Source organism: Lissotriton vulgaris, unplaced genomic scaffold (genome assembly GCF_964263255.1).
Source record: "Lissotriton vulgaris unplaced genomic scaffold, aLisVul1.2 SCAFFOLD_3036, whole genome shotgun sequence".
Taxonomy (NCBI): Eukaryota; Metazoa; Chordata; class Amphibia; order Caudata; family Salamandridae; genus Lissotriton; species Lissotriton vulgaris.
The window spans coordinates 157,806-229,894 of NW_028244103.1; the positions used below are offsets into that span (position 1 = coordinate 157,806).

At 47.3% G+C, this 72,089-nt stretch overlaps 1 protein-coding gene across 1 annotated transcript; it reads right to left on the reverse strand.

Annotated features, from left to right (window-relative positions):
- Positions 1 to 10,381: 10,381 nt before the first annotated feature.
- Positions 10,382 to 51,499, reverse strand: LOC147668150 (uncharacterized). Its single transcript, XM_086948746.1, has 2 exons — positions 51,299 to 51,499; positions 10,382 to 14,061 (listed from the first exon to the last, which is right to left on the reverse strand). Exon 2 carries the CDS (start codon positions 13,177 to 13,179, stop codon positions 11,905 to 11,907), a length of 1,275 nt encoding a protein of 424 aa, XP_086804872.1. The 5' UTR covers positions 13,180 to 14,061; positions 51,299 to 51,499; the 3' UTR covers positions 10,382 to 11,904.
- Between the last annotated feature and the right edge of the window lie 20,590 nt (positions 51,500 to 72,089).

Genomic DNA, 72,089 nt, shown 5'->3' on the forward strand with positions numbered 1-72,089 from the left:
CAAGCCGGGAACACGTCTTAGGACGGGAGCTAGGAAAACCAAGCACCGCCATCTTGAAAGAGGAGGTGTATATAGTCCCTCGAGGTCCGTGATTGGTCTATACTCCCGAGTGCCTTTCCCATGGCATTCTGGGAGATGTAGTACAAGCAGCGCGCAACAGCATATTCCTGCCTGTACATGTCTCCTAAGGAAATGGAAAGGGATCTATGATCTACGTGTCCTAACACACTGCTAGAACGGCTGGCCCCTTATACGTTACAGGCCAACAGGTTTCTATTGGTAGGGGACTTTAATCATCCTCTGGAGGTTCTCTCCAATGCAGAATCTGTCTGTCTGGTGGCAGTGATGGAAACTCTTGAACTGACCCCTAGAGTCACTAGCCCTACACATGTGGCTGGACATGAGTTGGACATGATTTTCACCAGCATCCCTGAGTTAGTTGCCGAACCCCGTCTAAAGTTAGGCTGGACTGATCACCTGGCACTAAATTTTTCTTGGGCGTTGAACGAACTGCCCGGACCCCCACTCACTCACAAGGAGTTGTGTAGATCCTGGAAAAAGGTAACTTCCGCTGCGTTTAGTCGGGTCTATATCCCTCCCATACTTGAGAACTGTGACAATTGTGAGCCTGCCTTAGAAAGGTTTGAGGCCTCTATAACAGATGGCCTCGACTCTATTGCACCTTTAAAGAGGGTAAATATTCAGGCAAAGGCAGCTCCTGCCCCCTGGTATTGAGATAGTCTTAAGACAGTAAAGGCTTCATGCAGGGTGTTAGAAAGAAAATGGAGGAAATCCAACTCGGAGCATAAGGAATCGTGCTACCGAGTGACTCATAGAGCCTATCTCAACAGCTGTAACATAGCTAGGCAATCCTACCTAGGCTCCAGCATTATGAAAGCTAGGAATTCCTCTCAGGAGCTCTTTTCTATTCTAAAGAAATTCACAAACCAGAGATCTAACAACCCACTCCCGCCATCCAACCAAGAATTATGTGAGGATCTAGCGAGCTACAAAAAAAATGAACGTGATCTATCGCGCCTTTGGGCCTGAAGAGGTTGCTCTTGAAAAGGTCCCTGTGCCTGAAAACCACTGTCTTTCGAGCCTAGAATCTTTTCCCAACATCTCGGGGTAACAAGTAAGCCTGTTATTAACGCAGGTGAAATCCGGTTCTCCGCTAGACCCGGTACCGCCTGCTGTTATGTCTGAACTAACCCCAGTCTTATCTTATGTGCTTGCTCAAGTTTGTAACATCTCAATAGGCACAGCAACGGTGCCACAAAAATGGAAATGTGCTCGTATTAAACATTTGCTTAAAAAGGCATTAGCGGACCCTACGGATTTACAGAATTTTAGAACGATTTCCCTGCTTCCCGGTTGTTAAAAAATTATAGAAACACTAGTCAAGTCAACCGGCACCTTTCCTGCTACTTGGAACAGAATAACTTACTGGACATATCCCAGTCGGGCTTCCGTGCTTCTTATAGCACGGAGGCCGCTTGGTTGGAGGTTACTGACACTTTAAGAATGTCTCTGGACAAGGATATCCCTGTGATGTTAGTGCTGCTTGATCTGTCGGTGGCCTTTGACATCATCTCTCAACGCATCCTGTTGGCCAGGCTCCGAGAGATTGGTGTCAGAGGCATGGCCCTTAAATGGATTCAGAACTATCTGTTTGATAGAACACAGACTGTCCAGTTGGACTATTTGTGTCAAAAACCCCTTTGGTAGATAAAGGAGTCCCACAGGGCTTAATATTGAGCCCTACCTTGTTCAATATATATGTGACCCCCTTAGCTGCCATCATTAGGAATTGTTGTTTTGAAACTATATCCTATGCAGACGACACACAGGTGATAGTCCCCTTTGAGGCTAACTCTTCAGTAACCAAACTTAAATTTATAAACTGCAGGAACAGCATAGCAAGCTGGATGAAGAAGAATTTTCTCCAACTCAACTCCTCAAAAACAGAGATCTTACTGTTTTACAAGGCGGAGGAGATATGGACCCCAGATTGGTGACCAGCAGAAGGAATTAGTTACTTACCTGTACACTATAGTTCTCCAGTATTATCTTTCATAGATTCACATGCTTGTATCTTCCCCGTCATCATGGTGGGAGTCTCACGGTAACAGAATGACCAAGCAGTATCATAGAGAAGAAAAAACTGCATAGAAAATCCCCATAGGGGCTGTACTATTTGGTAACCAGACCATTTCTTTGTTTTGGTCCAAAAGCCAGCCAATCAGAATTGCTGCCCTGCCCTCACACTCCCCAGCAGCAGCTTCCTGCCTCAGATTTCCGTCCCCGAGTGAGAGACATGGATAAATACCGAGAACAAGATCTGCCTGAGAAACGGGGAGGCGGGCGGGCGCATGTGAATCTATGAAAGATAATACTGGAGAACTATAGTGTACAGGTAAGTAACTAATTCCTTCTCCAGTATTACATCTTTCATAGATTCACATGCTTGTATCAGAGTAGTAAGCAGTGCTCACCATACTTGTAGCGTTTCCAGGACAGAACCTAGAAGGAAGCTCTGCCGCAAAGCAATGACATAATAGTAGCTAGGAAAGCATCAGCAATACGATAAATGCATGTAAGTACAAGCCAAAGTACTGTTTAGCAAAAAACAATATGCCATTAGGCCATACCTTACTGGAATAGACGCTTCAGAACAGCCTGTCCCACTGCCGTGTCCTCCTTCCACGCAGTGTCTAGACAGTAGTGTCTTGTAAATGAATGCACACTCTTCCACGTTGCTGCTCTGCAGATGTCTGGCAGTGCCACTCCTGCGAACAAGGCCATCGAGGTCGCCATCTTCCTCGTTGAATGTGCATGCACTTTAGAACATAGCGGCTTCCCCGCTTTGTCGTGACATTTCAGGATAGCTGAGGATATCCATCTAGCAATACTCAGTCTCGACAATGGAAGACCTTTTCTCTGCCCTTCAAATGCAATGAATAATTGCTTGGACTTGCGGAACGTTTTTGTCCTTTCAATGTAGAACTTCAGGCATCTAGAAATGTCTAGAGAGTGTAAGGCTCTTTCTGCTTCCGAGGAAGGCTTGCTGAAGAAAGTAGGTAAAATAATGGGTTCGTTGAGGTGAAAAGACGTCGCCACCTTGGGAATAAAGGTAGGATTTGTTCTCAATATAACCCTGTCCTGACGAAATTGTAAGAAGGGTTCCTCCACTGAAAAGGCCTGGATTTCGCTAACCCTCCTTGCAGATGTTAAGGAGAGAAGGAGGGCTGTTTTCCATGACAGGAACTGCAAGTCTGTCTTATGTATGGGCTCAAAGGGTGGCCTCATAAGCTGCGATAGAACTGTATTGAGGTGCCACGGCACAGGTGGGCGTTGGATGGGTGGGAAGACTCTAAAGAGTCCCTTGATAAATTCCTTTATCACTCTGGATGACCAGAGAGATGGTTCATTTGGCTTTCGCCTGAATCGTGATATTGCTGCTAAGTGCACTTTGACTGAAGCATGCGATAGGCCTGACTTTGATAGTAAAAGCAGGTAAGGCAGGATACCTTCAGGCTGAACCTCAAACGGATGCAAGTTTTGTCTGTTGCACCAGTGGCAGAAACGGGTCCATTTTGCTGTATATGTTTTGTTCGTTGATACAGCTCTCGCTTGTGAGAGAATATGCCTGCACTCTTGCGAAATATCTAGATTCTGAAATTCACGCTCGTGAGGTTCCATGCGGACAACTTTAGAGAGTGTAGGTCCGGATGCAGAATCTGCCCTTTCTTCATGGAGATGAGGTCTTGAAATGTCGGGAGCTGAATCTTGTCGCCCCTCGACAATTGAAGGAGGTCTGAAAACCACGCCTGTCTTGGCCAGGCTGGTGCAATCATTATGATCCGGCACGGTTCCAATCTCCAATCTCATCTTGCGCAGGATGCGCGGTATCAACGGGAACGGAGGGAACGCGTATGCAAACCTTCCTGTCCAGTCCATGAGGAATGCATTTCCTATGGATCCCTGTTGACGGTACCTTGACGCAAAGTGAGCGCACTTTGAATTGCTTTGAGTCGCGAACAAATCTAATGTGGGAGTGCCCCACCTTTGAAACAGAATGCGAATCTGAGTGTCGTGTAGTTCCCACTCGTGTGTCGCATTGGGAGTGCGGCTCAGGGCGTCCGCCCGAGTGTTGAGGACTCCCTGTATATGCTGAACTTGGATCGAAATTTCGTTGGTTATGAGCCATTTCCAGATCCTTTGCGCCAGTGTCGACAGCTGTTTGGATCTCGTCCCGCCCTGTTTCAGCAGGTAAAACATGGTCGTGGTGCTGTCCGTTTGGATAAGTACTGACGATTGTCGTATTCTGGGAAGGAATGCTTGAAGCCCTAGGAACACCGCCTTGAGCTCCAACATGTTTATGTGAAGCTGAGCTTCCCAATCTGACCAAAGGCCCTGAATTTCCAGCTCTTGAAGATGCGCGCCCCATCCTTTCAGCGAAGCGTCCGACGTCATCACGAAATCGTGATCTCGATGAATGAAGCTCAGTCCCTGGTTCAGGTTCTTTAGGATCTTCCACCATGACATGGCCACCTTCATACGGGTTGTGATGGTAATGCGATCCTCGAAGGTTCCACTGGCCCGTACCCACTGTTCGTCGAGCTGTTCCTGCAAAGGTCTCATTCGCAGACGACAGTTTGGTACCAATGGGATGCAGGATGACTTCATCCCCAACATGGACTTGTAAATCCTCACGGAAGTGGACTTTTTTGCTTGAAGAGAAGCCGTTAGCCCCCTGATCTTTCTCATCCGATCTTCGGAAGGGTAGGCTTTCCCTGCTCTGGTGCATATCCATGCCCCTAGGAACTGAATGCCTTAGGCCGGAGTCAGCGAGGACTTCTCTAAGTTGGTTCTCAGACCTAATCGCTGAAACAATCGGATGCAGCTCTGTAGAGCTTCTGCTGCGTCCCTGAAAGATGGACCTGTCACCAACCAGTCGTCCAGGTATGGGTAAATGTAATGCCCTTGCAGTCTTAAGTGGGCCGCCACCGGGGCCATGCATTTGGTGAATACCCTCGGGGCTGATTTGAGTCCGAATGGCAGGACTTTGAACTGGAAGTGGCGACTCTCCACAACAAACCTTAAATACTTCCTGTGCTTCCGATGGATGGGAATATGGAAGTACGCATCCATGAGATCCAAGGACGCCAAGTAGTCTTTGTCCTTTAACATGAGTAAGATCTCTTGCAACGACAACATTCTGAAGGGTATCTTTTTTATGTAATGATTGAGATCCCTCAGGTCCAATACCTGTCTCCATTTCTGGGTCTGTTTCTTTTTGATGAGGAAGAAATGTGAATAGAAGCCTCTCCCTCTGAGATGCTGTGGTACTTCCTCTATGGCTCCCTTTTGTAGAAGCGAGAGAACTTCCTTCTGCATTTCTTTGCGATGATGGTTGAGCCTGAGTACTGGAGGGTGGTCCGGTGGTATCTCCACAAATTCCAGTGTGTGGCCCCTGCTTATGACATCCAGGACCCATTTGTCCGATATTATGGACATCCAGTTGGTGTAGTATTGAGACAGATAGTGGTCGTTGTCCGGGATCTTTTTTGTTTGGGGAGCGCCTGCCTGAAATCATTGACGTCTATTAGACTGCTGATTTTTCCCCCTGGCGTTGGATTTACCTCTGGACTGTTGTTGGTAAGAGGAGTTAGAGGATCTGAACTGGTTGTTGGTGTTAAACTGACGATATCCCTGCTGATTGTACGGTTGATATCGGTTGGATTGAAAAGAGGATCTTTGATTAAATTGGCCTCTTGCACCCCTCTTTCGAAAGGACTGAAACTTTCCCTGCTGAAGAGATCCCAGCGCTCTAGCCGTATCCGTGTCCGACTTTATGCCTTGCAATGCCTCATCAATATGTTTCCCAAATAGGTTTTCACCATCAAAGGGCATATCGACAATCTTCGCCTGCACTTCTGGTCGAAAAGAAGTCGCCTTGAGCCAGCCCTGTCTGCGAAGCGAGACCGCCCCGGCCATTTGTCTGAAGGCCAAAGACGAAACATCCATGGCGATGTCGATAGACTCAGCAGCCGATTTTGCTCCTTCTTTGAGAAGGGCTGCCGCTTCTTCCTTTCGATCCTCTGGAAGCGCTGACAGGATGGGAGCCAGATCTGACCATATCTGCCTGTTGTAACGGCCAAGCAGAGCCATCGCATTTGCCGCTTTAATGGTAGAGGCTGCCATGACCGCAAACCTCTTACCTGCTCCATCCATTCTCCTCCCTTCCTTGTCTGGTGGCACTAGTGAAGTAGCCACCGGGTTTTTAGAATTTCTTTGCGCCGCCTGTGTCACAACCGATTCCGGCCTGGGATGTCCAATGAGGCAGGCTGCCGTAGATTCTGGAGCTCTGTATTTCTTTTCAATTCGTGGAACTGAAACCGCTATAGTAGCTGGTGTTTTTAGAATCTTGAGGCCCTCCTCCCATATATGCGGGATAATAGGGATTGAGCGAAGTGACCTTTTGTTTTCATCCTTGAAATCGTACAAGAAACAATCCGTCTCTTGCACGTCCACATCCAGACTGAATCTCTTGGCCGCCCTTTCCATGATATCATGGAAGCCTCCGATGTCTTGAGGAGGGGAGGTAGATTTGAGTGGTTCAGGTGATGCAGCCAATGGCAAGACGTATTCGTCCCATTCCTTCCCCGAGGCATCATGAACTAGCTCTCCTTCTTCGGGCTCTTCATCGTCATCGGAGTCCGTTAGGTCGTCCCTAATAGTAACCACCTGCGGAGATTTAACCCCTTGATCTTGAGGGGCAGGCGCTTTTTTAGGTGTCTGCGTGGGAGGCGTGTGCGTAACTGGTTGCGAGGAATTCGCCTCTGGGAAGCGACGATAGTAGTCGTTTAGCATCAATCTAAGATCAGACACAAGGGTGAGGGGTATAGAAACTGTCTCTTGACGTTCTTCCTCCCGTGAGTCCTCGTGCTGCTCTTCTTCATCTTCATAATCACCAGATTCCTGGAATGATTCATATCTGGAAGATTGTGGCCTGTCCCTGAAGGAAAAACTCTCCTCCTCATCCGTATCTTGGCTTTTTATCTGAAGCTGAGAAGGACTCTAGGCGGCACTTGAGGACTCCTCTCCCTCCGAATCCTGCTCCAGCAGCGATGACGGCGGCAAGGGAGAAATCTTTGTCCAGGAGGTGAACTCTGCGGACTTACTGATGGTAGCCGAACCTCTTGTCGACTGAAAAGAGCGGATGGAGATCATGGTCTTCGACTGAGGAGAACTGTCGCTTTAGCCGATGAAAGCAAGATTTTTGTCGACTTTTGTCGACGGAACCACCGTCGACGGGACCATCGTCGACGGGACCATCGTCGATGGGACCATCGTCGACGAGACCTTCGTCGACGGGACCTTCGTCGACGAGACCTTCGTCGACGGAACCTTCGTCGACGGAACCTTCGTCAACGGAACTGTCGTCGACGGGACCTTCGTCGACGGGACCTTCGTCGACGGAACCTTCGTCGACGGAACCTTCGTCGACGGAACCTGCGTCGACGGGGCCCCCATCGACATTCGTGACATCGAACCTGTCGTCAACGGAGTCGTCGTCGTCGTCGACGGTCCTGACAGAGACATCTTACTCATCGATGTCGTTGCCGTAGACGTCGTGGTCGTCAACGCAGCCTTAGATCCTGTCTTCGACGAAGCTGTAGTCGACGGAACTGAAGTTTTCACCACAGACTTAGTAGCAGAAGCCATCGAATTGGTAGAAGGTGCAGATCCAGGTCCTTTAAGACTTGACTGCTTCTCCAGAGGAGTAATAGGAAGATATGATGTCGATTTTTCCTTAGATTTACTCCTTTTAGACTCCACTTTCTCCACAGAAACAGAGGCTTTTCTTTTCTTGGGAGTGGAGTGAGAAGATTCTTCCTCAGAATCTGAGCCTGATGTGGCTATATGAGTACACACAATACCTCAAAGTAGAAGGCAGGAAACAAGATTCCCAAGGGTCAAAAGTTCACACAGGAACAGAAGAAAACTGAGCAGAGCTCAGGGAGACTCCTTTCTCACACGAAGGCGGTTGGAAATCTGAGGCAGGAAGCTGCTGCTGGGGAGTGTGAGGGCAGGGCAGCAATTCTGATTGGCTGGCTTTTGGACCAAAACAAAGAAATGGTCTGGTTACCAAATAGTACAGCCCCTATGGGGATTTTCTATGCAGTTTTTTCTTCTCTATGATACTGCTTGGTCATTCTGTTACCGTGAGACTCCCACCATGACGACGGGGAAGATACAAGCATGTGAATCTATGAAAGATGTAATACTGGAGAATTAGGAGAATCCCCTTCCCCTAGAGGATGGGCTAAGAAACTGGGTATCAAAATTGACAATAAATTATCCATGGAAGAGCAGGTGAAGACCGTGTCAGGCACATGTTTTGGTACCATGAGGATGCTCAGAAAAATCTTTCAGTGGATCCCGCTAAATGCCAGAAAGACTCTTATCCAGTCACTCCTAGTTAGTCGACTGGACTATGGCAACTCTTTGTTGGTGAGAGTAAGAGAGGACTTGGAAGCCAAACTTCAAGTGGTTCAAAATACGGCAGCCCGTCTTGCCCTCAATAAGCCAGCAACCTGCCAGCAACCGCAACCTGCTCTGTACTCGGAAAATAAGGAAGACCAACATGAGTGGGCTAGCCTTTTCTTATCTGGCACCCAGTTATTGGAACTCTCTCCATGAAGAGCTCCGTGCCTGTTCCAGTTTCTTTCAATTTAAGAAACTACTTAAAACCTGGCTTTTCTAATCTGGTTCCCACTGTCAATAGGTTGTTCTCTTCTCAGGCGTCGAGAGATCCCCTGGGGATGATTCGCTGCCCCCAATAAATGACCAAAACATAATAAATAAACAAAATAAATGATAAACACCTCTGTTGTATACAATCTATCTAACCATGAATCAGTTACAGTCAGCGATGCGTAAAGATCAAGTTTGATGATAAACACCTCTCGTAAAGGGCCACTATGATGGGTGCATTTACAGACGCAACGATGGACAATGGAGTCACTTCTTCCACATCAGGGCTTGGGTGGTAAATGCAGTGCACTGCAAGCATTAACCCTGAGAGTCACAGCTCACATTCTTCTCCTTTCATTCTTCTATGTCAGGGCCAGGGTGGTAAATGCAGTGCACTGCAAGCATTAACCCTGAGAGTCGCAGCTCTCATTATGATACTTTCATTCTTCCATGTCAGGGCCTGGGTGGTAAATGCAGTGCACTGCAAGCATTAACCCTGAGAGTCACACCTTACATTCTTCTCCTTTCATTCATCCATGTCAGGGCTTGGGGGGTGAATGCCGTGCACTGAAAGCATTAACCCTGAGAGTCACAGCTCACATTCTTCTCCCTTCATTCTTTCATGTCAGGGCCTGGGTGGTGAATGCAGTGCACTGCAAGCATTAACCCTGAGAGTCACAGCTCAAATTCTTCTCCTTTCATTCTTTCATGTCAGGGCCTGGGTGGTAAATGCAGTGCACTGCAAGCATTAACACAAATAGTCACAGCTCTCCTTCTGATCCATTCACTTGTTCCGTGTCAGGGCTTGGGTGATAAATGCCATGCACTGCAAGCATTAACACAGAGAGTCGCAGCTCTCATTCTTCTCCTTTCATTCTTCCATGTCAGGCCCTGGGTGGTAAATGCAGTGCACTGCAAGCATTAACACAGAGAGTCGCAGCTCTCATTCTTCTCCTTTCATTCTTCCATGTCAGGCCCTGGGTGGTAAATGCAGTGCACTGCAAGTATTAACACAGAGAGTCACAGCTCTCCTTCTGATCCTTTCACTTGTTCCGCGTCAGGGCCTGGGTGGTAAATGTTGTGTACTGCAAGCAATATACCCAAGAGTGACAGTTCACATTCCTCTCCTTTCACTTTGCTTTTGGACACTGTTCTCTGGCCGCTGTCACTGAATCATTACTGTTGTAGAAAACAACCAAACACCACAATCAGCTGTGACTATTCACGAGTGTGTGCTTGTTAAATTAGTTCTTCTTGCAGGGACTCAGTCCAAGTGTGTTGAGTTTATAGGTTTTATCACTAATCCCTAAAGTTAGCTGAAAATACCCTTCTTAGTCCAAGCATTGTTTCTAGAGCTGCTTTTTTTGCGGGGATTCTGCTCATGCACAGAACTATGCGCAGGTAACCAGGACCTAAGTGTATTGTGGTGTACCAAAAACCCACCTCAGTGCCCGGAACCCCTATCCGACTAGCAACAGTGTCTCATTCATTCCCCGTACTACAGCGAAGCTACCAATGAACAAGCGACTTTGGGACCTCTCAGGAGTAGTGGGAATCAAGAACACTCTTTTGTTTTTATTCTCATAAATGTCCACAACGTGAGCAATCAGAGACATGGTATAGTTTAAAATGTTTATTTCAACTACGTGCTCTAAGATGCAGTATCTTTGCTAACATAAGTAAAAAGATGCATACAATCAATACAATCAACATTGTTACAATTCCATAAAATACAAAGGGAGAAATCATATTATAATGATAGTGGAACCAGGTCTATAGCACCTTGTGTACCACCCTCCCCTTGTTAGGAGCTAGGTATTATAATAATACAAGATCTTTAGGTTAAAACCGGGAACCCCATACCTCCAAAGTCAGGTGAAGTGAATCACATCCCAGATCAGCACAGCTCTTTCTCGATTGAAAGGTTTTTTCCAAGTGCTCGTCTCATGCATGCAGTGCAATATTAAAAGCACATGAGTTTCAGAAATGAGCAGCTGTGTTTTGTGTTGTGTCTAGAGCGTGGGCCGATCAACCTGCATCAACAGCATACATTGTTATTTTAACCTTGAACACTTTGTGCAGACTTGAGGTCGCAGTCTGAGTCTAGAGATATGAAAAACAGACTGCTCTCATGTGAGGGAAAAGCAAGCAGTTTGTCTTTATAAAAACAGAGACATGTAGTGTCATGTGCAAAAGCAGCAAAATGGCGTTTTCGCAACTAACTCACTTATGCTAATATAGCAATGTGTGCGGGCAGAATCATATTCATCCCTACACTTTTACAGGTAGCATGAACAAGAACACTTGGATAATTTTCTTTGTAACTCTTCATCGCCAAATAAAAACTACCAGTGTTTCTTTTCTTTCATTCCTCATTGTGCTAGTCTCCCAGTGGATTTCCTGTTATATCACGTTGTTTTTTCTATGTGTACCGAAGTGAATAATCACTGGGAACAGACACTTTTATTATTCTACAAATCTTTGGTTTTCTTCATTTCTTCTAGTCGAGTCTTCATTCATCTGGTATTTGAATATCCCACATAATTATATATTTGTTCCTGTAATTTGTTTATCTCACAATAACTGCACTGTTCTGCTCCTGTCTATGTCCTCAGATTAGTCAATATTATTATTAATGTTCTTCATTTCTTTCTGAATTCACTTCATCTCTAGGATTATTTCTAAGTGAGTTAAATGAAGGTGTGTGTTCGCTGAGGCTATGTAGGATCAGAAATTGATAAAAGCTCGTCACACTTTTAGTACACTTGTAAGTTTTACCCAATGTTTGTTCGCAATTGACAAAATCACTTCTGACATTCATTGCAATGCTCATTTTTACTCTGTGTATGTTAGTTGATGCATTCGTAGGTTTAATAACTGACAGAAAATATACACACACCACTGCACCTGAAAGGATTTTTCTCTGTGAGCATTAACTGATGAATCCTTAATGCGAAAAATGACCTAAAGGTACTTCTACACTCACTACTGTTGTATGGTATTTACAGAGTGTGTGTATGCTGATGTCTATATAGACTTGATAATTGACTACATTTCTTCACACATTCACTGCACTTGAAGGCTTTTCTTCTGCGTGTGTTCGCTGATGCCTGTTTAGGATTGATAATGGACTACAGCTTTTCAGGCATTCATGGCATTTAAAAGATTTTTTTCACCTTTGTGAGCTCGCTGATGATTTCTTAATGCTGAAGAGTAAGTAAAACTACTGCCACATTCGTTGCAATGGTAGGGTTTTTCCCCAGTGTGTATTCGCTGATGTGTCCTGAGGTGTGATAAGCGACTGAAGCTCTTTACACATTCACTGCAATGGTATGGTTTTTCCGCTGTGTGTATTCTCTGATGTCTGTGGAGGTTTGAAATGTGACTAAAGCTCTTTACACATTCACTGCAATTGTATGGTTTTTCCGCTGTGTGTATTCTCTGATGTCTGTGGAGGTTTGAAATGTGACTAAAGCTCTTTACACATTCACTGCAATTGTATGGTTTTTCCCCTGTGTGTATTTTCTGATGTCTGTTTAGCTGTGAAATCTGATTGAAGCTCTTCACACATTCACTGCAATGGTATGGTTTTTCCCCTGTGTGTATTCTCTGATGTGTGTGGAGGTTTGAAATGTTACTAAAGCTCATTACACATTCATTGCAATGGTATGGTTTTTCCCCTGTGTGTTTTCTCTGATGTGTGTGGAGGTTTGAAATGTGACTAAAGCTCTTTACACATTCACTACAATGGTATGGTTTTTCCCCTGTGTGTATTTTCTGATGTCTGTTTAGCTGTGAAATCTGATTGAAGCTCTTCACACATTCACTGCAATGGTATGGTTTTTCCCCTGTGTGTATTTTCTGATGTCTGTTTAGCTGTGAAATCTGATTGAAGCTCTTCACACATTCACTGCAATGGTATGGTTTTTCCCCTGTGTGTATTTTCTGATGGCTGTGTAGGTGTGAAATATGATTGAAACTCTTCACACATTCACTGCAATGGTATGGTTTTTCCCCTGAGTGTATTCGCTGATGTGTTTGGAGGTGTGATAACCGACTGAAGCTCTGCACACATTCCTTGCAAGGGTATGGCTTTTCCCCTGTGTGTATTCTCTGATGTGTGTGGAGGTTTGAAATTTGACTGAAGCTCTTTACACATTCATTGCAATGGTATGGTTTTTCCCCTGTGTGTATTCGCTGATGTCTTTGGAGGTCTGTTAACCGACTGAAGCTCTTTATACATTCAGTGCAATGGTATGTTTTTTCCCCTGTTTGTATTCGCTGATGCTCTTTTATGGTTTCTGATTGGCTAAAGTTCTTGACATATTCAGTGCAATTGCCCGATTTTTCTCCTGACTGTGTTTCCTGAAGGGTCAGCATAGTTAATAAACCACTTGCGTTAATTTCACATTCCATGTATGTGTGTGATATTTTGGACGCTTGATTTCCGATTTAACAATAAAATACAAGGCTCACTAAATACCTGCCACATTCATAATATAAGTAAGGCTTCCTTGTGGGTGATTGCATCTTTAGAGTGGATAATGGCTTTACATGCTTGCGGGTAAAGCTTAATCTTCGTTCCGGTAGGTGCAAATTGGGACAATACTCTGTACTTCAGAGAGCAGATCTCCGCTTTCCTTTAGCCTTCAGTTGCTAGGCTCCACTTCATTGTGCTTTTCCCTGGTGCCTGCGGTTTGGCTTGAAAGAGTTTGTAATACACCTAGAGCACTGAATGGTGGTCTGTTGCCAGTTTAGATAGCGAAGCACTGCTCTAGCCTTATCATGATGATGAAGCGACTTGTAATGCGTACAGCTACTCCAAAGAGTGTCCTGGGGCCAAGCACAGGTCAGAAAAGAAAGTATATCTGTTTGTTTCAAACATGGTCAAAAAGCCAAGTTTTCAACCCTTTTTAAACATTATCATGTTGCTAACAGCTCAAAGCTGAAGAGGGAGTTTGTTCCAAGCTATGGATCCCAAATAGACACGAGACCTTCCTCCAACTCTCATACCGACCTCATGATCAAAGCTGGTGTTGGACGCTTGTTTACACAGGAGGTGGTTTGTCAGTTTTGTTGCCTTAATTTTGTTGAGGTCACTTCTTTGTCTTGGGCTGTCGAGGTGCAGATCTCAGACTCGGACACTCACTGAATTGCCTTTGACTGCTTCTTCCTGGATCTGTCCTCTGCCTCTGATTGCTCTGATGTTTTTGGAGCTCCTTATTTTTGATAATTTTTGCAGGTTTGATATGTTATCTTCATTATTCATAATCAATCCGTGCATTTAAGGCTTATTCTCTGTTGGATGTAAAAAAATGCAATATTACTAAATGCAAATGTAATGGAATGTGAATACACAATATTTAACCAGCTGTAGAAGACATCTCTTCTCTACCATATTTGAAATTTAGTAAGGAACATTTTACCATACATAGATATTTCATTAAAACTGCGGTTGAACATGTCACATCTTATTTACTTCTGAAAAGGCAGTGATTTACCAATGTTCCAGAGTAAATTACTAACGAAAGGGCAGCTACAGAGCACTCGTGCTACAGGTAAAGTTTTGGGTAGATACACATGGACAAGATTTCAATTAACCAGAACAGATTGTGGAAAAAGAGATGAATCAGGAAGCGTGGCCGTTAATTCAGTTTCAGGAAGTATCTACCAAAGGTAGCTCTTCAGAAAGTGTATAACAAAGGTAACTCTTCAGGAAGTATTTAACCAAGGTAACTCTTTTGGAAGTGTATAACAAGGGTAGCTCTTTAGAAAGTGTATAACAAAGGTATCTCTTTAGGAAGTATATATGACAAAGGTAACTCCAGACACCTTTTTCCACGATGCTTTCCGGTTCAAACTGGATCAGCTCAAATGCCAACTCCAGCCTTTACCTTGCAGCTCATTAAGGGCCTTACTACGAGTGCGACGGCCCTCATGATCGCCGTACGCACAGTGGCGGGACAACTGCCACCATCCTGGCGGTCTGACAGCCGTATTATGAGTGTTGTGGTAGGAGGCGGTCTCCAAACACCCTGAATATGTTGGCAGTGCCGATGCCGACATCGCCAAGCATATTACGTCTGCATATCCACCGCCCTTTTCATGGCGGGATCCCACCATGAAAAGGATAAAGGACATGCAGGTAAGGGGGCCCTAACAGGGCCCCAGCCGATTCTGCTCCTGGGGTTGCATGCGGGGGGCACATGTTGTGCCACCCCATGGAATCTCACTGTTGTTCCTGCACAGTGTGGCATGCATGACATGGTGCAGGAACAGGCTCTCTAATAAGCCTAATACAGCCGCCACAAGACCACTGCTGCACCGCCCACCCATATCAGTTATTTATTCTTTATAGAGAATCCATCACAACCAATAATTTAACTGAAATATCCCTAACTCCAACAGATGTGTGCATATAAATAATTGTTTTTGTTTTTCAACATTTACAACATATTTGACTTATTGTGGTCTGTCTGAAGGCCAGGATGCTACTTTGTGACTCAACAGGGCTTTGGTAGAGCGAGAGGGGATGTCTGTTGTCCACAGGTGAAGTCTTATTTCTCCCATCCCATATTTCTTTTATCCAGGTTTACCTCATTCCATGTCCTTCAGCTCCCCTACTCCCCTAGGTCTGTGTACTCACTCTACAGGGTTCATTGTTAGCTGTGGCAGGGGACACACTTGAAGCGTGCACACAGCAGATGCAGATAATGGCCTGATAGAGAAGAGGCCATGGTTGGCAGTACGGAGCTCACAAGCTTCATTTCAGAAGCTCACCTGGGAGGTACTAACTGAGGAGGTGCACAGGAAGGGGCCAATTAGCTATAAACAGAGAGAGTGCACAGGTGGGTTCTTGTGAGGTATAAACAGATGAGGTGCACATATAGGTACCTATGAGGTACAAACAGAGCAGGCACACAGGTAGGTGCTAATGAGGTATAAACAGAGGAAGTGAACAGGTAGGTGCTTCAGTGACACGGGGACTATATCTGCTTCTAGACCCTCTTCCTATAACGCTGGCTCCTGCTCCTTTTACAACACTTGATGCAGACAAGGGGCCTGATTTAGAGTTTATCTGACAGGTTATTGCCTCAGACATGACAGATCATGATCGCTTTATTACAATTGCCAAAGAATATAATGCACTTTTAATAGGGTGGACGGGACACCTGCCACATTTATGACAGAATAAGCCATCCGCCTAAATATAAATCGGGCCCTTGGCGGACATTGTGTCTAGTGTCTTCCCAGTGTTGGAAAGCATCCATTTTATTAATGGCACAGTATTATCTCACCCCTGCTGTGGCTTGCAGTCATAAGGCCATTATGAACGGACTAAGTTTTGTGCCAGAAAGCCTGTGAAAAGTTTAGCAAGAATGTTTAGGAGGGAGATGGGTCTGTATGATGAGCAGGACTAGGGGGTTTTCCAGGGCCTGTGAATAACCATCATTAGTGTTTCTCTCTTGGTGTCAGTGAGCTTGACTGTGTCCTCAGATGAGTTGTTTGCAGCTTTTCTTATTTATGCTCAAAGAGTTGGAGTTTTTAGGACTAAGCAGCTCTTTCAACAATGTTTGAAAACAAAACTAGTCAGGTGATAGCTGCCAGGTGTACATGTTTTGCATGTGTAGAATCACACACTAGTAAATGTATCGCACGCTTGCTTCGCCGTGCCAGTTTGTGAATGACCGCTAACTTGTGAATAAGTGAAAATTCACAGACCCCAATCTGACTCTTTCTGACACTTAGAGTTTCACTTTAACAAAATGCGGGAGTAACTCTCCTTCCAGGCTAGGAAGAGAAATGGATCACCCTCTAAACGTGGTGGCGAGTAGTGCTATACGGTTCATAGCACCATTTATCCGGGCAAAACTGGGGAAATGGTACAATGCACTGGGAAAATGGCATGTGATGACAATGTGGCATGACCTTCCCACTACACGTACGTTTACACTTTTTTTGGGCTGTCTGTGTTCAGTTTATCAAGGCCCAGGGTCTAGTTTCAAGTCAAGAGATAGTGCAGGATTAGACTAATTATAATGTCATACATTCCAACAAATGCCTTTAACACGTACGCCTTTTCCATGCAAGTCTTTACCATGCATAATGATTTACAATGGCCTTGCCATAAACCACCTCAAAATGACTTTATCCAAAGGACGATCAGCCGCACTCTCACTCCGTGTGCCACGAAGACGACAAACCATTGTCCAAGCGCTCACTACTGTTTTATTAATTCTATAATGCAGCAAAACCCAACACATGATGCCAATGCGTTTCGTCTCACGCCTTCAACCGAGCAACCCAGTGTACCACAACCACATCACCATATCTAATTAAGTTGGCCAACCTTTATGACAAGGCCTTGAACACAAGCAAAGGTAATGCGCTGGGCAGCTTCCCCTACTTAGCTGTGTTCACATTCAGTCCTGTTAGGCAGTGCCATGCTCCCTGATGGAACTTCCCGCCACTGACGGGCTGATAATCATTTCCAACTCTAAAGCAGATGTATTTCACGAATAGAACAATATCCAACGAGTCTTCACTCTTTCATACAGCATCCCTCTCGCAAATAACATTTATTCTCCAGCAAGGCTAGGTGACAGCAGTAGCCAGTGTGTCAGGGGCTCTAGTCCAAGAAAGAAATTCCCTCTTTGACCCATGTTAAACTCTGAAATACAGCAATAATTAAGAGTTCAGTGGGCCCTGGTGCCACTGCACCTGCTGCGCAAATGGAAGCTACGCCTCTAGGTTGAAATTAGGAATGGAGGAAAAACAATCCGTGTTTGGGATAAATGTGATTACATAGAAAATTGCGGGTGTGCTAATGTAATTTAATTTGTTTTTTAAATTGTAAGGCAGGCTTGGGGAATACCTCATTAAAAGAGGCTTTCTATCTTCTACAGCAGAAAAGTGTGTACCTACAAAGAAATACACATACAAAGGTTTGCACAGGTCCACAAATACACAAACAAAATATGAACACACAGATAAGAGTGGGCGTAGTTGGAGGAGTACCACTATACCGAATTTTGTGGAATTGATCAAAAACTCTGTGAATTCTGCTCCGCAACTCCATTCCGTCTCACCACAATTAAGAAAACAGAATCCTCACATACCCTTGGGAAAACGACAATTAACATTATCACATGCTAAAATGCATATAATCATCTCATAAAAGTGAAAATAAAAAACAGCAAGCAGTGAGAGAAGGGATGATTCTGGGGTCCTTCCTAACCTAGTGACAACACCAAGCAGAATCCTTGAACACAAACAGCACACGATGCTGAAATGATTTGGTGGTGGTCCCATCCTTCTAGGACCACCCCAAGCACAGGTATGGGCAAAATACAATCCCAACCAAAGGCCCTGCAAAGCATTATGGGACGAAATTCTAGAGTGCAGTAAATATTATAGTATCCAATATCAAAACCCTCCTCAGGGGTAGGCTCTCAGGCTCAGCTGAGAGCTAATACAATAATATTCACTAAACTCTAGTATCTTGCCCCATAATGCCCCGCTTTCAGCAAGCAAGAGCATTTTTTTCTATTATCGCTTGCTAGAAGTGGAACACAGTTTGCTGTGGCTTGGCCGGAGCGGTATAGCTCCCGCCAAGCCACAACAAACAGCTGTGTCCCAGGGGTGGGCACCCCGGGACATAGCAGGAGTCTGGCTGAATTGGCTGCAGGTTCTTCATATTTTCCCCAGGGCTGCGGAGGGGCCATGTGACCCCCGCAATACATTTAACAAAAAAGAGGTGGCAGTCCCTAGGGTTGCAGGGGGGTCTGTGTGGCCCCCACACGTCAATTAAAATTAGAGCCCTGATCTACCTGATTGTTTTAATTGTGCCGAGGGAGACGCCCCAAAGATATGTAACCGGTCAATTGTATGCCTACTTTATGCAGATGATATTGTATTAATGGACCTAACCCCTATTGGGTTGAACAGAAAGTTGATTTCCTTGCAGAACTATACAGTCGATCACTTTTTGAAAATAAATATTTCAAAAAGTAAAATTTTAGTAATGAAAAGTAAGAAAAATAGAAAATTATGTAATTTCAATTGGCATATAGGTTATCAAAAATTGGAGGTTGTAGATTCATATCCTTATTTAGGGAAATTAATAGCAGGTAGCACAAAGAACAAACTCCATATTGAACACAGCGCAGCTAAAGCAGTATCACACGCCAATGGTTTGCGTATTTTTTATAATGCTATGGGTAGAAGGCATTTCTTACATGTATTAATGGTTTTTAAAGTAAACATTCCACTAACGCTGCTTTATGCCATTAAATCCATCCCCATCAAAGATTGGAATTTTTTGGACAGAATTGAAGGTCAGATATTATGCAAATTATGTAATTTTAATACTTTAGTTCCATCGGCTGCTATTAGGCTGGAATTTGGCTTAATAAGCTCCTACATTCAAGGTTTAGCTAGGGTTTTACGTTGGGGATACCAGTTGAAAAATTCAGAGCGAGACTCTAAGAGGGATCATGTGTCAAGAAGTTTTTGGTGTTCGGGCAACTAATTATTCCTTTTATCATGATTTTTTATTTGCACCAAAAACCTTCTCTATACAAGAAGATTTAGTGAGTACTCTTCTTCCTTTAGAATTCAAATCTTTCTTAAAAACCTTTAGTGGTAAGATTAGTTTTAATAGAGACATTGGATTCTGTAATTCCAAAAAGAGACTTGAGTTAATTATAAGGACAACCACACCAAAAACTCCCCAAAAATATGTATATTCGAATTTACAGCATGGACCCCGAAGACTTCTCACACTATGTCGCATGAATCTTCTATCTCTAAACGATCTAACTGCACACTGGTCCCCAAATCTGAGTAATGGAAAAATATGTAACCTTTGCAATCTGAGTGTTCAGATCTTGGATCATGTCTTGTTTGCATGTCCCGCATTGACCTCGAGTCGTCACCGTTGGCTACGACCAATGTTCTTACAAAATGGCGTCAAAAATGTAACTTCAGCACGCAATTTTCTATTTTGTCCAAAAAATGAAGCAGTGTGTTTAAAACGTTTTAAGTATTTTAAGGAGTTTATGTGTATATTTTAATCCTGTTTTCTGCGGTTGTTCGCACAAGAGGGAGATGCTGTGTTCTTTTTCCACCTTCCGTTCCGCTGCTAGCTTAAAATCTGTGATAAAGTGAGATACTGGACTGCGTTCACACAAGTATTGCTGCTACTGTATTGCTTTCTGGTTAGGATAGGATATGTTTTATACATTTTGTTTGCTGCTAAAATCAAAAAGGCTGCTGAGGATGAATTCTACATTTTTATCTTGTATTTTAAATTGTTGATATTTATTGCCCCCCGTTCACTTTAGTTCTTTCAGGATACATCTTGCCGTTTTATTCCGTTTACTGTTTGTGGAATGAGTGCTGCTATATTTACATTTTCTTGTATTAACTTGTATGCATTTTATGTGGACCTCATTTGAGTTACAAATCTTAATAAATATTTGAATTGAATTGAATAGAGCCCTGGAGAGGTGGTCCCTGGGTCTCCGGGAAGACCGCGCAGGCCCCCCCCCCCCAAATTGACAAAAGGCCCAGGGAGATGGCCTTCCCCGGGGCCACAGGGGTTCTGTGTGGCCTACCGCATTATTTAAAATTAAAGACCTGAGAAGGTGGCAGCCCCCAGGGTGGAGGAAGGGGGGTCCCCGCGACCCACACTCTGTGTAAAGAGAAAGCCCCAGGGAGGTGGCGGACACCGGGGCAGGTGGGGAGTCAAAGAGCCTCCAGGGAGGTGATGGTTCCGGGGCAGTGGGGGAGGTTGTACAGGGCTCGACAAATCCATTCGCCCGCTCGCATTTGCGAGGGAGAATTGATTAGGACGAGCTATTTTTAGGTCCTACTCGCCCTTTCTGGCGAGTACGAAGACGAACTAACTTTTGTCCTCTGTCTTTGAAAACGGAGCAAAAGTGACAAGATAACATGATTTAAAGGCATTTTTTTGCTCACAAAGGGAATGAGCAATAAAGACGCCTTTAAATCTTGTTACCTTGTCACTTTTGCTCTGTTTTCAGAGACGGAGGTGAAGTAGGTTACAATTAGGTCGAGGGGATTTTCCAAGGTACTAGACCTGCAGGACTAGTACAATTTTTCTGATTTTTTGAGCCCTGCTGTGCTAGCCTCCCCCACTTTCATTTTTAAAGAAGCCCCGGGTAGGTGATGGCCCCTGGGGCAATATTCAGCTTCATGGGGGGGACCTGTGTGCCCCTCACTCTATTATTTTTAGAAATGCCCTCAGGACCTGGCCCACCTGGGGCCAACACAGGAGACCACGCTTGGTTTAACAACAAAAAATTTGGCAGGGTCCACGGATCATGCTGAAATAATTTTTTTTAATGCTTTTTTGGCCATGCGAGGTCTTTGTGGGACTCCCCCGAAGAGACCCAGTGGGGTCAGGGTGTTTCTACCCGACACCATTTTCTTTTTTTTAATGTTTTTTTCTGTGACTTGATTCAAACGGAGTCACAAGACGGCTTCCAACACCTCCTGGTTTGAAGTGTTGGTAGCCAATCAGATCACGGCATGAGATTGGGAGGGGTTGCGGGTCCTCCGTGTCCCAAGGTATTTCTGTAAATAACTCTGCAACTACTGTACAGATTTAAAGAAATCACAAAAAGGCACTTCCCTGAATCAACATCCATTTTCCTGCCAAATCTGATGTCATTCTGTTAAGCAGGTCAGGGCTGTAGCCATGTCTAAATTTCATATGGAAATTAACATGGGGGAAAAAGCGTTTTGGGACCCCCCCTTTTTTTTAAGCCCACGCTTGACAGATCACCCCGAAAAAAGACAGCAGCTAAAGTGAGTTGCAAACTACTTTTAAAAATTTCACGAGGATTCGTCAAATGACACCAAAGTTATTGGCAAATGAAAAAACGCTCTTCCTATGGAAACTACATCCTAACTAAAACTGATGTAGCTGATATTTTATGATACCAAAAGCCTTTTGCTTTAAGGCCTGTAGCTTTCTTTAATCTACTTAAAATTGACACCAGCAAGAATGCATAAAAGGTCACACGTTCCATTTTCTGTTTCAGCCAGCTGCAACGTGCAAAGCAATGCAAGGCTTTCCGAGAAATACGCGTGCCAGCTTCAGGCTAGCTATTGCAGAAACAGCACATTTCCTATCTGTGTCAACGTGACCTGACCGGTCACGTCTGTGCCATGCCCACGTATACCAGAAACACATATTTCACCTCTATGGAAATACCCCAAATCTGCTTTTGTCGATGACACGTGCCGATGACACGTGGGCAGCAACACCAGATCGTAGACGTATTTCAGTCCTTAGAAGGTATCACACCAGGATTAGCCTTCACTGATTGGTCCAGCAGGACATAGTTTGATCTGTGCTATGTATTTTGTGATGCCCATCCTCTAGGGCTTGTATCTATAAAATATCTCTGCAATGTCATACCAATTGGGCACTCAGTAAGCTTTGCTGAGGTCTCCGTGCTGCACGTTTATTTTGCATTCTGATTGGGGTCCAAATAAATGTTGCAAACGTGTGTGCTGAGAGAGAATTGTTTCTGTGTCATTTTATTATCCTTTATTATTTCAGCTTCAACATTTGGTGAAGAATGCGGTCCCATCACAACTGACTGGCTCCATTGACGGACACTGGTGTTTGGACTCTTCAGCACCCTCTGAGAGAGGGGATTTGAGGTGATAACGTTCCGTTTATTTATCTCTCTCCGATCTTTCTGGTTGCTGGAGCGTCGATACAGGTGGATGGTCTCGTTGTTGCCTCTTTGTTGTCTTTGGGGTGATTCTGCTCTTTTCCCTCTCAGCGCGCTTGTGTTGTTTCTGCCCTATGTCTGGGCCTGTGTGTTTATGTCCTGGGGATATTTACACTGCTTGTTTTCCGGACTCCATGTCTTTCATGGTCCCTTTTATGGTCACGTTCTTCGTTCTCCTGTTATTGGTTCTCATGGTCTATTTATGCTTCTGCCATCACAAGGTCCAGGAAGTCAATACTGTTTAGCCGTTTATCTCGCTTTCTGTAATATTGACTTTTCTTTGATTCTGCGCCACAGGCGTGTATTCACTTCTGTCATTGCTGCCTACTGTCCGCTGCCTTTTCTCACATACAATTTTTTTCTTGTCCTGGAGGGTCTGGCCCAGGTCTCCAACATTCCCTGGCTGGTGACGGCAAGTTTCAGCAGGATTCCTGGCCGACAGTAACTCTTTGCCACACTGACATTACTGGTGCCAGATCCCCTGTTGCTCAGTGAACTAATACAACTGATTTCTCATGACATTTCCTTTCCAACGGGTTCGGCACAAGTACATGAGCAAGAATTAACAAATGTACGTTTTGACTTTCAACATTGTGCCATTTTTGCTATAGAGGACACCGGCTCTAGCCTTATCCAAGACCTGGAACATTCCCCATCGTGCCGTTTTTGCAATAGAGAACACTGGTCCTAGACTTATCTGAGACATTGAATAGAACAGGAAAACAGTGGGTAAAATACCTGGCTGTAAGGGTTAGTTAGCATAGCGCCAAGAGGAAGAAGAACAAAATTAGGGCCTATTCACCAGCCTGAGTGGACCAAGAATAAACTTAGGGCTCCTTCACAAGAAGATTAAAAAGCATAGGGAAGGGACAGGTTTGTTCTGGAGCCATGCCATCCACTGAACCACACACATGTAACTGAAACGCAGTGGTCCTTGCAATATTATTACCGGCACCAGCAATACTAGTGACAACAATGATTATAGTCTATTCTGCAGATCTTGAGATACCGCATCTTAATGGAAGAGTGGGGGATGGGAGTGATGGAAATGAACCAACGAAATCCCCAAAGGACTATGAACTGAATATGACCACAAAGAATGCTGAAATGGGGGTGGATGTGAATAAAGGGGATCAAGGAGGATTGTGGGAAACATATGAAGGAAATCAATACATTGAAATGCTAAAGCCATATGTAACAATTTTGAATATATCTGATTGCTATGTTTGCACACACCTGCCCACAGATGCCACACATAGTTTGAAGTACCACGTATTGCCAGGATCCAAGTATGTAGGCTGTGTCTTAATGCGCAACATGCTACAAAGCCAACACAGCATGTCTGTGTCGGTGTCGGTAGGTGTGACTGTATCTGAAGTACTGGTCCCTCCCAGCGATAGCAAGCAAGCAACAGGCTCTCCTCTCATACCTAAAAGGGTCCCTTGCACAAATATGCAGGCCACTAGGGGAGACCTAGAGATGTTAAAAGGATTTGACAGGCCATCCAGGAATGATGAGTGGGGTGGTAGAGCAGGCTGGGATGACATGGGGACAGAGCAGACAGGCAACAATAAAGTACCAAGGTTCAGGGTAGGGAAAGTGTCATCCCTTTCCTGCATCCTCAATGATCAACGGATAGCACCCAAAAGAATACCAGTTTTGCCAAAACCAGGAAGAGCATGCAGCATTGATGAATTACTGGGCAAAGACGCCTGGAAGGAATGCATCTCCTTTTCATGCACCTTAGCAGAACTGGCTCAGAGTCAGCAGGGATTGTTCGACTGGAAAGACAGGATAAACAAGATAAAAGGTATAGAACCAGCAAAGACAGTTCAACAGATATATATGGGCACCAGCAGCTGTAACCACACCACGAGACTGACACGAATCAGGAGCCGTGACAAGTCATCTCCAGGTCTGGTAGGTTACAGGGGCCTTTTCATTGTCTGTGGCCCATGGGCATACTTCTATCTGCCCCCAGGATGGTATGGAAGATGCTACCTAGCATCCGTCATTCCGCAGATGACCCACTTCACCAAATTAGTGCCAGCAGAAAAGTAAGTGTTGGCGCTGGTTAGGGCCAGGAGAATGGCAGCATGGGTAGACAACATATTAACAGGTTTTGGGTGATGATCTCAGTAGTAGGCGGTGCCTATACCTCAGTAAGGGTACACCAGTTATCCAGAATGATTGAGGATCTAGCGGATTCTACCACTGGCGCCTTAGGGAATATAACAGAAGAACTCACCTCCATGAGGGCCGTCGTAATCCAGAATAGGATTGCTCTAGACATCATTCTGGCCAAAGAAGGAGGAGTCTGATCCGTCCTTCATCAATTACCTTCTCAGTGCTGCATATTCATACCGGATAACAGTGGGAATATAAATAAAGCAATAAATGAGATCAAGGACATTAGAGATGAGGCTCATGGTATACACACAGGGGGCCTGTTGGAAGACATGATGAACTGGTTTGCAGACTGGGGTTCTTGGATACTAAAGGCCATTATAATAGTGGTAGCAGTCCTTTTGACACTATGCCTCCTGGTCAAAATATGCCCGGCCTGTTGTACAGTCATTTCCAACTCCTGTGCCCACTGCATATCCAGGGATGGTATTACACCACACTACACCCATGAGGATGAGGGACAAGAGATGATGAACAAAGCTGATTTCTGATTAGCATATGATTTGGTATCAGATGTGGTGATGATGTAGCTGATATTTTATGATACCAAAAGGCTTTTGCTTTAAGGCCTGTAGCTTTCTTTAATCTACTTAAAATTGACACCAGCAAGAATGCACAAAATGGTCACACGTTCCATTTTCTGTGTCAGCCAGCTGCAACGTGCAAAGCAATGCAAGGCTTTCCGAGAAATACGTGTGCCAGCTTCAGGCTAGCTATTGCAGAACCAGCACATTTCCTATCTGTGTCAACGTGACCTGACCGGTCACGTCTGTGCCATGCCCACGTATACCAGAAACACATATTTCACCTCTATGGAAATACTCCAAATCTGCTTTTGTCGATGACACGTGCCGATGACACGTGGGCAGCAACACCAGATCGTAGACGTATTTCGGTCCTTAGAAGGTATCACACCAGGATTAGCCTTCACTGATTGGTCCAGCAGGACATAGTCTGATCTGTGTTACGTATTTTGTGATGCCCATCCTCTAGGGATTGTATCTATAAAATATCTCTACAATGTCATACCAATTGGGCACTCAGTAAGCTTTGCTGAGGTCTCCATGCTGCACGTTTATTTTGCCTTCTGATTGGGTTCCCAATAAATCTTGCAAACTTGTGTGCTGAGAGAGAATTGTTTCTGTGTCATGTTATTATCCTTTATTATTTCAGTTTCAACAGAACTACCTATTGGCAACCGCCTGTAGGTGACATATACACACACATCGGATATATATACTTGGCATTTTGTTGTAAAGGCATGCGGGGAAAAGGCATGCGTGATAAATGGTGCATTGTAATTGCTATTTTCCTCTGGCTGCCAATCCGCCAGAGAAACCATTTTAAAGTTCTTAGTCTGATTCACAAACTCCTCTACAGCACTGGGCCAGCATATCTTGCAAAAAAATGAGTGTGGTATCGTCCCTCCAGATCATTAAGATCAAGCTCAAAATCCTTTCTAGTACAACCTCGGGAAGGGATGAGGCGAAATGGATGCCGGTCCTTCTCCTATGTGGCTCCATTTCTTTGGAATAAACTCCCCCCTAATCTTTTGTCAATTACCAACCACCAGCTTTTTCGTAAAAACCTTAAAGCCTGACTCTTTCCGAAATAACTGCTACCTAGCTGCTCTAGCCCATTGTCATGGTTGCTGTTCTTTATTGCAAAGCGCCCTGAGACGTTACGGTGATTTGTGCGCTATATAAAATCATTTGACTTCTGACTATGTCCAGTTTATCAAGGCGTAGGGTTTAGTATCACATCAGGAGAAACCACAGGATTAGACTAATTAAGACCCCAATTGGTCTCATAGCGTCATGGGACTCAATGGGACATGAACCTAAACGGAGTCAATGCCGTTTACGGAGTCCACTTCAATGGGCCTTTGCTACCAGTGTCTCATAGCGTCATGGTACTCAATGGGACATGAACCTAAACTGAGTCAATGCCGTCTATGGAGTCCACTTCAATGGGCCTTTGCTACCAGTGTCTCATAGCGTCATGGTACTCAATGGGACATGAACCTAAACGGAGTCAATGCCGTCTACAGAGTCCACTTCAATGGGCCTTTGCTACCAGTGTCTCATAGCGTCATGGTACTCAATGGAACAAGAACCTAAACTGAGTCAATGCCGTCTACGGAGTCCACTTCAATGGGCCTTTGCTACCAGTGTCTCATAGGGTCATGGTACTCAATGGGACATGAACCTAAACTGAGTCAATGCCGTCTACGGAGTCCACTTCAATGGGCCTTTGCTACCAGTGTCTCATAGGGTCATGGTACTCAATGGGACATGAACCTAAACTGAGTCAATGCCATCTACGGAGTCCACTTCAATGGGCCTTTGCTACCAGTGTCTCATAGCGTCATGGTACTCAATGGGACATGAACCTAAACGGAGTCAATGCCGTCTACGGAGTCCACTTCAATGGGCCTTTGCTACCAGTGTCTCATAGCGTCATGGTACTCAATGGGACGTGAACCTAAACGGAGTCCACTTCAATGGGCCTTTGCTACCAGTGTCTTGAAAGTTTCCAGTTGCACTTACGCTTCTTTTAGTGCTGAGGCAGTTTTGGTATTTGGTTCACCACAGAACGAAAGGCCTGACTAGTCCAGTTGAAACTTCAAATTTAAATTTAAAGAAGACTGCTGACTCAGTCATCACCTTTGTACATTGACAGGGGTTCTTTTCAGAGCATAAAAATGAGGTGGACGCCCACATTCGATTTTGATGGCAATCCACCAAATGTTTACAAAGTGGGGTTTGTTTCTGAAAAACACACTGGGAGTTTTTTCACGGGGAGTGTGGATCATTATTTTCTTTTCTGTCCATCGCTACCAGGTTTTACCTAGAGGTGACTAACAAAAACAAGCATTTGCAATGCAATAGGTCTCGCATTTTCAAGAGTTAGAGCTATGCGCATTGCAAATAGCAAAGTATTTTACCTAACTATAAAATGAGAGGTTTGGTTTGATTATGTGTTTTAAAAAATAATACATGTAAACTTGAGCTTATTTAAGGTAAAATAAAAAGTAAATGTTAAATGAAAATAGAATCAAAAGGTATTTAACTATTAAGCACATGTAAGATGATCCTGTGCCAGTTATTTGTCTTTACCGACCGCTCTTCTTCCTGTAAGATAGCGTTTGTGACCGGGAGGTAGGTGTGAAAAGCTCTTTGTGGCGAGCCCGGCAGGATAAAAAAAAACATGGCCGCTAACTTCAATATGAAGCGGTGTGCAGAAAAGGAAGGCGTGGCCGCTACCACGAAAGAATGTGAAAAAGTGAATGAGAGGTGTGGCACACACAAGTCATATGTCATAATTAACCACCACATGTTAAACATACCTACAGATGGTATATGCATGTATATAAACTCAAATGTACACAATAAAATTAAACAAATGAATATATGTATGCACTCTACTAATCTATTATAGAATACCGGGAGGGCAAGGGTGATAAAGTGGGCATTCCTGTTCAGAACACTGCTAGCCGGTGACTGCCTGTCTGCATCCTTCTGTGTACCTGTTCTACCTGGGGGTGAGGTGCCTGTTCCGCAGCATACCGTGTACCACACAAACATCTGTGTTGCACAGTTTACTCCGCGTTCAACATTGCGTCGTTTGGGTTTCTTGTTATATATGCTTTCATTGTTTTAAGTTTTACTGGTAATATGACCTTCTCTCCTGCACAACACTTCATTTAGCAAAGGAAATCCTAGGTTATAGGGAGCACGAGAGCAAACCCCCTCACAGGGGCAGGGGAAGTAAACAAAAGAAGACAAACATCTGCACCCAATACACTTACTGCGTCCTCAGTAGGCACATAATATGGCGCTACTTTCACTATTAGATTAGTTTTGAACCAGTTTTTAACTGCAACGTGTTCTTCCCTTTCAAGGTGTTGCCTCGCATCTAAGTCAGTCCTAAATCAGTTTTAAAAAAACTGCATCGGTTTTGTTTGTTCTGCAAATGTACTGTGTACCAGCAATAGAGGGCAGGAGGGCAGGATACCAACATGTAGCTTCAGCTGTAAACTGGAAGCTACGGGCTGCGGCGTGGGGAAGTAGCTATAATCCTTACCACGCCACACTACAACAAGCAGCGACAAATGGAATGCTGTCCATTCACAAGCTGGTAAATGGAAGCCGCTGACGTAGGCGCGCCGTGCCGACACACCATACGCGTGCACATGTCCTGTCCGGGCGCATGCACATCTCCTGTACCTCGACGACAATAGATCTCGCCAAGTGAGCAACAAATGCGCTGCATCGCTAGGCGAGACCTAAAAAGGACAGTACATGATCCACCCTAAATAAAGTGGGCAGTGTAATGCCCCTCCTTTGACGATCCCTACTCTATTGGCTGTCAGAGGAAGCTTGAAACCCTTAAGGTCTGCCATCCAGGCAGTTTATTCTTTTGTGTTTGCAAAGGAGTACCCAAACTATAAATCATGTCATAAAGGTCTAGTGGACTATTCTCTAGTTTGGGTAACACCCAGGATTCCAGCCATGCCCCTGCACAGGAACAGTTTTTTTACCCTGCTGGGAGGATTTTCAAATGAGCCAAGATGATAACCTTCAGGCCGGCCTGAACCTTCTAGATCCGACGGCCACTTTAGACACTGTTCAACAATTACTTCTCGTTTTGAATGTCCTTCGGTGGGAGGCACCAAGGGCAGCTCTACAATCGTTCTGCTTCTTCAGCGTGGTTGTTCCAACACTGTTGTTTTTCTGCTCGTCTGCACTAGAAGCATCTGACGCAAACTATGGAATAACACAGGCCAGGCACCAGGAGAATCTGATGCAAACAAAGCAATACGTCCAAAAGTAGGGGAAGGTAGTGGATCAGGGTCTGATCCAAGGGCTCAAATTACCATTCACGGAAACATGAGAATGGGAGGCCCAGCCACAGTCAAAGCCCCAAAGACAGTAACTAACAAAAGCGACCGGGCCGTTCCTAAAGAGGAAAGAAGGAGAAGACAGCGGTCACGGGAATGGCAGGGATAGTGCTCAGTGGAGGACTACCCTGGGTATCCAATTTGTTGGATATAATGGCCTCACCCACCCTTGCGAGTGTCATGCTTCATCATCGGCAGTGCTCCTCGTTGGGCTGGCGGTGCAATGTCCAACGGGCTCACCTCAAAGAGGGGCTCTTTAGCGGAGATCTTTTATCCAACTGCCTATGGGTGAAGTGTGGGTGAGGGGCCAGGAGGAAGAGGATAGTGTGAGTGAGGTTAAAATGTGGCACAAGGTACCGGAGATCAATTTATTCTGGTGGTCCTCTGCCACAAGTAAAATCAAGAGATAGCCTGTGATCGCTGGAAATTAGGATTCCACGTCACGATACAGGACTAAAGTGCATTTCGTGTGGTCAACATGTTTCTCGCCTAAGCACAATGGCTGCGATTCTTCAGGACCTATTCAGTAACTACTATCACAAAAAAAATGACCTAACAAAGTAGCAGTTTATGTTATATATCATCAGTTGTACTACCTGTATGGCACTGCTCTTGCCTAGGGGAAGACAAAAGAGATTGTTACCATAGATTAGTGACAACAAGTGACCCTTTCGTGACCGTGAGCACAAAGTGCTAATGTGAATAAGGTGACAAACTAGTGAAAATTTGTGACTAGTATGTAATTTCATGAATCACACATTAAAAACATATGCACAGCATATATATACATATATACAGCAGCAGCTTATTCAGACCCCCGATGTTCATCCTGTAACTCGGGTAAACTGTTACTCACCTAATGGTCAAGGTGTGTAGGTATCAACAGTACCCGGTAGGTCTGACATCAAGGGAGAACCATTGGGGTTTATGGCTAAGAAGGGAACAATCAGAATTGCTTGGTTACAAAAGAACTGTTTCTTGAGTGGTTGGAACAGATGCCTGCTAGTTTCTTGTGAGCAGGGACCTGGTGTCTAGTGGTTGAGCGGTATAAAATTTAGGATAATTATACTAAATGCGATCAATCTATGGAGCCCTAAAAAAAAATGCTGTGCAACAGTCACGCTTAGGCTGTATACCCCTTCGCTTGCTAGTGCAAACGGTAATGTGGTCACTAAAATATGTGACCCCCCGTAGGCTTTACCACCGGTGGCTGTGCTATGCCTACTCATGGGGTAGTAGCGTCAAACGACCCCTCAAGTTAAATGCCCAGTGAGCGGTTCGTTTATGGGATGAAGGATGTCGCAAGGAGCACCAGTTTAGTAAAAATGCGCGTTACTTCTCCAAGATAGTTGCCGCTTGGTGGCCCGGTGAGGGGGAAACGTCAGTGATCGCGCCCCATGAGTGATTATGATTAAAAGTGGCATCTCAGCTATTGCAGTGCAAGGGGAGAGCGTGCCCTCGTGTTGTTGGCTTAGCGTAAGTGAACCAGCGGTGACAACACTTACTTTAATCTGCCTCTGTCAGCGCCCGTTATGCCTAACCATCCATACCGGGTCCGGATAGTGGTGTTTTCTGGTGTGTTGCCAGGTTAACTAATGTTGGGGGCGTGGTCAGTGTAGGGCGTAGTCCAGCCCCGTGTGTCACGTGATTTCAGCCGTGACTGTGGAGGCCATCTTCGACAGGGGTAAGGAACCGATATATTGGTGGACAAGTAGATATTAATATCAATTCATTCTACATTAGTAGTGCTGGATCGTATACTGAAGTGATAGAAGGGAGGCAGAGTATCGGGTAATGGTGTACTTGCGGTTGTTCTCTAGTTTCCTAATGAAGGGGGTGTGGTCAGTGTAGACAATAGTACAGCCCCGCGTGTCACATGATTACAGTCGTGACTGTTGCGGCCATCTTGGAAAGGGGTATAAATAATGATGGACAAACTGATATTAATGTTACATCAATCTATATCCGTAATACAGGATCCTTCAGTAAATTCATAAGAGGGGGTGAAGGGCCATAATTACAGCGCACTCCACGGGATGTCCTCATTGAGCCCCCGTCTATCAGAGGACAGACGGTGTATCCACCTCTGTTCTTTTTGAAACAGGTTCTGCTTAGATTTGTTGCTTGGGGTCTCGAGGACTAGCAATCTCAGTGAATCTGCGGTGTGGTTTTGCTCTAAAAAATGTCTGCACATCTTTGTGTTTGTTTTTTTGCAATGGAAGTTCCTTCTGTGTTCCGAGATGCGGATCTTAATAGGGCGCGTGGTCATTCCCACATATTGTACAGCACATGGGCATCTGAGTAGGTAAATGCAATTAGGTGTGTTGCAATTAGTGTTCGCACAGGAAGGAATCTGTCAGTTGGATGGTTTTGAGCACGTTGGTAAACGGGCATGCGCTGCAAGATCCACATGGGTAGTGTCCCCGTACTGGTGGTAGTTGCCAGAGTGTGGTTTGTTTGTGGGTTACAGCCTGCTTAGGCCTGGTGTGGACCAGAATGTCCTTGATATTCCTCGACCTTTTGAAGGCGAATCTGTGGGTCGCCAAATTAAGTTCCCCTGTGTTCAAGATCTGCCAGTGTCTCTTTATAATCTTCTTGATTTCATTTGAGGCTGGTGAAAAAGTGGTCACACATGTCAAGAGATCATTGTCTTGAGAGGTAGGAGTATTATACTCCAGGAGGGCCCCTCTGTGGTTGTTTTGTGCCCGTTTCCGTGCCCTGTAGATTTCCCTTGTGGGGTATCCTCTATCTCTCAGATTGCGGGATAGAATGAAAGATTCAGTCCTGTAGTCGGTTAGGTTGGTGCAGTTGCGCCTAACCCGCAGGAACTGACCAAAGGGAAGATTCAGTCTCAAGGACCTGGGGTGGTGACTTGTAAAGAGGAGCAAGCTGTTGCGGTCCATTGGTTTACGATACATAGTGGTATCGATCTTACCCCCCTCCAGCCTGATGGTGAGATCCAGAAATGCTATGCTGGATGTAGAAGCAGTAATGGTAAAGGTAAGGTAGTTGTTGAGTGTGTTGAGCTAGTTGAAGAACTCCTTGTAGAGATCTTCAGTCCCTGACCAGAGAATGAGAATGTCATCAATGAACCTCCTCCAGAGTTTGATGTTAGAGTGGTAGGGGTTCATTGGTCCATTGATGTGTTTTTCCTCAAAGTCGGCCATGTACAGACAGGCCACCGAGGGGGCAAAAGTGCTGCCCATAGAAGTTCCCTGGGTTTGATGGTAATGTTGCCCTTTGAATTCAAAAAAGTTTTCAGTGAGAGCAAGACTCGCACACTCCATGATGAAGGACGGTGGCGTTGGAGAGGTCCATTCCTCAGTACTTAGGATCCTCTCAATCACCCCTACTGTGGCCCTCTGTGGGATGTTGGTGTAGAGGGCCTCCACGCCTAGGGTGATGAGGAAATCAATTTGGATGTCTTCCTGTAGGTTATCCAGGAGACGAAGGATATCAGTGGTGTCTTGAACATAAGAAGGGATTCTTTTTACCAAAGGTTGTAGGAAGTGGTCGAAAAATTGCGAAAGGGGCTCTAGTACAGAGTTAATGCCCGATACGATCGGACGTCCAGGTACTGGGGTGGTCCCCTTGTGAATCTTGGGAAGGGTGTAAAATAGGGCACCCTAGGTTCTTTTTTCACAAGGAACTCAGCCTCCTTTTTAGAAATCCATTGATGACATTCAGCCGACTCAACCAATCCTGTAATGGATGTCTTCAGGCGTTCAGTCGGATTTGATGGAATAGGGGTGTAGTAGCGCCTATCCCCTAGTTGTCTCAGACATTCTGTGTCATAATCAGTAGTGTTCATTATGACTGTTGCCCCGCCCTTGTCGGCCTGTTTAATTGTGATGGTCCCATCGTTGGCTAAGGAATCCAACACCTGCATTTCTAGGTTAGAAAGATTATGATGTCTTTTACTTTGTCCCAATGATCCAATGTACTTGAGCACAGCCTGCTCATAAGTCAAGATCTCATTGGGAACCATCCCGCTGTGTGGAGTGAAGTTGGATGGGTTATGGAGGCCTGAATCAGTGGGGGTCTCACGTGGTCTTCCATCGAAAAAGGCTCTTAATCTGATCTTCCTAAAGAATTTGTGGATTTCGCAACTCTGTTGGAAGTTGTCTATTTTTGGAGTTGGGACGAATCCGAGCCCCTTTTGTAACACTTTTTCTTCACAATCAGTGAGTTGGCGTGAAGAAAGATTCACTACCAGGCTTACTTCCGTCCTGTCTTGCTCCTAGTTTCCATCCCATGAGCCTGTGTGTCTTCCCACTGCACCCTCTTCTTTGGTCCGTTTCCTCGCCTGCGCCCGCGCCCTCTGCCCCAACCTCTGTCTAAAAAAGGCTGCTGATTGGTGTCATGGGGGGCGAAATGAGGGGGGTACTGGGGTGCAAAAGGTGTCATAGGGTGTTGGAATTGTGAAAATTGCCACATAGGAGGCCCCTGGAAGGAGGGGTGTGGGTAGAATGATTGCCCGCATCTGCCCCCTCTTTTTCCCCTGCGGGGCTCCGGTTGCCAATCGTCCCCGCTCGAATTACTGTCACTGTTGGATCCTCCCTTAGAGGAGGTGGCACTGGAGTCAGAAAGGTATCTTGTCCCGGGGGGGGCATAGTCATCTTTAAGGTACGGATAGACCTTTTCTTTTGAAAAACGTTGGATATCTTTCTGCAGCTTGGTAATTTTCTGTTTCATTAAGAAGTCTTTCTGCTCTGAGATTTCTTTATTTAATTCGGCCAGTTTGGTTTTGAAGCATGGGTTCTGGCCGGCGCTCTTAAATGCGCTCTCTGCGATCTGAATTTTACTGAGTAGTTCATCAGCCAATCGTTTAGCAGTATTGACCAATAGATTGAGATGGTCATGGGGACACTTCCACCAGATAAGGGACCATTCTACCTTAAATTGGCCATCTTCCCAGAATATCATGGGGAATTTTTTATCGATCAGACGATTAGGTGCTATTTTGGCCTTAAAGTACTCAGCCATGAGTGCTCCATGTAAGGTGATCCTAACCCACTCTCTCTTCATGTCAGAGAGTGATTTCCAATCTGCCACGTTACTCCCTGTGGAGGTGTCCATGTCAACGCCCAGGATGGACGGAAGTCTATGAATTGCTGCTGCATCATCGTCACCGAAGCTCAATCCTTGTCCATCCATTTTTGGGTAACAAGGGTCTAGAGGTGAGATGAAGTTGAGATATAAAGGTTATAGTAGGGGAGGTCAGTACACTAGAGAGGGAAAGGTAGTGTCCGCCCAGTTCTCGGTGTGATAGCGGCAACTATCTTGGGGAAGTAAGCGCATTTTTACTAAACTAGTGCTCCTTGCGACATCCTTCATCCCATAAACGAACCGCTCACTGGGCATTTAACTTGAGGGGTCGTTTGACGCTACTACCCCATGAGTAGGCATCGTACAGCCACCGACGGTAAAGCCTTCGGGGGGTCACATGTTTTAGTGACCACATTACCGTTTGCACTAGCAAGCGAAGGGGTATACAGCCTAAGCGCGACTGTTGCACAGCATTTTTTTCTTGGGCTCCATAGATTGATCGCATTTAGTATAATTATCCTAAATTTTATACCGCTCAACCACTAGACACCAGGTCGCTGCTCACAAGAAACTAGCAGGCATCTGTTCCAACCACTCAGGAAACAGTTCTTTTGTAACCAAGCAATTCTGATTGTTCCCTTCTTAGCCATAAACCCCAATGGTTCCCCCTTGATGTCAAACCTACCGGGTACTGTTGACACCTACACACCTTGACCATTAGGTGAGTAACAGTTTACCCGAGTTACAGGATGAACATCGGCGGTCTGAATAAGCTGCTGCTGTATATATGTATATATATGCTGTGTATATGTTTTTAATGTGTGATTCATGAAATTACATACTAGTCACAAATTTTCACTAGTATGTCACCTTATTCACATTAGCACTGTGTGCTCACGGTCACGAAAGGGTCACTTGTTGTCACTAATCTATGGTAACAATCTCTTTTGTCTTCCCCTAGGCAAGAGCAGTGCCATACAGGTAGTACAACTGATGATATATAACATAAACTGCTACTTTGTTAGGTCATGTTTTTTTGTGATAGTAGTTACTGAATAGGACCTGAAGAATCGCAGCCATTGTGCTTAGGTGAGAAACATGTTGACCACACGAAATGCACTTTAGTCCTGTATCGTGACGTGGAATCCTAATTTCCAGCGATCACAGGCTATCTCTTGATTTTACTTGTGGCAGAGGACCACCAGAATAAATTGATCTCCGGTACCTTGGGCCACATTTTAACCTCACTCACACTATCCTCTTTCTCCTGGCCCCTCACCCACACTTCACCCATAGGCAGTTGGATAAAAGATCTCCGCTAAAGAGCCCCTCTTTGAGGTGAGCCCGTTGGACATTGCACCACCTGCCCAATGAGGAGCACTGCCGATGATGAAGCATGACACTCGCAAGGGTGGGTGAGGCCATTATATCCAACAAATTGGATACCCAGGGTAGTCCTCCACTGAGCACTATCCCTGCCATTACCGTGACCGCTTTCTTCTCCTTCTTTCCTCTTTAGGAACGGCCCGGTCGCTTTTGTTAGTTGCAAACAAAGCAATAACACGGGCCGTGTACTAGGAGAATCTGATGCAAAGAATGCAATAACACAAGCCAGGCACTAGAAGAATCTGATGCAAACAATGCAATAACACAGGCCAGGCACTAGAAGAATCTGATTCAAACAATGCAATAACACAGGCCAGGCACTAGAAGAATCTGATTCAAACAATGCAATAACACAGACCAGGCACTATGAAAATCTGACACAAACAAAGCAATAACACAGGCCAGGCAAAAGGAGAATCTGACACAAACAATGCAATAACACAGGTCAGTCACTAGAAGAATCTGATGCAAACAATGTAATAACACAGGCCAGGCACTAGGAGAATCTGATGCAAACAATATAATAACACAGGCCAGGCACTAGGAGAATCTGATTCAAACAATGCAATAACACAGACCAGGCACTATGAAAATCTGACACAAACAAAGCAATAACACAGGCCAGGCAAAAGGAGAATCTGACACAAACAATGCAATAACACAGGTCAGTCACTAGAAGAATCTGATGCAAACAATGTAATAACACAGGCCAGGCACTAGGAGAATCTGATGCAAACAATGTAATAACACAGGCCAGGCACTCAATCAATCAATCAATCAGTGACACTTATAAAGCGCGCTACATACCCGTGGGGTCTCAAGGCGCTGGGGGGGGGGGGGAGCCGCTACTGCTCGAACAGCCAGGTCTTCAGCTTCTTCCTGAAGGAGAGGTGGTCTTGGGTCAGGCGCAGGTCGGTCGGGAGGGAGTTCCAGGTCTTGGCGGCCAGGTGGGAGAAGGACCTTCCTCCTGTAGTCGCTCTTCGGATGCGGGGGACGGCGGCGAGGGCGTGGTTGGCTGATCGGAGGTGGCGTTTGGGAGCGTAGAAGTTGACTCGGCTGTTGAGGTAGCTCGGGCCTTGGTCGTGTAGGGCTTTGTGTGCGTGGGTGAGGAGGCGGAAGGTGATTCTTTTGTTGACGGGGAGCCAGTGAAGGTCTCGCAGATGTCCGGAGATGTGGCTGGTTCGTGGGATGTCGAGGATGAGTCTGGCTGAGGCGTTCTGGATCCGCTGGAGTCTCTTCTGGAGCTTGGCGGTGGTCCCGGCGTAGAGGGCGTTGCCGTAGTCCAGTCGGCTGGTGACGAGGGCCTGGGTGACGGTCTTCCTGGTCTCGGTGGGGATCCACCAGAAGATCTTCCGTAGCATGCGTAGGATGTTGAAGCATGCCGAGGAGACGTTGTTGACTTGCCTGGTCATGGAGAGGGAGGAGTCCAGGATGAAGCCCAGGTTGCGTGCATGGTCTGTCGGTTTGGGTGCGGTGCCCAGGGCGGGAGGCCACCAGGAGTCGTCCCAGGCGGAGGGAGAGGAGCCCAGGATGAGGACCTCCGTCTTGTCCGAGTTCAGTTTCAGGCGGCTGGTCGTCATCCACTCGGCTACCTCTTTCATCCCTTCGTGCAGGTTGGCTCTGGCGGCGGCGGGGTTGTTGGTCAGGGAGAGGATCAGCTGGGTGTCGTCGGCGTAGGAGATTATGCTGAGGTTGTGTTTGCGTACGATGGCCGCGAGGGGGCTCATGTAGACGTTGAAGAGGGTGGGGCTCAGAGATGATCCTTGGGGGACGCCGCAGATGACTTCGGTGGCCTCTGACTTGTACGGTGGTAGGCGGCACTAGGAGAATCTGGTGCAAACAATGCAATAAAACAGGCCATGTAATAGAATAATCTGATGCAAACAATGCTGTTAGAACCCGGAGTCTCTAATTGGCAACAGTATGCACCTTTGTCAAGTAGGGACCCTTTGTCTACCTCAGGGCAAGGGCGTTTACACGCTGTAGATAACCCCTGCTCATCCCCTTGGTAGCTTGGCACGAGCAGGCAGGCTTATCTCAGAGGCAGTCGTTAAGCATTTGTGAACACATACAGTAATATAGATGAACCACTCAAACGGACACCACACCGGGATGTATCAAAAATAGGTATGCTTTATATAATTAACACAAGACCTTTACGGCAAAAATCAACAGTACGAATATGCTTTACGGTTTACTCAAAAATAGGTTCTTAGTTTCAAGTATCTCTGGCAACAAATAATCCCAACAGGAGTGATCTCTTCAATGCACAAAAGACTTCTCAGGGTACAGTCTGCCTGTGAGGAGCATAGCGTCGGGCCCGGAGTCACAACTAGACTCTCACGGGACAGTACCTTAAAGAAAACAAACAAAGGCTCTTCTCGGCATCAGGGAGCTGTGATGTTGTGTGGCACATTGGTAGGGTGGGTTCCTTGCTTCGGGGGAAAGCGATGTGGCGGGACCATAGCTGCGATGCAGGTAGGGGGCGGCTTCGGTTCTTACCGGAGAGGAGGTGGCGTTATGGCAGCGCCGGCACAACAGGTCATTGCTGATGTTGTTGAGTCAGTGAGTGCTTGGTCACTCTTGTCAATGATCGGCTCTGCCCAGATGGCGATCTCAGAGCCGGTTGCAGCCCAGCGGCAGGCGTCGGTCTACGGTGGGAGTCGGAGCAGCACTCACGGTCTCGGGGCAGATGGTGGCGAAGTAAGCTGGCTTGAGTTGCAGAGTAACTCTGTAGCGGCTGAAACAGCAGTTCCAGCTTTGCTCAAAAAGAAGAGGTGAAGTTGCTGGTATCCTTGCGTCTTCAAACGAGAGGCTAGTTCAACTCTAGCCCTCGGGGAATAATCGGCAAGATGATGAAAGTTTCTTCCTTGGTCCTTTCTACCTCTCCTCGGCACGAGAGACACCACCACAGGCCAACCCACTACAGCGCTTTGGCAGAGGGCCAGTACAACTCCTGTGGTCTCCAGGTGCTCTTCCTCGGCAGAGGGTCGTCGTTTTCTTTGTTCCAGAGTGATTTTAAAAATCTGGGGCCTGGGCCCCAGTATTTATACCCATAATTCTGTTGTTCTCTGAGGGTAGAGGGTGCTTTGCCTGGTCAAAACCAGTTTTGGGTGCATACTACCAGTACGTGTCTTCTTCCTTTGTCGATGTGAGCCAGGGTCTTCAGGCTCACCATAGGAAGTGGAGTCAACATTGTGGGACATGGCCCGGCTCAATTTAGACCCAGGTACCTACTCCTCCCACCACTCTCAGGACAATCAGTCTAGTGCTGTCGCTCCCTACCTCCTGGAGTCCCCCCCAGCCCTGTCACTCGTAAAACCCAGACACACAATACACACGCTAGCAGAAGCAGGCTGGATGGGGAATGTGACTCAAACAATGCAATAACACAGGCCAGGCACTAGGAGAATGTGACACAAACAATGCAATAATACAGGCTGTGTACTAGAAGAATCTGATGTATACGATGCAATGACACAGGCCAGGCACTAGGGGAATCTGATACAAACAATGCAACCTCAAGGACCAGGCACTAGGAGAATGTGATGCAAACAATGCAACCTCAAGGACCAGGCACTAGTAGAATGTGACGCAAACAATGCAATAACACAGACAATCTGATGTATACCATGCAATAACACAGGTCATGCACTAGGAGAATCTGATGCAAAAAATACATTAACAAGGGCCAGGCACTAGGGGAATGTGATGCAAACAATGCAATAACACATGAAGGAAGGTAGCTCCTGACTATGGTTGCCCCAACTTTTTGCCTTGTGTTTTAGCTGGTTTTTGACATAGTTGGCCTGGGACTCTGCCAATCAGGACCCCAGGCCTACTGCTCTCTCTGTAAAATGGATTCCATGTACCTTAGGTGCATATACCAATTGGTACTGGGCCACCTTATCAGTCCCTGTACCCAGGGCATAGGTGTACCCAGGGCCTACCAGGGGCTGCTGCATGTATTATGCCACCCCTGGCTGGCCATCTAAATCTGACACAACTGGCTGCACGACAGCTGGGGCAAGGTGGTGTAATCACCCTTTGCTTTAGATATAGTATACCTATATCTAGCCCTAAAATGGACACATGTATTCCTATCAGTCACTCCTATGGCAGGCCTTAACAATCCTGAAGGCAGAGTGCTTGGAATCACGTGAGATGGTGCTCTGGCAGGAGCTGAGCCCGTTTGCAGCTTGCGGAACCAAGTCCTAATAGCTGTTCCATGATAACGCATACCATATACTCTTAAGTGCATTATAATCCTCGCGGTTATATGCCAACTCTGGTATCGCTTTATCAAAACATGTCGAGTAAGGTGTCATACGAATTGGAATACTAACCCCTCGCCAGTTCTGGCGACGGGGTTAGCATTCCACCCTTCTAGAGGGACACGACATGTATGTAACTGTGAACCCCGGTTAAAGTTAACTCGAGCCTCAGCATCACAAAATGGATGCTGCCACCACAGACACAAGTCTGACCTCCTGCTGCTGGGAGTCCTTCCAGCGAGGAGAGCTTGGACAAAGGGTTTCCTGTCGGGGTGGTGCTAGCACCATCCCAGACAGGGTTTTGTGTATCCTGGGTAGGCAGGGCGGAATAGGAAGGTGACTGCAAGTGGCACCCCGGTGCTCACTATGCATAGGCCGGCTTGAACCAGTTCCAGGGGCACACCAGCCCCTGAGCTGGGGAAAGTCCGGAATGGGAGAGGGGTGTAACCACCCCCCTTCCTGGTCCCACCCATGGGCAGGACCTAGTCCCGTACCAGCCCCTTTCTTCAGTATAAAGGTGGGAGCGGGGACCCTGCCAAATTAGATCATCTTTGAATCCTGAAACTACTTTCTACGAAAGGAACTCAAGACTTCTTCCTAAGATTTCTCCCTTGTGACTAAGGAGTAGTCACCCTGCATCTGCGGGCACCAACTAAGTAACCTGCGGTTTGCTGCACATCCTTCCTCCGGAACCAGACCGACCAGCATGACGAGACCCAGCTTCCCTGGCACCTCTGACCTCTACCTGCATCATCAACCCAGCTGAGATTCGTGGGTGTGACAAGACCTCGAGGGACCGGCCATCTTCAGAACTGCACTACGCTTATCCAGCACGACCGCCGAGGGATCCTCGAGTGAGTGCTTTGGGGTTTGAGAAGCCCTAACCCTGAGCAGCTCCAGCACCGAAGTCCAGCCCCCCAGCATCCACGAGATCTGCGTGGGGCCCTTCTGCTCTTTGCTGCTCACCGCGTTGTCCGGCCACTTGCCTGCTGGCTTGTAGCCCTCTTGACGACGAACTACGACACTTCCATCGCTGGTCTGGTTGCTCCAGGCTGGCCCTTGCTCCCCTCCAACAGAGGAGCACCCAGACCCTCCTGGTCCACTCCCAGACGCCATTTTGAGTCCACCGCGTGGGCTTGCATTTGCCAAGAGTTGTTGCCCCAATCCTGGGTCCAGCATCACAGACAGTAGTACTTACCTGCTATTAATTTCGCATTCCACTTTTGTAGTATATGGTTTTCCGTGCCCTCTCGGGCATTTGTGTAAATTGTGCAAATACATTAACAAGGACCAGGCACTAGGAGAATGTGATGCAAACATTGCAATAACACAGACCAGGCACTAGGAGAACCTGATGCAAACAAGGCAATAACACAGGCCAGGCACTAGGGGAATCTGATACAAACAATGCAACAACAAGGACCAGACACTAGAAGAATGTGACGCAAACAATGCAATAACAAGGCCAGGCACTAGGAGAATGTGACACAAACAATGCAATAACACAGGCTGTGAACTAGAAGAATCTGATGTATACCATGCAATAACACAGGTCATGCACTAGGAGAATCTGATGCAAAAAATACAATAACAAGGGCCAGGCACTAGGAGAATGTGATGCAAACAATGCAATAACACAGGCCAGGAACTAGGAGAATCTGATGAACACAATGCAATAACACAGACCTGGCACTAGGAGAACCTGATGTAAACAAGGAAATAACACAGGCCAGGCACTAGGGGAATCTTATGCAAACTTTGCAATAACACAGACAGTGTACTGGGAGAATCTGATGCAAACTATGGAATAACACAGGCCAGGCACTAAGATAATGTGACACAAACAATGCAATAACACAGGCCAGGCACTAGCAGAATGTGACGCAAACAATGCTATAACACGGGCCATGCACAAGGAAAATGTAATGCACACAATGCAATAACACAGGCCAGGCACTAGGAGAATCTGACACAAACTATGGAATAACACAGGCTAGACACTAGGGGAATGTGACACAAACTATGGAATAACATAGGCCAAGCACTGGAAGAATCTGACGGAAACTATGGAATAACACGGGCCGTGTACTAGGATAATCTGATGCAAACAATGAAATAACACAGGTCAAGCACTATGAGAATCTGATGCAAACAATGCAATAACACAGACCAGGCACTAGAAGAATCTGATGCAAACAATGCAATAACACGGGTCAGGCACTAGGAGAATCTGATGCACACAATGCAATAACAGAGACCAGGCACTAGAAGAATCTGATGCAAACAATGCAATAACACGGGTCAGGCACTAGGAGAATCTGATGCAAACAATGCAATAAAAAGGGAAGAGTTACTAGTGGCTAAAGGCGGTTCCCCCAAAGGCTAGACTAGCATACACACTTTTAGCCACTAGTAACTCTTCCCTTTTTATTTTTTCCAACATCCGTGAACTCCGCCCCTAACTCCGCGTAGCGGCTTCTGCGGAGTTTGTTGCACGACCGGCGTAGACGCCATCGCCCGTTTGGTCACCTGTAAGTACAAGACAGCCCTTCTCGAGTGTTTTCCGTAATTGGAGATTCACTCGTCTTGCAATCGGTTACATTCCTACTCTCTTGTTTACCGTAGGATTAAATCTCACGAAGGCGGACGTAATGAGTATTTGTGCCTCTCTCGACCTGTGGACCGCATGGCGGTTCCTTTTAAATCCCACCTGGGCCGGTAACTAGTTCTACATTTGATGATAATTACTCTTCTTTTCGTGTCAACCTGGAGGTAAATTTTGACTTCACAATTTTTAGATTTCACACAGTGCCTTAACGCACAACTGTATCTTAGACATAGATTGCTTATCATAGTGATCTGTATCACAATTCAATCTTCTCATGGGTTCCGCGATTGCTAGTCTCCATTGTCCCTGCGTGTAAGCGGTTGCATGTGCCTGACATCTCATATACAGGCTCTCAGTGACCGGACATTAATTTAGTCCAGCGTCATTAGTAATCACACACGTTCTACTCTGTAGAGTTGTAATCAATTATTTTTACCCACAGCCCGTGCTTGCCTGCACCGACTTTGAAATTGATTTGTGACGACTATGGTTCAACCACTAACTTACCATTCGGCCTAACGTTTGAAGCGTGTAAGTGTAGTCTCAATTCTAACAGACAGCATTAAATCACAGGACACCTGTCTGACGAATTTATCCTCATCCTTTGTATCTGATCGATTGTTGTCTCCTCTGCAGTTGAGAATTTTTACCTCTGAGATCGACCACGACATCCTGCGTGGCGTATTCTCCTTCCATGTACAGAGCCCAGTCGGGCCTTACTCCATGGTAATTATTTTAACGTTTCTTTATATTGCTAGATAGGATGGTTCATTTCACTCCTATTATGTACTAAAGTGTGAATCCTTTATTACATTTTTTTCAGATAGAATTGCCCCACCACCCCTCACACCCCTTGTAGATGTCCAGATGAAGACCCCGAGAAAGGACTCAACATAGCCTGTAGATAGGGGTCGAAACGTCAATGGTTGTTCCTTTCCTTGGACCTCCGGCACATGCCCCCGATATTTCTGAATGTTGTATGTGACCGTTGAATGTCATTTGTTGAATAAGTTCCAATGTATGCCTTGAATCTGGGCTTTTGCATCATAATTGTCACGACTTTGATCGCAATATTGTAATTTATTTTTTCTTGGAACTGTGTTTACTTTCCTTGACCTGACACTCCCCTGAGCACTACCCTTCCCTTCCCTTTCTCCCCCTTTGGGGCTTGAAATTTTATGTGATTGTATTTTGCCACTGGCAACTAAGTGGTGTTGATTAATAAATTACAATACCTGTAAATTCCTTGTATCATTGAACTATCCAGTGAATGATGGGGAATGTCCCGGACTCTTGGCGAGGGTCGATCCTGCACCCCATTTACAAGAAAGGGCCGAAATCTAACCCACAAAATTACCGCATGATTGCTCTCCTTAATATTGAGGGAAAGGCCTGTGCAAGCACCCTACTAGCGGACCTCTCAATCTGGGTCAACAGGGAGGGCCTTCTGCCCTTTTACCAAACTGGGTTCAGACCAGGAGCCATAACAGTGGATAATATCATAGCGCTCTCATATCTAACACACAAGGCGGTGGCACTAAAATCTCTTCTCATTTTTGCCTGTTTTATCGATTACACAGCGGCCTTTGATGGCGTTGACCGCTCCATTCTGTGGCAGAAATTGGAAAGCTGGAACATCGACCCCGTTCTATTAAAAGCCCTCATATCTCTATATTCAGGGAAGTGGGTTAGAATCAAACTCTCAAATACAGCAGCCACAGAGAAAATTGACACTAATCGCGGCCTGAAGCAAGGATGCGTCTTAGCTCCGATGTTATTCAACCTTTACACCCCAGACATGGGAAAAGCTTTGATAGGAGCATCACTAGCAACACTTCGGCTTGCCCATACCAAGATTCACTTATTACAGTATGCCGACGACCTGGTATTATTAGAGCATACTAAAATAGGGCTTCAAAAAGCGCTAACGTCTTTGGATAATTACAACGCAAAAAACAAACTGATTGTGAACGCTGCCAAATCGAAAATAATAATATTTGGGCCTTTTCCCAAAAACAAAATGACAAAATGGAGGATAGGAAGGCTGACGTTAGACTGTATACAACAATACAACTATTTGGGAGTTTGGCTAAGCGAGACAGGTGGCCCGGGAGTTCACCTGGACAAAATACGGGCAAAAGGGAAACGCATCTTATACGCCCTTGGGAAGCTGCATGCAAATTTGCATAGCCCAACAACAACAGCAGTCCACAGAGTAATAAGGGCGAAGCTGATACCCTCATTGAACTACGCACAGCAGGCTTTCCCGGGACAACTATCTAGCACCTTGGAAAAAATACATTGCTCGGCTCTTAAAAAACTATTCCATCTACCCTCCTGCACCAGAAACCCCTTTGTGTGGCTTGAATTCGGGCTGAGACAACAAAAATTAGAAGAACTGGCCCTAATGAGCAAATACTTTTACCTCCCCACAGCGGCACCAGAGAACTCCCTGAAATCTATTATAAAGAACATTTTTTTGGAAGCAGGAAATCCGTGGTCAAACAGCCTCGCCGCCGCCAAAGAAGAGTTGAATTTTGCAGTGGATAATTGGGACCCTGAGTTAATTAAATACGCTGCCATTAAAAGAGCGACAAAAAGACAGGTTTGGCTTTGTTCGCGCTCAACTGACTTGGAAGCATTGGAAGCAAAAGGCTTCCATGTGTCCTTAACACTCCCGCAGACAGTACAGACTTCGAAAGTCTATCTTACGCAAGCAGTGGGCAAACAAGCAGTAAATAGGATCTTAGCGCTTAGATTACATCCTCTCCCCCTTAAAGACCTTCACCCCACAAGGTTACCTGCGACAAGGCAGTCAGAGTGCAGCCTATGCAAATATAAACAAGAGAGTTTCGCACATATCCTATTTTGCTGCCCGGGGCTGTCTATTGAGCGCAACCTTTACTTAAAGCCAATTTTACTTAGACACGGAATTAGATCTATAAAGGAGGCCGTCTACCATCTATTCACAATGGAAACAGTGAAGGACATGGCTGTGTTCAGTAAATTCATCCAACAGGCACGCCAGAAACTGATGATCCTGCATAGATAGGTCACCATCCTGGAACAATGATTCTTAAACCTTCGAGATAGGTAGAAATGGACTAACGAACCACGTTTTTAATTATATTTATGTTTTCACTTACTTTTAAGCTTTCTCCCTTACCCTTGGCTTGACAATTAATGTTTTATTGTTGCGTGGTGTCTTATTTAATGGTTTTGAGTAACCACAAATAAAGTTTTATTCATTCATTCATTCACTCCACAGTGGCAGGCCTGAGTCATACTTTACGAGTTGCTCCGGCGGGTGGCACAATTGGTGCTGCAAGCCCACCAGCAGCATTTGATTTACAAGCCCGGGCACCCCTGTGCACGATACTAAGGCCTGACAGTAAATAAAATACACCAATCATGGAATCTCAAATTAAACACAAAGATTCCATGGAGCACTTGCACTGCGGCACTGAATGGCAGTAGCGCAGTGCCCAAAGCGCCTAAACCAGCAAACATCAAAAACAGAAGAGGCAATCTATCAAAAAGAGGAAGGGAGAACCACACCAATGGTACTAGGTTTACGGAAATGCAATAACACAGGCCGTGTAATAGAAGAATCTGATGCAAACAATGCAATAACACAGGCAAGACACTAGGAGAATTTCATGCGAGCAATGCAAAAACAGAGACCAGGTACTAGGAGAATCTGATGCAAACAATGCAGTAACTCAGGCCCGCCACTAGGAGAATCTGACGCAAACAATGCAATAACACTGGTCAGGCACTAGGAGAATCTGACGCAAACAATGCAATAACACAGGCCAGGCACTAGGAGAAACTGAAACAAACAATGCAATAACACTGGTCAGGCACTAGGAGAATCTGACGCAAACAATGCAATAGTAAAGTGTTACAGGAGTAAGACCCATAGACCTGGTCGGGATCAGGGTAAGAAGGTTGAACAAAAAACAATATCCCAACAGGTAATATTTGGTAGACAATTATATATGTATGTTGAAAACATTACATGTAAGGAAATAAGGGAGACAGATATTCAATTAGTCTTTTGTTGTTATTAATTTTGTATTCAAAGGGAATAGTACAACAGGGTCATGATCATACAATTGGAGCAGCACTGCATGTAGACAAATCAAATGACAACCATAAAATACTTGGTGCTCAATGGTGTGCAAGGGAGAGATAGCGACGCAAGTGGTAGGGAAAACAGCTTGAACGGCGCAAGTAGGGTGTGAGTGCAAGTATCATACAGTGGGTGGCTTAGTGAAGTGAACAATTCAAGTGACTTAAGTGTTCAATTCACATTTAAGCAATAGCCACAGTAGTATTTGCGCCAATAAATGTGCTGTACAGTCGATGGCGTTTCGACCCTCTATTGTTTGGGGTCGTCTTCAGGACTTGGTTGTCAGCTAGTTCCAGTGGTCAGAAAATTGAAGGGGAGCGCCGTGGTGCGGCGACTTTGGAGTACTTGAAATGCACTTGAGGTGCAGCAAGTGCGGGCCTCAAGGTGGCGGGCTGTTGGGCGTTAGACCGTGACTCATCGGTCTGGTTAAATAGAGCGCCGTGGTTGGGCGTCTCACGGGAGTTTAAGTGGCGCCGGAGGACCTGATTGAATCACGGTCCTAGAAAAGCTGGGGTCCCTTTGGCGTCTAAAAGTAGTGCAGTGTAGCAATGTTGACTTCTGCAATCCTTATAGTGTGAGTAAAATGCAGTGCAATGTGCACAGATTCCATTGTATAATAAAAACCCATCAGTGTCAGTAGTAAGTGGTACAGTTTTTAAATGTTTCTACAGTAAATGCCCCCTATAGTGTGAGGAAAACGCAGTCAACAGATATTCTCTTCTCTAAACACTTCTCGAACTGTGAGTAAACATCCATGCACCTTACAGATCGATAGGTACCCTTTATAATATAGTGAAAAGGTGTGCTTTGTACACAGATTTCCTCTTTTGTAAACACCCCTCATTGTGTTTTCCTCTGTAAATGTCCCTGGTAGTGTAATACACAGCAGTGCACTGCACACAGCTTTCCTCCTGTCACTGCCCCTCATAGTATAGGTAAAAGCAGTGCCTTGCATGGCCATATTAGGGCGTCCTATGCACTTAGCGGCATATCAAAGAGTTGCGTCGGCCTTGAGCCGCACAATGAAGCGCAAGAGAGACGCAACTCTTAAGTTAGATTTATCAAGACACGCAAGCCCGCCTTGCATGTCCATATGTGGCGTCCTATGCACTTAGTGGCCCTAATTCTACTCGACCTCTCTGCCGCTTTCAACACAGTCTGCCACAGCACCCTTATACAACGCCTCAGCAACATCGGCATACAAGGAAAAGCCCTGGACTGGATCATCTCGTTCCTCGCCGGGAGAACTCGAAGAGTCCGACTTCCCCCATTCAACTCAGAGGCCACTGAAGTCATCTGTGGAGTACCACAAGGATCATCACTCAGTCCCACCCTCTTCAACGTTTACATGAGCCCACTCGCATCCATCGCGCGCCAACACAACCTCAACATCATCTCTTACGCCGACGACACCCAATTAATCCTTTCCCTCACCAAAGACCCTAACACCGCCAAAACCAATCTTCACAAAGGCATGAAAGAAGTAGCCGAATGGATGAAACAGAGCCGCCTAAAACTCAACTCAGACAAAACGGAAGTGCTCATCCTAGGATCTTCCCCCTCTGCCTGGGACGACTCTTGGTGGCCTTCCGCTCTGGGCACAGCACCCACACCCACAGACTACGCACGTAACCTTGGCTTCATCCTTGACTCCTCTCTCTCGATGTCCAGACAAGTCAACGCAGTCTCATCCTCCTGCTTCAACGTACTTCGCATTCTCAAAAAGATCTTCCGCTGGATCCCCCTCGAGACAAGAAAGACTGTCACCCACGCACTGGTCACGAGTCGATTGGATTATGGTAACACACTATACGCCGGAATCACAGCAAAATTACAGAAAAAACTCTAACGCATCCAAAACGCATCAGCGAGACTCATATTGGACATCCCTCGCCAAGATCACATCACCGGACACCTAAAAGACCTCCACTGGCTTCCAGTCAACAAAAGAATCACGTTACGTCTTCTCACCCACGCACACAAGGCCCTCTACAATCTAGAACCCGAATGCCTCAACACTCGACTGTCCTTCTACAAACCCACCGCCAACTAAGATCGTCCAATAAAGCCCTCGCCGCAGTCCCGCGCATCCGAAGATCCACCATGGGTGGCAGGTCCTTCTCCTTCCTGGCTGCCAAGACCTGGAACTCACTCCCCACTCACCTCCGCCTTACCCAAAACCACATCTCCTTCAGAAAAGAACTTAAAACCTGGCTATTCGAAAAATAATGAACCCCTTCCCCAAGATCCTTGAGACCCTCCGGGTGAGTAGTGCGCTATATAAATGCCCGAACTTGAACTTGAACTATCAAAGAGTTGCGTCGGCCTTGAGCCACACAATGGAACGCAAGAGAGACGCAAATTTTAAGTTACATTTATAAAGACACCCAAGCTCGCCTAGCACGGCCCGGTGTGGCGTCCTATGCACTTAGGGGCATATCAAAGAGTTGCGTCGGCCTTGAGCTGCACAATGAAGCGCAAGAGCGACGCAGCTCTTAAGTTAAATTTATCAGGACACGCAAGCCCGCCTAGCATGGCCATATGTGGCGTTCTATGCACTTAGGGGCATATCAAAGAGTTGCGTCGGCCTTGAGCCGCACAATGAAGCGCAAGAGTGATGCAGCTCTTAAGTTAGATTTATCAAGACACGCAAGCCCGCCTTGCACGGCCATATGTTGCCTGATAAATCTAGAGTAACGCAACGCAGCTCAAATCGCTGCTTTGCGTTACTCTGCCCCAGTGACGGCTTCCATGGGTGGAGCGTGGGCGTTCCCACGCATCGCCCTATAGATTTTGCCGCATTCCCACCTTTACCAACATTGGTAGACCTGGGAGTGCGTCAAAATGGTATGCAAACCCATGAACGGTGTAACGAGGATAATTATCTTTATTCCTCCTTGCTCCTTCCTTTCTATGTGTGCTGGATTCTGCAGCACACATGGAAAGAGGAAAATGCCTCAGGGGATTACTTTTGTGCAAGAAGGTGCCCCTTCTTGCACAAAAATAATCTGTTTACAAGACACGCTTGCACCAAGGAGCAGGGGTGCCTGCTTTGGAGCTAGGTAGAACATTGTGCGCCAGCGCAGGGAAAAGTCAAGACTGCGCTGTAGAGTGTTAGATACAGCGAATTCCTGACCTTCCCCTATCACGCAGCGCAGCTAAGTGACTTGCTGAGCTGCGCTGCGTGCCCCTAACTGTAGTAGAAGGAAGTGCAGAATGGACAGATTTTTCTCAGTGAAGAGTAAAGAACGGTGCAGCGTGCCCAGAGTTTCTCTTTTTTAAACGCCCCTCGGACTGTTGTAAAAAGAGATTCCGTTTGCAGACGACAGATGGCCTCTAAGCATCCTTCACAGAATAGTAAAAGGAAGAGGAGTCAACACTGATTTCCTCTTTTATTTTAAACCCCCCTCACAGTGTAATAAAAAGCAGTAGTGTGCACACTAGCTTTCCTCAAGATGCAGTGCAGTGTGCATAGATTCCCCCTTAAAAAAAATTATGACCACAAAAATCACCAGGGCAAGAAGGAACACCCCCTCTCGCCTCTCCCAAAAACATTCCCAGATAGATGAGCCCAGCTCAGTCGAGCTCCTGGCAGTGATTTTTCATAGTTCCATAAGATGCAGTGCAGTGACAAAGATACCTTACAGTGTAGTAAGATAGATACAGTGTAGTGCACAAATTACTCACAGTGCAGTAAGATGCAGTGCACACAGATCCCCTTTTTAACACAAATGATACCCACAAACACCCCCAGAGATGGGAGTAAAACCCCCCAGGCGCTCCCGGATAGAAGAGCCCAGCTCAGCCCCAGGGCCCCCCGGATAGAAGAGCCCAGCTCAGCCCCAGGGCCCCCAGATAGAAGAGCCCAGCTCAGCCCCATGGATCCCGGATAGAAGAGCCCAGCTCATGGGCCCCTGGATAGAAGAGCCCAGCTCAGCCCCAGGGGCCCCCGGATAGAAGAGCCCAGCTCAACCCTAGGGGCCCCAGATAGGAGAGCCCAGCTCAGCCCAGGGGCCATGGATAGAAGACCCCAGCTCAGCCCCAGGGGCCCCGGACAGAAGAGCCCAGCCCCCCCAGAGGCCCCCGGATAGAAGAGCCTAGCTCATCCCCAGTGGCCCCCAGATAGAAGAGCCCAGCTCAGCCCGGCTCCTGCAGAGATTCCCTCCAGGAATATTCAGTCTATTTCTTCAAACACAGCAGAAGGTGCTGACAATCTCCTACCTGAGCAGAGACCTGTGCAGACGTGTCCAGGCTCTCTCCTCCGCCTGGGGGCTGTTGTGGGGGCAGATCTGGGGTCTGAGGGGGGACAGATCTGGGGTCTGAGGGGGGTCTGTGAGGGTCTGTAGATGAAGGTATCTGCCCACCAGACAGGGCTCCTTCCTCCTCTGCAGCAGGCTGAACACACAAGGAAAGACAGGAAGTGATGTCCATGCTGCTGGTGCTGTCTCTGCCGCCTCTGACCCGGAAGAGGAAACCCTTCTTCCTTTCACCCAATGTGCTGCTCAGTGGGATTCATCAGCAGGCGGGGAGCGCCCTCTGGTGGCCGCTGACGGAACTGCCGCCTCTAGTCAATTGGAAATGACAGTCTCTATTTCATTAAATATATCAAAATGTTGAAACTGCCAGGATTAAACTGGACAGCGTTTTTCTAATTTCCCTGTTTCTGTGGGTAATTCTTTATATTTGGTAGGGCTGTGTATATTTAAACAGCATTCCAAATGAACTTTTGCATTTCTCTGCATTGTTTACCTGCTCACTCCCTCCCTTCAAAGGTTCACTTATAAGATAAAGAAAGAGGTAGATTGCAGTCTCAATAAATTCATAAGACAGAACAATCGGGTTTGACTCTCAGAGGTTTCTCCCTCAGTGGATGGTCCCTTGGCAGTGAGTGACCGGTGCCGGGTCTGAGGATGAGAGGGTATTCCAGCACTAACTAATGCCAGACTCCTTCATACAGGCTCTTATTAGAGTTACCACCTTTGGTCATGTTTCAAGGGTTTTGCAACGGCCTGGATATTAATTTTCAATAAGACTTTGTGTAAAAGTATTTGTATTGATTTTTAAAATGGCTTTTCTGTCTTTGTTTACTTTAACTATCAGTCATGATTCATTAAGGCAGCTCTAGATCGCATTTTAAAGTGATTTCTGCTTATATTTGATATTTTAAGTTTGCACTGATTAGAGGAAAACATACCAGCTTTAACTAATCTTCCTACTTTTGTACTCGCCGGAACATTAAAATACAGGCCATGCTGTTAAAAGACCGGCCAGGTGGTAACCCTCTCTCCTATCATAAGTCTCTCCTCGTCCACACATCATCAATGTGCGGGTGCATGAGGGCTTCGTAGCACTGTCAGGCAAGTTGCATTTGTTGCCTCTGCAGTGACATTAGATCCAACACACACACTCACACATCAGAGCTTTCAAGTCTCACTCATCATGAGTGAAACTCCCACATTTAGAGGTTGTGCTGAAGTCTCACTCAAACCTTGCTGAATCTTATAACTCTGAGAAGGGGGAGGCTAGAACTAGAATTCCATATGTGACTTTGCTCGTACTTCTACTGTGTGCAGAGTAGCCGCTTACAGTCAAAGAGGGAGATACTATTCATTTCATAGAGTTCAGCAAACCCACTAGCCTACATTTTGATAACAGTACATTTTCAATGTTTCACCTTGACGGCTGAACAGATTATACATTCGGTGTAATGTTAATTTAGATGCCTGTATTAATTGTTTGGATGTTAGCTGTGTACTCATCATCCCTATAATTTCACTAATATCTCATCCTCTGGCATTATTAACGTCAATGTTAGGTGACATGTAGGGTCATCAATAGTCTACTTCGTTTCAGCTCCTAGGAACTTCAAAAACTTGAGCTCTGTGAAGCACATACATGAGCATTCAGCTGGAATACGGTGTTTGAATGCCTGGTGGCTATTGGATAATACTCTTGTGAAACATCTGTGGGATAAGATCATAGATTATATCTCCTCAGAAGTTAAAGTTTGGGAAGGATTCAAGGTAGTGCCTAGAGGATATACCATGGCTCAGATTAGGTGTAAGCTTAAAAATGGGAAAAGGGAGTGTTAGAGCTGGCAGCCTTGGCATGGGTCTTCATTCCATTTTTTGCTGTTGCCTCCTGTGATTTAATGTGTGTTGGATTTCATTTTTTCTGGTCTGGATGCTTTGGGTACTTAGCCATTGCTGTTCATTGCCAAAGTGCAAGTGCTCTCTCTGTAAATTGTTAGCCTGGATTAGTGTTTCCATATTTGGTTTACTGTTAAGTCCCTAGTACAGGTCTTAGGCCTGCCATTGCAATGGCTGTGTGCAGTCTAGTACTGCCATGTCAACCTGGCAAGTGCACCCACTTGCCAGGCCCTAACCTTTCCTCTTCTTACATGTGAGTCACCCTTAAGGTAGGCCCAAGGTAGCCGTGTATGTGAAAGGGAGGACATGACCTGATGTGTGTGGCATGTACGGATAGTGAAATACTGCCAATTTTGTTTTTCACTATTGAAATGCTATCTGTCCTATAGGATAGAATGGGGAGTTTACTTATAACACTTTATAAGTATAACCGCCCATGGAAACAAGATTGGAAAATAGAGTTTGGTATGCCGGTACTCTGAATAAAGAGATGCATCTTTCAGTTAGAATGCTTTTTATATACTGGGTTTGAAAATACCACTTTTAGAAAGTAGATAGTTTCTTGCTTAGCCATCCAGTGTGCCGCTGCTTGGTTTGTGTATTGACTGTCTGGCTTTGGAGTGACAGTGGATAGGGATGTGTATTCTGTTCAGACAGCCACTTGGAGGGGTGGGGGGGGGGGTGAGGCATGTCCTGCCTTTCCAGGGTGAGTCAGGGCTAGACTGAATAGACCTGGGCTCCATTCAGAGTAGAGGGAGGAGATTCCTTTCAAATCTAAATGGGCCTGGTCTGCATTGGACAATGCTGTCTCTACCTCCTGCCAGGAAGCAGCTGCACCAGAGAGGACAGAACTGGTTTGGGCTGGGCAAAGAGTTTCTCTGCCACCAGAGAACAAAAGATTTTGTGTTATAAGAAGTGGGGCCCAGATCCCAGACTTTTAGATCATTTCTAGAACTCAAGAGGAACCTCTGCCAAGGAGAAGAGCTGAGAAGACTGAAGGAGAAGTACTGCCCCTTTGCTGTGAGCTGTCTGGGGTTGGTCTGCAGTAGCAGTTTCTGCCAAGGAGGATAAAGACTTTGCTGTGTGCTGTGTCTTCTGCTTGAGGAAGATCTCCAAGGGCTTGAAGCAGAGCTTGCCTCCTGTTTTGAAGTCTCAGGGATACAAAGAGTTCACCACCAGCTCCCCAGAACTTCCTTGCTGGGAGTTCTGAACTGCCAAGGGGTACCTATGGCTGTATTGGGCCTCTGGAGGTAGTTTTGCCGATGGGAGCTGGAAAAGTAACGCAACTTCAAGAAACGTGATGCATCTGCACCTGTTTCCGATGCATCGCTGAAGAAACCAACAGAGAGGCTGCCCACGACTTGAGAAAGCACCACACACCGTTCTCCATGCACCGATCTCTGAAATCAGAGATAACCACACCGATTCCGATGCAAGCCCTGCTGTGTTGCCGCAAGACCCAAGGCATCATGGGCCCGCGGCTGAAGAAAGCAACACAGTGTCGTTGCCACTGCCACAGCGAGAACTGATGCATCCCCGATCCTCGGGCATCGCATCTGGTCACCACGCCTGCAAGAATGCTGGTGCCGCACAGTAAGAAACTGATGCATCACCTCCCCTTCAGTAAGGAACCAACGCATCATCGCCCCTGCTTGGCAGTAAGGCAGCAGTGCATCACCTCCCCTGGAGTAAGAAACCGACGCATCACCTTGCCTGGGCATAAGGAACCGACGCTTCACCATGCCTGCAATTGTTTTTGTTTGTGCGCGTGAGGCACCAAAGGTACTTTATGTGAAAAGTGTTACATCTGCAATTTGCTTTGATCAGAACTTTTTCCAACTTTTAAAAGTCATATTTTTATTACTGTATTGTGGATTTGTGTTATTTAGGTCTTGTATGGTTTCGATAAAGATTACTTATTTTTCTAAACTGGTGTGGTGTAAATTTGAAGTATTTTCACTGTATTACTGTATGTGTGCACAAATGCTTTACACACTGACTCTGAGATAAGCCTGTCTGCTCAGGCCAAGCGACCAAGGGGGTGAGCACGGATTATTTTAGAGGTTTATCCCCCTTTCCCTGACCAGGAAGAAGGGTTCCAACTTGGACAAAGGTGCAAACCATTGCCAACTAGAGACCCTCATTTCTAAGAGGGAGATTACTGAACTAGACCAGATTAGTCCGCTAGGAAAGAGGAAGGTGAATGCACATCATACCGACACCGCTCAACAACTTCAACATCCAAAAACCACACTAAAGTAGAAAATCCACATTATTGGATGGACAGGCTAGTTATATTCACAAAGTAGATTATATGAATTGGGTGACAAGGCTGGGAAACTTTGTACGGGCTTCCAAACAAAGGCCATATCTTAAGTATTGTCCCTTCGATTGTATCTGCTGAGGATCAAGGCCAAATGGCGAACACAGATATTACAGAGAGACATACGCCCACTACTACGAAATATTATATTCTTGTATACATCCCCCTCCTGCTTAACTTCAGAATCCCATCCTAAGAGATCTTTCCGTGTTGGCACTGTCAAGGGATGCCCCAGGTCCCAAAGGGTATCCTTATGAATTCTTCAAGACATTTGCCTCCTTAGTGTGAGAAGTTAGCCTGGCATATGATGTCACTAGTTCTAGTGGCACCAGACACCACACAAGGTATATATCAAATATATATATATATATATTTCTAACACAACCTCTCTGGACTCTTTATGAGGTCAGAGGCAAAAGTACATCACAAGTTACTTAATTAGCATACGATAAGTTGCACAAATACAGTTTTGCCCTAGGGGCCTCACAAACCATATCGTAAAATAGTGGTATAAGAGCCACTACAGAAATAGTGAATAGGCCTAGGGCCTGGGGAATCGCTGGGACTTCACTAGACAACCAAAGGTTGGGAAGTAGGAGACCCATAGGAGATGTGTGCAGTGTCTAAACACAGTCGCGAGTTACCTTTGACTTAGAATGGGATTCGAAGAAGTTACAAAAGTACAATTTAAGGAGACTTCCGGATGGACTTGGATGGAAGCCTTTTAAACTAGGACACTTCGAGAGTCAAGACCCACGGGAGCACCGGAGTACTCAAGTTACATCACCCAGGGAAGCCGGGTGCATAGGTGTCTTTTCGTGTCCGGTTTCGTCGACGTTTTCCCTGGAGATCTGCAAAGAAGTGCTGCAGGCGACCAGAGGAAAAGTGTCCGGGTGGATCCAAGGGTAGAATTGAAGATCTCAAGAACCTGAAATGAGAGGGGACATGTTAGACCTGTCAGCCTTAGGGTGGTCTTTCCCCGTGATTTTTTGCCCTGGCCTCATTTTTCCCACCTACTTTTTTGTTGGCCCTTAGGTCTTCGGGCACCTTTTCACAGCTAATCTGTGTTAGGGTGCAGGTGCTCTCTACTTTCAACATGGCTGCCACTGGCCCCTGCTACTGCAGCGTGGTCTTTTTAGTGTAGCACCCTAGTTGCCAGGAGCAGGCTGGGTCCCCATACAATGTTGCAACACCAGCCACCCAGCCCCTGTCCATAGTTAGAGTGGGGAAGCTTCTGGAACCTTCCAGAAGGAAGGCGGACCTGACTTTTCCCGCCTTAGAGAGTGGTCACCTGACCTGGGCATATATAAGCAAGGGAGGGAACTTTTTCTAGTCAGTTGGAGCATCACTGACCTGGGAACCCACGCAGGAGTTTTAGGCGGGAGGGCCTAGTGAGGAACCTATGCTACTGGGAGTGACAGGATCTAGGTGCTGCCCCTTAAGCTGAGTGAGGTGTCCAAAGCTAGCCCCCTGATCTGGCCCAGTGGTAGGGAACGCCAGGGCCCATCTGCAGTGACTGAGGAGAAATTCTTCAAGCCCTCAACTCATCACCCCCCCCTCTTCAACTTCAAGAAACAAGTAACTAAGGGCGCAGAACCATCCAAGCGCCAAGAAACCTGCTTCCTGGGACCAGGTACTGGACTGATCTGCACTGCGCATCCCCTGCCTAAAGCTGGGCCTACCTGTCTCCTCCTGACTGAACTCTGTGACAAGCGCTATAATTTGTCCCCATCCTGCCTGCAGTTCTGGCTGACTAACTTGCAGAGCGCTGCAATCTGCCCTCCTGCCCAGCGCTGTGTCAGAGGCTGCCTGCCCTGAGCTATCTGTGCCCCCCGTGACTCCAGTGCGGAATCCCCCTCAGGGATCCTCCTGCCTGCGAGGCGCTGTATTTGCCCCCAAGCGCTCACCTGACTCGGCGCTAGCACTGCTCCTCGGCTTCCCCAGGTGCCTGAGGAGGCCCCCACGTCACTGCGGCATCAGCACCGCCCACGCGACGCCTCTGAGGCGCTGCCGGACTGCCCTTGGGCTGCCCGCCTTCGCGCTGTGTCCAGCGCCGTGTCTGACCCCCCTCGGCGGCCCTCAATGCCAGGAGAGGGCCGCAGCATTGAGTCCGCCAGGCCGCGGTAGGCCTGAAGCCAAAATGTCCTGTCCCACGCGATCGAGGATTTCCTCTGCCCCGCCCCCGGGCGCCGTGCTGCCATTGGTCGAGGCAGGCGCGCCCTCGAGGGGGGCGGCGTGAGTGGCTGTATTTGCCCCCAAGCGCTCACCTGAATGAACTACTATCCTGTGGCTCAAGTCCCCTTTGAATGGGGAGGAGTGTCAGGCCCGTTGAGAGTTGCGATCAGCCCTGCCTTGCCTGTGGACTGTCTGCTCGGTAATGACCTCGAACATACCGCCTGGAAGGAAGTGGAGTTTAAGGCCCACACTGAGATGCTGGGATTACCAGGGTGGACTTGCGTAGTCAAGCGGTCCATGGCTGCCCGGCAAGAAGCTCAACCCGGGTTGGAGCCTGAAACAACGGCCCAACCCACTGTCGGTCCAGAGGAGAGTGTTGTGGAGGACACACCCCGTGTGATGGATGGGGAGCCCGCGGAGGTAACCCTGGAGTCCGTGGAGGTGGATGTCGTTCCCGTGGGAGACTTGCCGACCCTTGCCGAGTGGCATGTGGAAGGAGGTCCTACCCGGGAGGAATTCTGTCGGGCGCAGAAGGAGTGCCCCACGCTTGAAGGCATGCGGCGACAGGCCGAAGCCCAAGCAGTGAACAAGGAGACCGGCAACTACCACGTGTATTGGGAGGATGGCCTCCTGTACAGTGAGCCAAAGGTTCCGGTGCATGGGTCCTCGAGGGCCTTAGTGGTCCCCCAGTGCTACCGAGCCTTTTTGATGGAACTGGCGCATGAGATACCTCTAGCCGGACACCTGGGCCAGGACAAGACCTTTGCGAGGCTAGTCCCACATTTCTATTGGCCTAGGATGAGAGTTGCCTCTGACACCTATTGCAAGACCTGCAACACTTGCCCGGCCAGTGGCAAGACTGGGACCAAATTAAAGGCCCCATTGGAACCACTCCCAGTGGTCGGGACCCCTTTTGAGCGGGTCGGAATCGACATTGTTGGGCCGTTGGACCCTCCGACCTCTGCGGGACATCGGTTCATTCTGGTGTTAGTGGGCCACGCCACTCGGTACCCGGAGGCCATCCCTCTGAGGACCGTTACTGCACCTGTAGTGGCGCGGGCCCTGATGGGGATATTCACCCGAGTGGGATTCCCCAAGGCCGTGGTGTCGGACAGGGGCACCAATTTCATGTCGGCCTACATGCAGGCCATGTGGAAGGAGTGCGGAGTGACCTATCGGTTCTCCACTTCTTACCACCCCCAGACTAACGGGCTCGTAGAGCGCTTCAACAAGACCTTGAAGGGGATGATCCGGAGTCTGCCAGAGGATCTGAGGCGGAAATGGGACATCCTCCTCCCTTGCTTGCTGTTCTCATACCACGAGGTACCCCAGAAGGGAGTCAGGTTCAGCCCCTTCGAATTGCTCTATGGTCATCCCGTTAGCGGACCCCTCAGTCTGGTCAAGGAGAGTTGGGAGGAGACTTCGAAGAAGCTTCCCCGTGATGCTGTCAGCTATATGCTGGCATTCCGCAGCCAGATGGCCAAGCTGTGGAAGGAAGCCTCAGACAATCTGGAGGCTAGCCAAGCCGTCATGAAGGAGTGGTATGACCACAACGCTCGGACGGTGGAGTTGGACACTGGACAGAAGGTGTGGGTCATGGAGCCTGGGGAGCTTAGTGCCCTCCAGGACCGGTGGACTGGTCCATACGAGATTGTGGAGCGTAGAGGCAAGACCACCTATGTCGTGGACTTGAAGACCCCCCGACAGCGCCACCGGGTTCTCCACGTCAACCGTCTGAAGCCTCATCATGAGCGATCATAGCTTGCTCTCCTCATCGTGACGGATGGGAGTGAGGAGGAGGAAAGTGAGCCTCTGCCTGACCTTAAAGCTGCTCAGGAGAAGGATGGTTCAGTAGAGGGAGTTGTCCTCTCTCCATCCTTGACCCCAGAACAACAGAGGGACTGCCGGCAGGTGTTGGCGCAGCACGCCTCGTTGTTCTCTCTAACGCCTGGAATCACACATCTGTGTACCCATGATGTGTACACAGGGGACAGTCCGCCAGTGAAAACCAAGTCTTACCGGCTGTCCGACAAAGTAAAGAACAGTATCCAGGGTGAGGTGACCAAGATGCTGGAGCTGGGAGTAATCGAACCCTCCAGCAGCCCGTGGGCTAGTCCGGTCGTTTTGGTGCCGAAAGCGGCTCCACCGGGCGCCACACCAGAACTTCGGTTCTGTGTGGACTATCGGGGGTTGAACTCTGTCACCAAGACAGATACTCACCCGATACCACGGGCAGACAAGCTGATTGACCGGCTGGGAGCAGCCAAGTACCTCAGCACCATCGACTTGACATCAGGGTACTGGCAGATTGCCATGGCCGATGGAGCGAAGGAGAAGACAGCGTTCTCCACCCCCGTGGGCCACTTCCAATTTCGAGTGATGCCCTTCGGGCTCAAGAATGCTCCGGCCACCTTCCAGCGGTTGGTGAACCAGGTTTTATCTGGTCGGGAGTCCTTCTCAGCAGCTTACCTTGATGACATAGCTGTCTTCAGTAGCACCTGGGAGGACCATCTACAGCATCTCCAGGAGGTGCTGCGGGTGTTACAACGGGCTGGCTTGACCATCAAAGCTAGCAAGTGCCAGATTGGACAGGGCTCTGTCGTGTACCTGGGACACTTGGTGGGCGAAGGTAAGGTGCAACCCCTCCAGGCCAAGATTGAGACCATCATGGCCTGGGAGCCCCCCAAAACTCATACGGAGCTGAGCTTTCCTCGGCCTCACTGGCTATTAGCGCAGATTCGTCAAGGGGTATGGTACCATCGTGGCCCCCTTGACCGAGTTGACGTCCAAAAAGCAGCCACGTCAGGTCATCTGGACGGCTTCTTGCCAGGAGGCATTTGAAACACTGAAGCGCGCGATGTGCACCGCTCCGGTGCTGGCCACTCCGGACTTCCAGAAAGAATTCATCGTGCAGACAGAAGCCTAAGAGCATGGCGTAGGCGCCGTGTTGTCGCAACTCAACGATGATGGCCAAGACCAACCTGTGGCCTTCATCTCCCGAAGACTCCTTCCTCTGGAACAGCGATGGAGTACCATCGAGCGAGAAGCCTTCGCTGTGGTTTGGGCTTTGAAGAAGTTGAGGCCATACCTTTTTGGCTCTCACTTCCTGGTTCAAACCGACCACCGCACCTTCGCTGGCTCATGCAAATGAATGGCGAAAACCCCAAGTTGCTAAGGTGGTCCATTTCCCTACAGGGGATGGACTTTAGGGTGGAACATCGGCCAGGAGCTGACCACGCCAATGCTGACGGTCTCTCCCGTTTTTTCTGCCTTAGTGACGAGAACTCCCTAGAGGTTGGGTAGCTATCCCCACTTTCAGCTGGGAGGGACGCATATTAGACCTGTCAGCCTTAGGGTGGTCTTTCCCCGTGATTTTTTGCCCTGGCCTCATTTTTCCCACCTACTTTTTGTTGGCCCTTAGGTCTTCGGGCACCTTTTCACAGCTAATCTGTGTTAGGGTGCAGGTGCTCTCTACTTTCAACATGGCTGCCACTGGCCCCTGCTACTGCAGCGTGGTCTTTTTAGTGTAGCACCCTAGTTGCCAGGAGCAGGCTGGGTCCCCATACAATGTTGCAACACCAGCCACCCAGCCCCTGTCCATAGTTAGAGTGGGGAAGCTCCTGGAACCTTCCAGAAGGAAGGTGGACCTGACTTTTCCCGCCTTAGAGAGTGGTCACCTGACCTGGGCATATATAAGCTAGGGAGGGAACTTTTTCTAGTCAGTTGGGGCATCACTGACCTGGGGAACCCACTCAGGAGTTTTAGGCGGGAGGGCCTAGTGAGGAACCTATGCTACTGGGAGTGGCAGGATTTAGGTGCTGCCCCTTAAGTTGAGTGAGGTGTCCAAAGCTAGCCCCCTGATCTGGCCCAGTGGTAGGGAACCCCAGGGCCCATCTGCAGTGACTGAGGAGAAATTCTTCAAGCCCTCAACTCATCACCCCCCCCCCTATTCAACTTCAAGAAACAAGTAACTAAGGGCGCAGAACCATCCAAGCGCCAAGAAACCTGCTTCCTGGGACCAGGTACTGGACTGAGCTGCCCTGCGCATCCCCTGCCTACAGCTGGGCCTACCTGTCTCCCCCTGACTGAACTCTGTGACAAGCGCTTAATTTGTCCCCATCCTGCCTCAGTTCTGGCTGACTAACTTGCAGAGCGCTGCAATCTGCCCTCCTTCCCAGCGCCTTGTCAGAGGCTGCCTGCCCTGAGCTATCTGTGCCCCCCGTGACTCCAGTGCTGAATCCCCCTCAGGGATCCTCCTGCCTGCAAGGCGCTCTATTTGCCCCCAAGCGCTCACCTGACTTGGCGCTAGCACTGTTCCTCGGCTCCCCCAGGTGCCTGAGGAGGCCCCCACGTCCCTGCGGCATCAGCACCGCCCACGCGACGCCTCTGAGGCGCTGCCGGACTGCCCTGGGGCTGCCCGCCTTCGCGCTGTGTCCAGCGCCGTGTCTGACCCCCCTCGGCGGCCCTCGATGCCAGGAGAGGGCCGCAGCATTGAATCCGCCAGGCCGCGGTAGGCCTGAAGCCAAGATGTCCTGTCCCACGTGATCGAGGAGCTCCTCTGCCCCGCCCCCGGGCGCCGCGCTGCCATTGGTCGAGGCAGGCGCGCCCTCGAGGGGGGCGGCGTGAGTGGCTGGAGCGGCCCCGGACCCGGAGCCTTGCCGAGTGGCATGTGGAAGGAGGTCCTACCTAGGAGGAATTCTGTCGGGCGCAGAAGGAGTGCCCCACGCTTGAGGGCATGCGGCGACAGGCCGAAGCCCAAGCGGTGAACACGGAGACCGGCAAATACCACGTGTATTGGGAGGATGGCCTCCTGTACAGTGAGCCAAGGGTTCCAGTGCATGTGTCCTCGAGGGCCTTAGTGGTCCCCCAGTGCTACCGAGCCTTTTTGATGGAACTGGCGCATGAGATACCTCTAGCCGGACACCTGGGCCAGGACAAGACCTTTGCGAGGCTAGTCCCACATTTCTATTGGCCTAGGATGAGAGTTGCCTCTGACACCTATTGCAAGACCTGCAAGACTTGCCAGGCGAGTGGCAAGACTGGGACCAAATTGAAGGCCCCTTTGGAACCACTCCCAGTGGTCGGGACCCCTTTTGAGCGGGTCAGAATCGACATCGTTGGGCCGTTGGACCCTGCGACCTCTGCGGGACATCGGTTCATTCTGGTTTTTGTGGACCACGCCACTCGGTACCCGGAGGCCATCCTTCTGAGGACCGTTACTGCACCTGTAGTGGCGCGGGCCCTGATGAGGATATTCACCCGAGTGGGATTCCCCAAGGTCGTGGTGTCGGACAGGGGCACAAATTTCACGTCGGCCTACATGCAGGCCATGTGAAAGGAGTGCAGAGTGACCTATCGGTTCTCCACTCCTTACCACCCCCAGACTAACGGGCTCGTAGAGCACTTCAACAAGACCTTGAAGGGGATGATCCGGAGTCTGCCAGAAGATCTGAGGCGGAAAGGGGACATCCTCCTCCCTTGCTTGCTGTTCTCGTACCGCGAGGTACCCCAGAAGGGAGTTGGGTTCAGCCCCTTCGAATTGCTCTATGGTCATCCCGTTAGGGGACCTCTCAGTCTGGTCAAGGAGAGTTGGGAGAAGACTTCGAAGAAGCTTCCCCGTGATGTTGTCAGCTATATGCTGGCATTCCGCAGCCAGATGGCCAAGCTGTGGAAGGAAGCCTCAGACAATCTGGAGGCTAGCCAAGCCGTCATGAAGGAGTGGTATGACCACAACGCTCGGACGGTGGAGTTGGACACTGGACAGAAGGTGTGTGTTGTAATGTACAAATGCTTGTTTCTTTTTACATAATGTTATGACATAGGTACATTCTTTTACTTGTCATATGGTTCTACTCCTGGTCATTCCTTGTGCACTGTAGCCTTGGAGCCTGGAGGAGTTAGCTGTGTCTTAGAGAGCTGTTGGTGATGTTTCTTTCATTAAACCAGAACTTCAACCTATCCAGTGTCTGAACATCTTTTTAACACTGGCGACGATTGGCAGCTTGGAAGGGACAAGCCACATCACCACTCAACCCTGAACCCACTTTTGGATTTGTCTCTTAAGCGAAAAGTTCGTTTGGATCTTTGGATTTATCTCCATTGCCTTCTATTTTATCTTGGATTTAAGACTTTATGAGTTTAAAACCCTCTGGAATTGGGACCTTTTGGATTTAAGTCTGCCTGGATTTCTGACTTCCTTATTTCAACACTTGTGGTTTTGAGACTGAAATTGCGCTGAGACTTATCAGTTGTGAAACGGGAATAGTGCTGAAATTCAACAATTGTCGATTTTTGACTGATTTTGCGCTGAAATCGCCTTTCCTTTACCACGTTTTCACTTCAAGGTAACCCGTTTTATATTGAAATCATTACCTGTTTACTTCTGACTTCCAACGGCCTTTCCTGCCGTTGTGCACGCTCTGGTTATTGCCTCAAGAGCTCCCTCGCTCTCTCTTCATTCGGCCATCATCATTATGGAGCGGTGCTGACATTCGCGGTGGAGCTGCGTGCGACATAGAACTCCGTCTTCGAGTGCTGCCTTTCCCTGGCATCCCGGCATCCCTTGTGCGACGCCTGAACGTGACGTCTGAACGCCACGTCATCACGTCTTTGCGCATACGTGCCGCCACCTTTGTTTTGCTCGTCTCTTAGCAACCAAGCATCGGCATCTTCACCTACGATCAGCGTTTTCACCAGACTGTATCGGCGCTTTTCATTGACGACATCTTCACCTACGATTAGCGTTTTCACCAGACTTTCTACCTTGTTTCTACAACGACTCTTGACTCTCATTTATCAGCGTTTTCAGGTTTTATGTTTTGGTTTTGGTTTTACTGTTTTGGTTTTTGACTGTGTATTTTCTGTGATACACACACACTTATATTTGCAGTTTATTTATTTTCTTTTACCTTATTGCTTCTCCTCATTATGGCCTCTTCATCTTCCATGACCCAACCCCCTGCCTTCCTGTGTGAAAAGGGTGAACCTATTCTCCCTTGGAAAAGATGGAAAAATCTTTTTGACTCTTATCTTTTAGCCATAGGTGGTGAAAAATGTTCTGCTGTAAGAAAACAAGCTATATTACTGCACAATCTAGGTGTGGAGGGTCGTAATATTTATGACAGTATTGATGAAATACCCATCAATGATGGTTCTGGTGACTCTCCTTCGGATGTTTTTCACATGTCTTTAAAAATGTTAGAGGATTATTTTGGTCCTAGGATTAATGTAGTTTTGGAACGCCATAAGTTCTTTGCAAGAGTACAGGAGCCTAAAGAAAAGGTTGGCTTGTATGTTGCTTCTCTAAAAACTTTGGCTCGTACTTGCGAATTTGGGGAACTCACGGATTCCTTGATTCGTGACCAGTTAGTTAGGTGTACGAATAACCCCAGAGTACAAGAGAAACTCTTGTCTAAAAATCCCTCCCTCAGAGAAGCTTTAGCCATTGTTGAGGGTATTGAGAATACTTCTGGTTGGGCTAAGGAGATGAAAGAGCACAAAATTTCTCCTGATGGCGCTTCTGCCTCCAGTAGTATTCATCAAGTTGCCCAACCTCTCAATTCCCCTCTACCTACTATCTCTGAAGACACTGTTTGTAAAGTTATGCAAAACACCAAGCCAAAAACTGTTTTTGATCGTAGCAAGATCAAGTGTTACAGATGTGGCAGTCCTAATCATTCTTCTTCCTTTCCCAATTGTTATGCCAAATCTTCCACTTGTATCAAATGTGGCATTAAAGGACACTATGCCAGAGTATGTAAATCCTCCACCAAAGTACACTCTATTGAATGCTCCTCGCCTTCCTCTGACTCTCCTAGATTGGTTGTTTCTAGTGTTACAAGTGATGGGAATATTGACGCTGATCCCATTGTCATGCCTGAGTGTAATGTAATTATTGGTGGGGAAGATTTTGTTGTCTTAGCTGACTCTGGTTCTCCCTTTACCCTAAATGGAAATGAGAATTGGAACAAAATTTTTCCTAATCTTGACTTGTTTAAACCAGATATTAATGCTGTCAGTTATAATGGTTCTCATATTGAAGTATCTGGGTATACTGTTATGAGAATCCATTTCAAAGGTCGTGAAACTGTGGGAAAAATTTATGTTGCTTACAGAGGTGACAATCTTTTAGGCTGGAGACACCAGAGAGATTTGGGAATCATTCTTAATCCTAATGCTCTCAAACCCACTGACCAAGTTATGCTTATTGATCAAATTTCTATCTCCAACATTTTCTTTGATGAATTTCCGCATGTTTTTTCAGACAGTTTGGGTTTATTGAAAGGTTTTGAACACCGAATTATTTTAAAAAAGAATGCAGTCCCTTGTGTGTTTAAAGTTAGGAAAGTTCCTAACATGATGCTTGCTCCACTCAAACAAGAACTTTCTAGACTCATAGAGTTGAATATTATTGAAGAAATTGAATCTTCAGAGTGGTTGGCCCCAGTAGTTTTGGCCCCCAAGGATGGTGGGAAGAACATTCGCATGTGTGTGGACCTTAGGGGTTTAAATAAATGTATTTGGGTAGACCGACAACCCCTACCTAACATTCCTGAGTCCATAACTATGCTTGCAGGGGCTAAAATATTCTCTGTTCTTGATTTGTCCTCAGCTTACCACCAGGTTCCACTTCATGAGGATTCCAAGCATCTCACCTCCTTTGTTACTCCTCTAGGAGCTTATCGTTTTGTTAGGATGCCTTTTGGGCTGGCATCCGCTGCGGCTTGCTTTCAAAGAATTATGAAAATGGTTGTAGGTGATGTCCCAAATGTCATATTTTTCCAGGATGACATTCTAGCTTTTGGCAAAGACAATACAGAACATGAAAGGGTTTTGAGAGCAGTTCTTTTCAGGTTGGCTGACAAAGGTCTTACGGTTAACAAAGCTAAGTGCAAAATAGGTGTAACTTCTGTTACTTATCTTGGTCATGTAATTTCCGGTGAAGGCATACAACCCAAATTGGAATTAGCCAAAAGTATTGCTGAGGCTCCCACTCCTTCTGATAAGGACCAAGTCAGGTCATTTCTTGGCCTAGCTGAGTTTTATTCCAAATTCATTAAGAATTTTGCCTCTATTGTTGAACCTATTAGAAATCTTCTTAAAAAAGGTGTCCATTTTGAGTGGAATGATGATTGCAATGGTGCATTTCTGGTTGTAAAAAAGACCATCAGTCAGTTACCTAGCTTGGGTCACTTTGATACTAGGAAAAAGACCATTCTTTCAACTGATGCATGTCTTTCTGGATTGGGGGCAGTTCTCTCTCAAGTTGACAATGGTGGTGAAAGAGTTGTAGCATTTGCCTCCAGAGCACTAAAAAAGGGTGAACAACATTACTCTTGTATAGAAAGAGAAGCTCTTGCTGTGGTTTGGGCTATCAAACACTTTAAGTTTTATTTGTGGTGCATTCCTTTCATTGTAAAATCTGACCACAAACCCTTAATCCAAGTATTCTCTTGTATGGAGAGTGAAAGATTAACTCCAAGACTTAAACGTTGGAGTGAGGGGTTAGAAGAGTTTAAATTCATTGTACAATATGTCCCTGGATCACTGAATAAGATTGCTGATTGTCTCTCTCGTTTACCCTTACAGAATCTGGACGAGCATTTAGATTTAGGTACTGTCAAGGTGTCTTGGGTTTGTGAGAGTGCTGCTTCTTTGGATGATTGGGTTCTTGCTCAATCTAATGATTTGGTTTTACCCTTGGTCAAGGATTTTGTGGTTAAAGGTTGGCCCGCTAACAGCAGAGACGTCAGTTGCGACCTTTTGTCTTTTTGGTCAATAAAACATGAACTTATCATTGTTGATGACATTGTTATGCGTGGTGAGAGACTGATCCCACCTTCCGTGATGCGTTCAAAACTCATCAATCTTGCCCATGATGGACACATGGGCAGGAGTTTTACTAAAGCTCGCCTTAGAGAAAGGTATTGGTGGCCCAATATGGACAATGATGTCGAACTAGTGGTGAAAGATTGTTATCAGTGTGCTACTAATGATAAGTCCAAGGTTGTGTGTAAGGCACCTCTCTCTCCTGTGTCTGTTCCTAACCAACCGTGGTCCAAACTGGGTAAACATCATGGGACCTTTTGATCTACTTACTCCCTCAGAGAGATTTGTTATTCTTCTTGTAGATTATATGTCCAAATGGGTTTCCACTAAGTGTGTAGCCTCTGTCACTTCTAGGGTGGTTATTGATTTCTTACGTGATGAATTTGCTTCTGAAGGTGTTCCCAAATGCATCATTACGGATAATGGTGTCCAGTTTATTTCCTCTGATATGGAATTTTTCTTAAATGACCATGGTATGTGCCATCTTAAAACCGCACTCTATGCGCCTCAAGCCAATGGTCTTGCTGAACGAATGAATCGTGTTGTTAAAGGATGTGTGCAGAGAGCTATTGAAATGAAATGTTCCCTTAAGGATGTTTTACGTGATACTTGGTGGGCACATTGCACCACCATCAACTACATTTCCAAGTCTTCCCCATTTTTCCTACTACGAGGTAGGCAAGCCTCTTCTAAATTAAACCCCCCTTGGCTTCCTCCTAAATCTTCTCTTCCTTTGGATAGGGGAAGTGTGGGGGATAGGATTCTCTCTCACCAACAAAGGTACAAAGAACGTTATGATCTGAAGAATTCTACCAAACCTATGTTGTGGAGTGTGGGAGATTGGGTCCTGGTTAAAAAACCTAGATTTTCAAAGAAAGGTTCTTCTGAGTTCATGGGTCCTTTCAGGATTACAAAGATTCACAACAATGTTGTTACCTTGCAAAATGGTTGCAAATGGAGCATGTCTCGGCTTGTTAAGTTCTCCCCTGGAGATTCTTCTTCTTCTTCCCTTGTGGATCCTTCCTGTTCTTCCGCTCCTTCTAATGATGATGGAGCTGTTCCTTTTAGAAGGTTTCCTCAGAGAACTCATCAAGCACCAACTCGTTTCAGAGACTATGTTTAGTTCGCTTTAACTCTTTGTTTCCTTTTCAGGTGTGTTTCTCATGCTTCAATGTTTAGTTTTGTTTTTTATTTTTGCTCTTCCTGGTTTCTCCTTTTTCTTTAGTAAAGGGGATGTGTTGTAATGTACAAATGCTTGTTTCTTTTTACATTATGTTATGACATAGGTACATTCTTTTACTTGTCATATGGTTCTACTCCTGGTCATTCCTTGTGCACTGTAGCCTTGGAGCCTGGAGGAGTTAGCGGTGTCTTAGAGAGCTGTTGGTGATGTTTCTTTCATTAAACCAGAACTTCAACCTATCCAGTGTCTGAACATCTTTTTAACAGTGTGCGTCATGGAGCCTGGGGAGCTTAGTGCCCTCCAGGACCGGTGGACTGGTCCGTACGAGATTGTGGAGCGTAGAGGCCAGACCACCTATGTCGTGGACTTGAAGACCCCCCGACAGCCCCACCGGGTGCTCCACGTCAACCGCCTGAAGCCTCATCATGAGCGATCAGAGCTTGCTCTCCTCATGGAGACAGATGGGAGCGAGGAGGAGGAAAGTGAACCTCTTCCTGACCTTCTAGCGGCTCAGGAGAAGGATGGTTCAGTGGAGGGAGTTGTCCTCTCCCTATCCTTGACCCCAGAACAAAAGAGGCACTGCCACCAGGTGTTGGCGCAGCACGCCTCGTTGTTCTCCCTTACGCCTGGAATCACACATCTGTGTACCCATGATGTGGACACAGCGGACAGTCCGCCAGTGAAAACCAAGTCTTACCGGCTGTCCGACAAAGTAAAGAACAGTATCCAGGGTGAGGTGACCAAGATGCTGGAGCTGGGAGTAATCGAACCCTCCAGCAGCCCGTGGGCTAGTCCGGTCGTTTTGGTGCTGAAAGTGGCTCCACCGGGCGCCACACCAGAACTTCGGTTCTGTGTGGACTATCGGGGGTTGAACTCTGTCACCAAGACAGATGCTCACCCGATACCACGGGCAGACGAGCTGATTGACCGGCTGGGAGAAGCTAAGTACCTCAGTACCATCGACTTGACATCAGGGTACTGGCAGATTGCCATGGCCGATGGAGCGAAGGAGAAGACAACGTTCTCCACCCCCGTGGGCCACTTCCAATTTCGAGTGATGCCCTTCGGGCTCAAGAATGCTCCGGCCACCTTCCAGCGGTTGGTGAACCAGGTTTTATCTGGTCTGGAGTCCTTCTCAGCAGCTTACCTTGATGACATAGCTGTCTTCAGTAGCACCTGGGAGGACCATCTGCAGCATCTCCAGGAGGTGCTGCGGCCGTTACAACGGGCTGGCTTGACCATCAAAGCTAGCAAGTGCCAGATTGGACAGGGCTCTGTCGTGTACCTAGGACACTTGGTGGGCGGAGGTAAGGTGCAACCCCTCCAGGCCAAGATTGAGACCATCATGGCCTGGGAGCCCCCCAAAACTCAGACTGAGGTCTGAGCTTTCCTCGGCCTCACTGGCTATTACCGCAGATTCATCAAGGGGTATGGTACCATCGTGGCCCCCATGACCGAGTTGACGTCCAAAAAGCAGCCACGTCAGGTCATCTGGACTGCTGCTTGCCAGGAGGCATTTGAAACACTGAAGCGCGCGATGTGCACCGCTCCGGTGCTGGCCACTCCGGACTTCCAGAAAGAATTCATCGTGCAGACATATGCCTAAGAGCATGGCGTAGGCGCCGTGCTGTCGCAACTCAACGATGATGGCCAAGACCAACCTGTGGCCTTCATCTCCCGAAGACTCCTTCCTCGGGAGCAGCGATGGAGTACCATCGAGCGAGAAGCCTTCGCTGTGGTCTGGGCTTTGAAGAAGTTGAGGCCATACCTTTTTGTCTCTCACTTCCTGGTTCAAACCGACCACCGACCCCTTTGCTGGCTCATGCAAATGAGAGGCGAAAACCCCAAGTTGCTAAGGTGGTCCATTTCCCTACAGGGGATGGACTTTAGGGTTGAACATCGGCCCGGAGCTGACCACGCCAATGCTGACGGTCTCTCCCGGTTTTTCCGCCTTAGTGACGAGAACTCCCTAGAGGTTGGGTGGCTCTCCCCACTTTCAGCTGGGAGGGACGCATGTTAGACCTGTCAGCCTTAGGGTGGTCTTTCCCCGTGATTTTTTGCCCTGGCCTCATTTTTCCCACCTACTTTTTGTTGGCCCTTAGGTCTTCGGGCACCTTTTCACAGCTAATCTGTGTTAGGGTGCAGGTGCTCTCTACTTTCAACATGGCTGCCACTGGCCCCTGCTACTGCAGCGTGGTCTTTTTAGTGTAGCACCCTAGTTGCCAGGAGCAGGCTGGGTCCCCATACAATGTTGCAACACCAGCCACCCAGCCCTTGTCCATAGTTAGAGTGGGGAAGCTCCTGGAACCTTCCAGAAGGAAGGTGGACCTGACTTTTCCCGTCTTAGAGAGTGGTCACCTGACCTGGGCATATATAAGCTAGGGAGGGAACTTTTTCTAGTCAGTTGGGGCATCACTGACCTGGGGAACCCACTCAGGAGTTTTAGGCGGGAGGGCCTAGTGAGGAACCTATGCTACTGGGAGTGACAGGATCTAGGTGCTGCCCCTTAAGTTGAGTGAGGTGTCCAAAGCTAGCCCCCTGATCTGGCCCAGTGGTAGGGAACCCCAGGGCCCATCTGCAGTGACTGAGGAGAAATTCTTCAAGCCCTCAACTCATCACCCCCCCCCCCCATTCAACTTCAAGAAACAAGTAACTAAGGGCGCAGAACCATCCAAGCGCCAAGAAACCTGCTTCCTGGGACCAGGTACTGGACTGAGCTGCCCTGCGCATCCCCTGCCTACAGTTGGGCCTACCTGTCTCCCCCTGACTGAACTCTGTGACAAGCGCTATAATTTGTCCCATCCTGCCTCAGTTCTGGCTGACTAACTTGCAGAGCGCTGCAATCTGCCCTCCTTCCCAGCGCTGTGTCAGAGGCTGCCTGCCCTGAGCTATCTGTGCACCCCGTGACTCCAGTGCTGAATCCCCCTCAGGGATCCTCCTGCCTGCGAGGCGCTGTATTTGCCCCCAAGCGCTCACCTGACTCGGCGCTAGTCTGTTCCTCGGCTCCCCCAGGTGCCTGAGGAGGCCACCACGTCACTGCGGCATCAGCACCGCCCACGCGACGCCTCTGAGGCGCTGCCGGACTGCCCGCCTTCGCGCTGTGTCCAGCGCAGTGTCTGACCCCCCACGGCGGCCCTCGATGCCAAGAGAGGGCCGCCGCATTGAATCCGCCAGGCCGCGGTAAGCCTGAAGCCAAGATGTCCTGTCCCACGTGATCGAGGAGCTCCTCTGCCCCGCCCCCGGGCGCCGCGCTGCCATTGGTCGAGGCAGGCGCGCCCTCGAGGGGGGCGGCGTGAGTGGCTGGAGCGGCCCCGGACCCGGAGCCTTGCCGAGTGGCATGTGGAAGGAGGTCCT

Coding starts and splice junctions, on each gene's coding strand:
- LOC147668150 (XM_086948746.1), bottom strand. CDS start 13,179: ATGGAATGTGAAATTAACGCAAGTGGTTTATTAACTATGCTGACCCTT.